This window comes from Hibiscus syriacus, unplaced genomic scaffold (genome assembly GCF_006381635.1).
Source record: "Hibiscus syriacus cultivar Baekdansim isolate YM2019G1 unplaced genomic scaffold, ASM638163v2 tig00003721_pilon, whole genome shotgun sequence".
Classification (NCBI taxonomy): Eukaryota; Viridiplantae; Streptophyta; class Magnoliopsida; order Malvales; family Malvaceae; genus Hibiscus; species Hibiscus syriacus.
This window is the reverse complement of record NW_024061981.1, coordinates 2219499-2291587: the sequence shown is the minus strand read 5'-3', so window position 1 is coordinate 2291587 and position 72089 is coordinate 2219499. Positions and strand designations below refer to the sequence as shown.

At 33.4% G+C, this 72089-nt stretch overlaps 4 protein-coding genes and 1 long non-coding RNA gene across 8 annotated transcripts; 3 read left to right on the top strand and 2 right to left on the bottom strand.

The window, feature by feature from the left end:
- Nucleotides 1-14095: 14095 nt before the first annotated feature.
- Nucleotides 14096-22494, bottom strand: LOC120182018 (OVARIAN TUMOR DOMAIN-containing deubiquitinating enzyme 10-like). 2 transcript variants are annotated; one of them, XM_039187042.1, is made up of 13 exons: nt 22391-22462; nt 21036-21385; nt 20783-20946; nt 20547-20620; nt 20383-20437; nt 20226-20300; nt 20052-20125; nt 19912-19960; nt 19516-19600; nt 19207-19263; nt 18630-18719; nt 15099-15105; nt 14096-14107 (listed from the first exon to the last, which is right to left on the bottom strand). In XM_039187042.1, the coding sequence occupies exons 2-11, from the start codon at nt 21352-21354 to the stop codon at nt 18664-18666; spliced, it is 1008 nt and encodes a 335-aa protein (XP_039042973.1). In that variant the 5' UTR covers nt 21355-21385; nt 22391-22462; the 3' UTR covers nt 14096-14107; nt 15099-15105; nt 18630-18663. The 2 variants fall into 2 exon arrangements, with proteins under 2 accessions (XP_039042973.1, XP_039042982.1); XM_039187051.1 differs by lacking the exons at nt 14096-14107; nt 15099-15105 and having other exon boundaries at nt 18495-18719; nt 21036-21397; nt 22404-22494.
- On the top strand, nt 17191-27921 carry LOC120182041. Its single transcript, XR_005521801.1, has 3 exons — nt 17191-17214; nt 19497-19662; nt 27910-27921. It is a non-coding gene; the product is annotated as an uncharacterized LOC120182041 (long non-coding RNA).
- LOC120182032 (transcription factor TCP11-like) lies at nt 17433-18344 on the top strand. The gene is made up of 2 exons (XM_039187061.1): nt 17433-17962; nt 18157-18344. The coding sequence occupies exons 1-2, from the start codon at nt 17469-17471 to the stop codon at nt 18296-18298; spliced, it is 636 nt and encodes a 211-aa protein (XP_039042992.1). The 5' UTR covers nt 17433-17468; the 3' UTR covers nt 18299-18344.
- Nucleotides 27922-40289: 12368 nt separating the features above from the next.
- LOC120182000 (serine/threonine-protein kinase PCRK1-like) lies at nt 40290-43801 on the bottom strand. Of its 2 annotated transcripts, none has more exons than XM_039187035.1 (5): nt 43475-43801; nt 42598-43091; nt 41703-41963; nt 41392-41514; nt 40290-40986 (listed from the first exon to the last, which is right to left on the bottom strand). In XM_039187035.1, exons 2-5 carry the CDS (start codon nt 42976-42978, stop codon nt 40498-40500), a joined length of 1254 nt encoding a protein of 417 aa, XP_039042966.1. In that variant the 5' UTR covers nt 42979-43091; nt 43475-43801; the 3' UTR covers nt 40290-40497. The 2 variants fall into 2 exon arrangements, with proteins under 2 accessions (XP_039042966.1, XP_039042959.1); XM_039187028.1 differs by having other exon boundaries at nt 42598-43076.
- A 3862-nt stretch (nt 43802-47663) lies between these two features.
- Nucleotides 47664-62485, top strand: LOC120181983. 2 transcript variants are annotated; one of them, XM_039187014.1, is made up of 4 exons: nt 47664-47829; nt 61892-62057; nt 62173-62295; nt 62407-62485. In XM_039187014.1, exons 1-3 carry the CDS (start codon nt 47738-47740, stop codon nt 62257-62259), a joined length of 345 nt encoding a protein of 114 aa, XP_039042945.1. In that variant the 5' UTR covers nt 47664-47737; the 3' UTR covers nt 62260-62295; nt 62407-62485. The 2 variants fall into 2 exon arrangements, with proteins under 2 accessions (XP_039042945.1, XP_039042950.1); XM_039187019.1 differs by having other exon boundaries at nt 62173-62289; nt 62407-62468.
- Nucleotides 62486-72089: the final 9604 nt, after the last annotated feature.

Sequence of the window (72089 nt, the reverse complement as noted above, 5' to 3'; positions counted from 1 at the left end):
ATGATCATAACCCAACCTTAAAATCAATAATTAATCAACAAATAAAGAAACTCACCTTTGAGTCAAGCCTTCACATATGAAGAAGGAAGAAGAGAAGAGAAGAGAACTCTGGACCCTTTTCTCTCTTCCCGCGTGATTTCCTTATCTTATAAGGAAATTAAAAAAAATCTTCCTTATCAAATGACCATTTTGCCCTTCAATTCATCTTATAATTACTAACAACTTTTATGATTTATTTCCCAATAAATCATTAAACTAATCCATGGTTCTACTCTAGTCACCAAATTCTGAAACTTTATAATTTGATCACTAATCTGGTATTGAGGATGCTACAATATTATTCTTTCATGTAACCACATGTCTCTTTAATATGCTTTATATTTTGTACATCATGTAATCATATCACTTATTTCCACATACTCATAGGGACATATAGTTCATTTCCATATAGATCAATTTCATATGATTCACACTCCCATTCACGTAGTCATTTAATATCTTATATCACATCTTATGTAACTATATATATATATATATATATATATATATATATATATATATATATATAACACTTAAGTTCTTATGGCACACTGATCCATAATACAATTTACGGCCATGTCGTTTATCTAATCTTACTTTTCCACTTATGCTTATAACTTATTTGTATTGCTCAATTCCTATAACCTTCTCATATGATTTCCTACATCCTTTGTACTATACTTTATATCATATAAGAACCCTACATATATTTTTATCATAATTCCATTTAACATAAAGAATTTCCTATATAATTTATCTAACTTATTCATATACTCCCCTATGTTAATATTTCCTAAATTAGATTTTTATTATTAGAAAGTTACTTATCTCCTATCATATAGTTTATAATTTGTCATCTTATGCTATCATATACTATTTAGTCTATAAAGTCACATACCACCCATTTATACAATTCCCTATGTCTCTATTGTCATTTATCATGTCACATAGATTCCATTCATTTAAAATATGTTTACCCAATCATGTATAATATATAATCACATATCCTCATATCAATCATATATCCTCATATCAATCACATGCTCAAATTCATGATTCATGTATACTACTATAGGAAATAGACTCATCGCGAGTCTTATTTCCATTCATCAAACATCACTAATATGCACTCACCTTAATCTTGCTTAATCCCAAATTCGCTTATAATTCTCTCTCTTTGGATCGATCATAACTCTGTAACCGTTCTGGAACTTGTTTTTGCTCAATATCTACATGAATATAATCTAATAAATATTGAAATTTGAAATGCTCATCAATGATTCATACTAACTTAAAAGCTAATATAAACATTTCCAACTTCATGGGTATCGGTACTATAGGCACAGGTACCGATACCCTTCCTAGGTTTTGATACCTATATTTGATTTGAAATTTGATGGTATCGATACCCTTAAACTAGTATCGATACCCATATGCTAGGGTACCGATACCACCTTCCCAAGTACCAATACCCTTTGAAGATTCTTCTCTATTTACTATTGAAGTATTGGTACCTGTTAAATAGGTATCGATACCCTATTGCCCAGAATTCACTTTTAAGCACGAAAATTCACTATTTTCAACTTCAACACTTCATGTTTAATCCTCATTCATATACGAAACTCCAATACACATGCTTAAACCTATTTATGCTCATTTATCACATCTTTAATGTAACATCCTCAATACCGGGTTAATGATCAAATTGTAAAGTTTCAGAATTTGATGACTAAAGTAGAAGAATGAAATAATGCAATGATTATTTGAATATATATTGAAGGTTATTTAGTAATTATTAAAGGAAATTAAGGGTTAAATGGTCATTTGACCAGAAAGAATTTTATATTTCTTTTAAAGGTAATATAAACGTGGGAAATTTGAGAAACATCCAGAGTTCTCTTCTCCTTTCTTCTTCATCATACGTGGGAGAGCAAGGCAAAGGTAAGTTTAATTTCAGTTGGTTAATTCTTGAGTTTTAAGCTTAGTTTTGATTCTTTGGGTATTAAATAAGCTTAAGGAAAGCTTATATGGGATTTAAACAATAAGATAAAGGAATTATAAAGGAATTTGCAATATGAGTTTTAAGATGAAATTTTGAAATGGTATGGTTGTTGAAGTTTTATGGATGAATTTGACTTGTCATCAATCTAATTAAGAAGTATGAAGTGTTAGAATTGGAATTAGAACACATTGAAAATTTGGTATGATTCTTGAATCTCATATGGAAGAAAGGATTTTGATGTTTAAGATGAAATAAATGAATATAGATTGGTTTAAGTATGTGTACTAGAGTTAAGAATGAAAAAAGGGATGATATATGAAGTGTTTGAGAGGAAATGAAGTAATTTTCGAGTTAAAAATATGATTTCTGGGCAAGGGTAATCGGTACCCATTCAAGGGGAACCGATACCCCTTCAAACGAACATGGAATTCCAGAATGCCAGAGGGGAACCGATACCCCCACAGGAGGGAACCGATTCCCCCTAAAGGAAAAATGTGAATATTGGTTTAATTAGTTCGTTTAAGTTGCTAGTATCCAATTACAAGGTGTAGGTATCTAATGATTGCCTCAAAATGTACATTTATGTAGATTCTGCGCGTAAAGCAATTCCGGAACATTTGGCAAGTAAGATCGATCAAGGGAAAGATAAGAGATTGAAATTGACTAGTGAGGCCAAGGTGAGTGCATACTAGTGATATGTAGTGTTTAATGGAAATAAGACTTGCGATGAGTCTATTTCCTAGAGTAATATGCATGAAGTCATGGACATGATTATGTGTGGTTATAATTATATGTGATTATCTGTATTACATTGATTGTATATATGCATGACTAAAAATAATGATATGCTTGGTATATGCTATATGATGTATGTAAGACTTTAATATGTAATAATGGAAGAACAGGAAATAAGTTATATGATAGAGTCATAAGAAATGAAATGAACATGAGAGAATAAGATAATCAAGTATAAGTTATATGATATGGTATAAGTGATTATACGAGAAATGTTAGAAGACTCTAAGAGAATAGTATGAATTTGAAGGCATAAATAAGGATACATAAGTAATATAGGGAAGATTGATAAATTAAAGGAAACTATGGTGTATGTATTATAGTGAAGAGCTACAAAGTTTTATTAAAGAAGTATTGTGGAAGTCATGAGAAATTGAACTAAATAAATAAATGGTTTATGTAAGTGGAAAAGGAAAATGATATAAAATAAATGGAAATTATTTATAAGATAGCATGAGACTAATTGAACATGTAATATAAACTTTATAAAGGAGTACTTGGGTAAAATCATTATATGATACAATTATAGAGTATTACTATACAAATTATATTAAAATATGATATATGAGAATATGAGTAAGTTTATAGGATATTGATATGGCATATAAGAATATTTAAATGTATGCTGATATGAAAAAGGGAATACAAAGAAATGGAGCATAAGGTAGATAATATGATATCTGTTATTATATATATATGATATATGTCATCAGGAAATATGAAAGGACTCTGAAAATTGATATAAGATACGTGAAAGTGTTCTAGGTGTTTCTATATGTTATATGAAGTATATGATCTTATGTAAACAAGATATGATAAGTATGTTTACATGAATAAATGTGATTGGGTGAGAAATGATAGAAATTATATGAAAACATGATATATGTGACATGTGAATTATATGGAAATGATCTACGTGTAAGTGAACTATGTGACTATGTGATAATATGAAAAGAAGCTATGTGATACGTGATATGTGATACGTGAATTACAAGTTTATGTGAATATTTGAAATGAAATAAATAATAACGCCCATGTTATGTGTCATGAGAGCTAGGGGTATAGTTGGCATGCCAAGAGTCGAGGGTCTACGCGGTCCTTCGGGACATATGTATATTCTTTGGAACATGTGTGAAGTCTTGAAAGACACATACTTGATCCCTAGTATATGTATATGATTCTTAAGGAATAATATGTGGTCCTTATGGACATTATTATATGGCACTACGGTGTAATTCTACGCGGTCCTTCGGGATATATATATATTCTATGGAACATGTGTGAAGTCTTGAAAGACACATACTTGATCCCTAGTATATGTATATGATTCTTAAGGAATAATATGTGGTCCTTATGGACAATATTATATGGCACTACGGTGCAATTCTACGCGGCACTTCGGTGCAATTATACGAGCTGTGGTGACAACATTAATGTACAACCTCTATAGACTCACATATCGATAGTTCTCACATATATACATGGGTTAATCCAGAGATATGAACAAATATATGTTAGTGGTATGAGAAATGTTATAGAAATGATATGATGTTGTGTGTGTATAGTGTTTGATTGAAAAGGTTAACCATAAAAGTATGTGATTACATGATAAACTGTTAATGATGAATTATGTGTATGTATGTATTTACTGTAATTAATCTGATATGATTTTATATGATACGAAGAATGCATGGAATTGGTATAACATGATAGAACAGAACATGCATGTATTGATATATGTTATAAAGTGCATTATAAGTTGTTATGCCTAACTAAGTCTTCGACTTAGCGTGTGATTGTTTCACACGTAGGTTTCGAGAAGAGTAAAGAGTAATGTGGAGCAAGACAGGTCAGTTTTCCTTACCAAATGTCAGATCAGAAAATATAGGTACTATATATAGAGTGTAGTTGGCATGTAGTTTAAAGATATAAATTGTATGAACTCTGATATATTTTGTAAACGTTTTGAATAAGTTAAATGTTATCAAAGTTTTTAAATTACTCACTATTTTATACGAATAAATGTTTGAAAAGTCAATGTGACACTTTGGACTCGTATCTGGGTCGGATACGGGTTGGGGTGTTACATTTAATGGTATCAGAGCTAAGGTTTAGCCGATTCTCGGCATAAACCGAAGTCCAAAGTGTCATAAAAGGTGTACATGTCAACATAGATTGAAAAATTTCTGATCTGATAGTGTAAGGAATATGTTGTCTTGCTAATAGAATAAGAATAGTTTAATACAGTAGAAATCCGATCGTGATAATTTCGAAGTAAGTGAAAGGTGATATTCCTGATTGTGATAGCTATTCACCTGCCCTGGCCAGGCAGGATGAAGAGCGGACCCCTCAGGAAATGCCTAGTAAGATCAAAAGTTGATTTTAGAAAGCTGAAATCATATCTGAATAAAGATAGAAAGTTTTCATCGTTTGGAATCGGAAACACGATATAGAGTAGTTTTGTTATTATGTGGATAAGATAGAATATGGTGAATAGGTGTCACCATAAGAATGTTAAAAAGATCTAATGACGTGATGATTACGTATAGAAGAAATCAAGGATAAGTGCATCAGTGACAAGTGTATAAGATGTATAAAGTCAGAGCTTATGAGTTTGAAACGAAGTGATAGTATAGCGCATAAACAAGAGTATGTTTATGATAAGGGTTTGCAGTTAAGATGGAAAGAGTTAGCATTGGCTAACTAGAGTATGTGATAAAAATGTACTGGAATTATAAGATTATAAGATATTGTCAGGATATGATAATCAGATCTGCAATGGATATGGATATAGTTACATATTTGGATCATAGTAATGTGGTATAGTAAAGGAAAAGGAAGTAAGAGTTTGTATATTTAAGTAAAGCTGAGGATGGATAAGAAGAGTTTGAGAATGTGTATATCGATGATCAGATTATAGGACACAGGAAGTCAGAATGTTGAGTTTGAGCAAAAGAAATTTCAGGATGTATGAGAATAGATGTGCAATTGATAAGTTGAGTAAGCGAATGTAGAGATAAGTTAGATTGGAAAGGATCTATATGATTGGTATAATAGGGCTTGTTCCCTAGATTGAAAGAATGTTATTATCTAGCTATCAGAGTAAAGGTGCTGGAGTTATAAGATTGGAGGAAAGATAAAGTGGAGTTAATTGATTATGATGTGAATTTGAATATAGTTGTATGTTCTGAGCAGATAGCTATGATGAAGACACTGAGATAAGTATTCGCATGGAACCTTCAGGAAGGAAAATACAAGTATAAGAAATGATAAAGAATGAAAGGGATTGATATTAAAAGGACAGATACATTTTAATATAGAAATAAGACAAGTGTGCAAGGTGATGTGAAAATATTGTTTGACTCCTTAAAGTATATGTTTAATCACATTGAAGAAGATTTAAAGTTGTGTTTTGGTCAAATGATGATGAAATATAAGTTTGGTATGGTTATAAGGTAATTAGAGAGTTATGAAGAAATAGATGGATTTATGATATAGAGTGATGAGATGGATGTACTGTCAACGTGATGAGTGACATTATATGGAATTTTGGAAAGGTCAAAGGAAAAATGCATAGTCGAATGAGAGAAAAGACAACAATGGATTGGTATTACTGGTTATTGTTTATATAAGCAACAGAAGAGGAATGTATAAACGAAAGATAGTTGGAAAACTTAAGGATTGAAAAGTAAGTTTCTGATGATGACAAGAAAGAATAAGTCAGGGAAGCAACATAAGAACATTAGAAGATATGTTCTTACTAAGATGTTCAGTGAAAATTCGAGGACGAATTTTCTTATAAGGAGGGGAGATTTGTAACATCCTCAATACCGGGTTAGTGATCAAATTGTAAAGTTTCAGAATTTGATGACTAAAGTAGAAGAATGAAATAATGCAATGATTATTTGAATATATATTGAAGGTTATTTAGTAATTATTAATGGAAATTAAGGGTTAAATGGTCATTTGACCAGAAAGATTTTTATATTTCTTTTAAAGGTAATATAAACGTGGGAAATTTGAGAAACATCCAGAGTTCTCTTCTCCTTTCTTCTTCTTCATACGTGGGAGAGCAAGGCAAAGGTAAGTTTAATTTCAGTTGGTTAATTCTTGAGTTTTAAGCTTAGTTTTGATTCTTTGGGTATTAAATAAGCTTAAGGAAAGCTTATATGGGATTTAAACAATAAGATAAAGGAATTATGAAGGAATTTGCAATATGAGTTTTAAGATGAAATTTTGAAATGGTATGGTTGTTGAAGTTTTATGGATGAATTTGACTTGTCATCAATCTAATTAAGAAGTATGAAGTGTTAGAATTGGAATTAGAACACATTGAAAATTTGGTATGATTCTTGAATCTCATATGGAAGAAAGGATTTTGAGGTTTAAGATGAAATAGATGAATATAGATTGGTTTAAGTATGTGTACTAGAGTTAAGAATGAAAAAAGGGATGATATATAAAGTGTTTGAGAGGAAATAAAGTAATTTTTGAGTTAAAAATATGATTTCTGGGCAAGGGGAATCGGTACCCATTCAAGGGGAACCGATACCCCTTCAAACGAACATGGAATTCCAGAATGCCAGAGGGGAACCGATACCCCCACAGGAGGGAACCGATTCCCCCTAAAGGAAAAATGTGAATATTGGTTTAATTAGTTCGTTTAAGTTGCTAGTATCCAATTACAAGGTGTAGGTATCTAATGATTGCCTCAAAATGTACATTTATGTAGATTCTGCGCGTAAAGCGATTCCGGAACATTTGGCAAGTAAGATCGATCAAGGGAAAGATAAGAGATTGAAATTGACTAGTGAGGCCAAGGTGAGTGCATACTAGTGATATGTAGTGTTTAATGGAAATAAGACTTGCGATGAGTCTATTTCCTAGAGTAATATGCATGAAGTCATGGACATGATTATGTGTGGTTATAATTATATGTGATTATCTGTATTACATTGATTGTATGTATGCATGACTAAAAATAATGATATGCTTGGTATATGCTATATGATGTATGTAAGACTTTAATATGTAATAACGGAAGAACAGTAAATAAGTTATATGATAGAGTCATAAGAAATGAAATGAACATGAGAGAATAAGATAATCAAGTATAAGTTATATGATATGGTATAAGTGATTATACGAGAAATGTTAGAAGACTCTAAGAGAATAGTATGAATTTGAAGGCATAAATAAGGACACATAAGTAATATAAGGAAGATTGATAAATTAAAGGAAACTATGGTGTATGTATTATAGTGAAGAGCTACAAAGTTTTATTAAAGAAGTATTGTGGAAGTCATGAGAAATTGAACTAAATAAATAAATGGTTTATGTAAGTGGAAAAGGAAAATGATATAAAATAAATGGAAATTATTTATAAGATAGCATGAGACTAATTGAACATGTAATATAAACTTTATAAAGGAATACTTGGGTAAAATCATTATATGATACAATTATAGAGTATTACTATACAAATTATATTAAAATATGATATATGAGAATATGAGTAAGTTTATAGGATATTGATAGGGCATATAAGATATTTAAATGTATGCTGATATGAAAAAGGGAATACAAAGAAATGGAGCATAAGGTAGATAATATGATATCTGTTATTATATATATATGATATATGTCATCAGGTAATATGAAAGGACTCTGAAAATTGATATAAAATACGTGAAAGTGTTCTAGGTGTTTCTATATGTTATATGAAGTATATGATCTTATGTAAACAAGATATGATAAGTATGTTTACATGAATAAATGTGATTGGGTGAGAAATGATAGAAATTATATGAAAACATGATATATGTGACATGTGAATTATATGGAAATGATCTACGTGTAAGTGAACTATGTGACTATGTGATAATATGAAAAGAAGCTATGTGATACGTGATATGTGATACATGAATTACAAGTTTATGTGAATATTTGAAATGAAATAAATAATAACGCCCATGTTATGTGTCATGAGAGCTAGGGGTATAGTTGGCATGCCAAGAGTCGAGGGTCTACGCGGTCCTTCGGGACATATGTATATTCTTTGGAACATGTGTGAAGTCTTGAAAGACACATACTTGATCCCTAGTATATGTATATGATTCTTAAGGAATAATATGTGGTCCTTATGGACATTATTATATGGCACTACGGTGCAATTCTACGCGGTCCTTCGGGATATATATATATTCTGTGGAACATGTGTGAAGTCTTGAAAGACACATACTTGATCCCTAGTATGTATATGATTCTTAAGGAATATGTGGTCCTTATGGACATTATTATATGGCACTACGGTGCAATTCTACGCGGCACTTCGGTGCAATTATACGAGCTGTGGTGACAGCATTAGTGCACAACCTCTATAGACATATCAATAGTTCTCACATATACATGGGCTAATCCAGAGATATGAACAAAATATGTTAGTGGTATGAGAAATGTTATAGAAATGATATGATGTTGTGTGTGTATAGTGTTTGATTGAAAAGGTTAACCATAAAAGTATGTGATTACATGATAAATGTTAATGATGAATTATGTGTATGTATGTATTTACTGTAATTAATCTGATATGATTTTATATGATACGAAGAATGCATGGAATTGGTATAACATGATAGAACAGAACATGCATGTATTGATATATGTTATAAAGTCCATTATAAGTTGTTATGCCTCACTAAGTCTTTGACTTAGCGTGTGATTGTTTCACACGTAGGTTTCGAGAAGAGTAAAGAGTAATGCGGAACAAGACAGGTCAGTTTTCCTTACCAAATGTCAGATCAGAAAATATAGGTACTATATATAGAGTGTAGTTGGCATGTAGTTTAAAGATATAAATTGTATGAACTCTGATATATTTTGTAAACGTTTTGAATAAGTTAAATGTTATCAAAGTTTTTAAATTACTCACTATTTTATACGAATAAATGTTTGAAAAGTCAATGTGACACTTTGGACTCGTATCTGGGTCGGATACGGGTTGGGGGTGTTACATTTAATGGTATCAGAGCTAAGGTTTAGCCGATTCTCGGCATAAACCGAAGTCCAAAGGGTCATAAAAGGTGTACATGCCAACATAGATTGAAAAATTTCTGATCTGATAGTGTAAGGAATATGTTGTCTTGCTAATAGAATAAGAATAGTTTAATACAGTAGAAATCCGATCGTGATAATTTTGAAGTAAGTGAAAGGTGATATTCCTGATTGTGATAGCTATTCACCTGCCCTGGCCAGACAGGATGAAGAGCGGATACCTCAGGAAATGCCTAGTAAGATCAAAAGTTGATTTCAGAAAGCTGAAATCATATCTGAATAAAGATAAAAAGTTTTCATCGTTTGGAATCGGAAACACGATATAGAGTAGTTTTGTTATTATGTGGATAAGATAGAATATGGTGAATAGGTGTCACCATAAGAATGTTAAAAAGATCTAATGACGTGATGATTACGTATAGAAGAACTCAAGGATAAGTGCATCAGTGACAAGTGTATAAGATGTATAAAGTCAGAGCTTATGAGTTTGAAACGAAGTGATAGTATAGCGCATAAACAAGAGTATGTTTATGATAAGGGTTTGCAGTTAAGATGGAAAGAGTTAGCATTGGCTAACTAGAGTATGTGATAAAAATGTACTGGAATTATAAGATTATAAGATATTGTCAGGATATGATAATCAGATCTGCAATGGATCTGGATATAGTTACATATTTGGATCATAGTAATGTGGTATAGTAAAGGAAAAGGAAGTAAGAATTTGTATATTTAAGTAAAGCTGAGGATGGATAAGAAGAGTTTGAGAATGTGTATATCGATGATCAGATTATAGGACACAGGAAGTCAGAATGTTGAGTTTGAGCAAAAGAAATTTCAGGATGTATGAGAATAGATGTGCAATTGATAAGTTGAGTAAGCGAATGTAGAGATAAGTTAGATTGGAAAGGATGTATATGATTGGTATAATAGGGCTTGTGCCCTAGATTGAACGAATGTTATTATATAGCTGTCAGAGTAAAGGTGCTGGAGTTATAAGATTGGAGGAAAGATAAAGTGGAGTTAATTGATTATGATGTGAATTTGAATATAGTTGTATGTTCTGAGCAGATAGCTATGATGAAGACACTGAGATAAGTATTCGCATGGAACCTTCAGGAAGGAAAATACAAGTATAAGAAATGATAAAGAATGAAAGGGATTGATTTAAAGGATCAGATACGATAAATATGGAAGTACAGAGGACAATTTTAATATAGAAATAAGACAAGTGTGCAAGGTGATGTGAAAATATTGTTTGACTCCTTAAAGTATATGTTTAATCACATTGAAGAATATTTAAAGTTGTGTTTTGGTCAAATGATGACGAAATATAAGTTTGGTATGGTTATAAGGTAATTAGAGAGTTATGAAGAAATAGATGGATTTATGATATAGAGTGATGAGATGGATGTACTGTCAACGTGATGAGTGACATTATATGGAATTTTAGAAAGGTCAAAGGAAAAATGCATAGTCGAATGAGAGAAAAGACAACAATGGATTGGTATTACTGGTTATTGTTTATATGATAAGCAACATAAGAGGAATGTATAAACGAAAAAGATAGTTGGAAAACTTAAGGATTGAAAAGTAAGTTTCTGATGATGACAAGAAAGAATAAGTCAGGGAAGCAACATAAGAACATTAGAAGATATGTTCTTACTAAGATGTTCAGTGAAAATTCGAGGACGAATTTTCTTATAAGGAGGGGAGATTTGTAACATCCTCAATACCGGGTTAGTGATCAAATTGTAAAGTTTCAGAATTTGATGACTAAAGTAGAAGAATGAAATAATGCAATGATTATTTGAATATATATTGAAGGTTATTTAGTAATTATTAAAGGAAATTAAGGGTTAAATGGTCATTTGACCAGAAAGATTTTTATATTTCTTTTAAAGGTAATATAAACGTGGGAAATTTGAGAAACATCCAGAGTTCTCTTCTCCTTTCTTCTTCTTCATACGTGGGAGAGCAAGGCAAAGGTAAGTTTAATTTCAGTTGGTTAATTCTTGAGTTTTAAGCTTAGTTTTGATTCTTTGGGTATTAAATAAGCTTAAGGAAAGCTTATATGGGATTTAAACAATAAGATAAAGGAATTATGAAGGAATTTGCAATATGAGTTTTAAGATGAAATTTTGAAATGGTATGGTTGTTGAAGTTTTATGGATGAATTTGACTTGTCATCAATCTAATTAAGAAGTATGAAGTGTTAGAATTGGAATTAGAACACATTGAAAATTTGGTATGATTCTTGAATCTCATATGGAAGAAAGTATTTTGAGGTTTAAGATGAAATAGATGAATATAGATTGGTTTAAGTATGTGTACTAGAGTTAAGAATGAAAAAAGGGATGATATATGAAGTGTTTGAGAGGAAATGAAGTAATTTTCGAGTTAAAAATATGATTTCTGGGCAAGGGGAATCGGTACCCATTCAAGGGGAACCGATACCCCTTCAAACGAACATGGAATTCCAGAATGCCAGAGGGGAACCGATACCCCCACAGGAGGGAACCGATTCCCCCTAAAGGAAAAATGTGAATATTGGTTTAATTAGTTCGTTTAAGTTGCTAGTATCTAATTACAAGGTGTAGGTATCTAATGATTGCCTCAAAATGTGCATTTATGTAGATTTTGCGCGTAAAGCAATTCCGGAACATTTGGCAAGTAAGATCGATCAAGGGAAAGATAAGAGATTGAAATTGACTAGTGAGGCCAATGTGAGTGCATACTAGTGATATGTAGTGTTTAATGGAAATAAGACTTGCGATGAGTCTATTTCCTAGAGTAATATGCATGAAGTCATGGACATGATTATGTGTGGTTATAATTATATGTGATTATCTGTATTACATTGATTGTATGTATGCATGACTAAAAATAATGATATGCTTGGTATATGCTATATGATGTATGTAAGACTTTAATATGTAATAACGGAAGAACAGTAAATAAGTTATATGATAGAGTCATAAGAAATGAAATGAACATGAGAGAATAAGATAATCAAGTATAAGTTATATGATATGGTATAAGTGATTATACGAGAAATGTTAGAAGACTCTAAGAGAATAGTATGAATTTGAAGGCATAAATAAGGACATAAGTAATATAAGGAAGATTGATAAATTAAAGGAAACTATGGTGTATGTATTATAGTGAAGAGCTACAAAGTTTTATTAAAGAAGTATTGTGGAAGTCATGAGAAATTGAACTAAATAAATAAATGGTTTATGTAAGTGGAAAAGGAAAATGATATAAAATAAATGGAAATTATTTATAAGATAGCATGAGACTAATTGAACATGTAATATAAACTTTATAAAGGAATACTTGGGTAAAATCATTATATGATACAATTATAGAGTATTACTATACAAATTATATTAAAATATGATATATGAGAATATGAGTAAGTTTATAGGATATTGATAGGGCATATAAGAATATTTAAATGTATGCTGATATGAAAAAGGGAATACAAAGAAATGGAGCATAAGGTAGATAATATGATATCTGTTATTATATATATATGATATATGCCATCAGGTAATATGAAAGGACTCTGAAAATTGATATAAGATACGTGAAAGTGTTCTAGGTGTTTCTATATGTTATATGAAGTATATGATCTTATGTAAACAAGATATGATAAGTATGTTTACATGAATAAATGTGATTGGGTGAGAAATGATAGAAATTATATGAAAAAGATATATGTGACATGTGAATTATATGGAAATGATCTACGTGTAAGTGAACTATGTGACTATGTGATAATATGAAAAGAAGCTATGTGATACGTGATATGTGATACGTGAATTACAAGTTTATGTGAATATTTGAAATGAAATAAATAATAACGCCCATGTTATGTGTCATGAGAGCTAGGGTATAGTTGGCATGCCAAGAGTCGAGGGTTACGCGGTCCTTCGGGACATATGTATATTCTTTGGAACATGTGTGAAGTCTTGAAAGACACATACTTGATCCCTAGTATATGTATATGATTCTTAAGGAATAATATGTGGTCCTTATGGACATTATTATATGGCCTACGGTGTAATTCTACGCGGTCCTTCGGGATATATATATTCTATGGAACATGTGTGAAGTCTTGAAAGACACATACTTGATCCCTAGTATATGTATATGATTCTTAAGGAATAATATGTGGTCCTTATGGACATTATTATATGGCACTACAGTGCAATTCTACGCGGCACTTCGGTGCAATTATACGAGCTGTGGTGACAGCATTAGTGCACAACCTCTATAGACTCACATATCGATAGTTCTCACATATATACATGGGCTAATCCAGATATGAACAAATATGTTAGTGGTATGAGAAATGTTATAGAAATGATATGATGTTGTGTGTGTATAGTGTTTGATTGAAAAGTTAACCATAAAAGTTGTGATACATGATAAACTGTTAATGATGAATTATGTGTATGTATGTATTTACTGTAATTAATCTGATATGATTTTATATGATACGAAGAATGCATGGAATTGGTATAACATGATAGAACAGAACATGCATGTATTGATATATGTTATAAAGTGCATTATAAGTTGTTATACTTCACTAAGTCTTCGACTTAGCGTGTGATTGTTTCACACGTAGGTTTCGAGAAGAGTAAAGAGTAATGCGGAGCAAGACATGTCAGTTTTCCTTACCAAATGTCAGATCAGAAAATATAGGTACTGTATATAGAGTGTAGTTGGCATGTAGTTTAAAGATATAAATTGTATGAACTCTGATATATTTTGTAAACATTTTGAATAAGTTAAATGTTATCAAAGTTTTTAAATTACTCACTATTTTATACGAATAAATGTTTGAAAAGTCAATGTGACACTTCGGACTCGTATCCGGGTCGGATACGGGTTGGGGGTGTTACATTTAATCTCAAAATCCTATCCTCTACATGAAATTCAAAAATCATACCAAAATTTCTACTTGTTCTAAATTTATTTCTATCACTTCATATCTCTTAATTAAATCATTGACAAGTCAAATTTAGTTTCAAAAATCCACTTATCAACTCTTTCCTATAATTTCATTTTTAAACTCGTTGTCTTTAATCTCTCCCAACTCTTTCATCTTATGGTTTTAAGACAACTTAAACTTTCCTTAAGCTTAAGTATCACCTAAGGATCATAAACTAAACTTGAATTCAACACTTAACCAACAAACATGGAAACTCACCTTTACCTTTGGGGTTCCACGGTGAAGAGAAAGAAGAGTTTTCTAGAGACTTTCTCCTTTAACCCTCATTTCCCACATGTATAAATATATCCTCCATATTCATTTTTTTAATTAATTTTTAGGTCAAATGACCATTTTACCCTTCCATTTCTCCTTCTTTGATATTTAATCCTATACAAAATTTATAATATAAGTCCCTGAACTTTTCAAGTCACTAACTCAACATTGAGGATGTTACAACACATCAACATATTATTTTGACACGTGTCACTATATAATTGGAGAATTATTTTTAATTATTTAACCACTAGGCTAACTACCCCATATGTAATTATATTGGAAACTCTTATATATATTGTGTTTTTTTATTATTTCACACAAACACATATATTAAATTATTGAAACAAATCTAATAAATAAATTATATTTTCACAAATATATATAATTATAAGTAATACAAGATTTATAAATAAAAATGATTTTAATATTTTTATATTTTTAAATTAGATTAATTTATTCATTATTTTTAAATAATTATATATGAGTTATATTCACAATTCATTAGAGAATCCAAAGTTAAAAAAACAACTTAAATCATAAAAAAAAATATAATATGAATCTTAACTACTTTTTTCAATTTTTTTAAAAAAATCACTTCTAATTTGCTTTATATTTATAATCATTTAAAAATAATTGTGAAAAAGAAAAAATTAATTTAATTTAAAAATATAAATATACTAAACTTATTTTTATTTATAAATCTTATATTACCTATAATTAAATATGTGTGTGAAAAATATAATTTATTTATTAGATTTTTTTCAATAATTTAATATATGTGTACGTGTGGAATAAAAAAAAGAACAATATATATAAAAGTTTGCAATATAATTATATATGGAGTGGTTAGCCCGGTTTAGGTGCACTAAAGGTCTTTGGTTTGAAACTTCCTGGTAGCAGCATTTTCACAATTTGTTTTCCTTTACACATTAGAATTTATAAAGTCTTAGAACTAGGGTAGTGGAGTAGTGTAGCCTTAGTTTAGGTTTTTAACCCATTAGACTTTATTCCTTCTCGTAGCTTGCTACCGTTGACTATTGTGTATCATTCTCTTCAGGTTCCCTCTTTTTAAATTTAGTCGGGTCTTACGTTTCTGTCTATATGCAGATATTTTAATGCGGGGATTTATTTACAGGGATTACTTCCCATTACAGACGTGCATATGAGGATTGCATATGAAGATTGTTCAACTATGTATTTATTTATTTATTTATACATGCATTGTATTTTATCTTTATCTTTAATTTGCTGAATGTCGAAGGTCTTCCACGGAAGCTGCTCTCAACCCTGGCGTTGGGGGCAGCCTACTACCCTATCTCCCCTTATCTCATTACACATGGAAATAGGGTTTTGTTGTTGTTGTTTTCCTTTACACACATTTCGTGACACGTGTCACCACCTGGTTGGTGAATAAAATTGTTAAATTAAAATTAATTAAAAAGTAATTCTTCAATCATATGGTGACACATCTAACTTGGAATACGTCACAATAATATATTGACATGGGACATCTCCGGATTGGAAGATTAATTATTTTAAATTAAATTAAAATTAGGACTAAACTTATAGAATGTGTAAGTATTAATAATCAAACATATAATTACGCCATTTTTAGTAACAGACAGGTCGCCATCTCTGTTAAAAATTAGAGGAGAGTGGCTTGAATGAGCCATCTAAAAAGTTTGGTGTTCTTTTTAATCAAATTGAGACATCGGTGATCGAAATGATTTTTTATTATAGTTTAGTGGTCACTCGTGTAGTTTACCCTAAGAAAAGAAATTACCATTGATATAAATTACATTAATTAAGTTAATATTATTTCAACAAAACTTTCTATAATATATATTAACACCTTACGTTTTCTCATGGCACGACTTTAGTTTTTTTTTTTTTTGGTACAAAGCTAAAAGGGGATGATAAAATATACCATATGAAAGACATACTAATTTTATCATATAAAAAAATTAAAGATGCTGGTAAAATATATCAAATTCAAGAATGAAATATTATTTAAAATACCAAATAAAAATCTTTCAGAAGAATAGTAAAGGTGTGAGTGAAGCAAAATTTTTGGCAAGATACTCCTATAAATCCATATCAGTACTGAAAGTGGGATCCACTCAAGCAATATCTGGTGAGTGGACCCCACTATCCGACCCACCTGACGAACGCAGGGAAACCCTAGCTCGACACGTCGGTTGAATCTCTGACGTAAAAACAAATCCCTCCCTCCCATCGCTCGTTTAAAGAGTCTGCCCTTTCTCTATGTGGGGTCGCCTCAAAACCTAACGCTCTCCGATGACTCCTAAGATGGCGTTTCACGAATATTCCGCCACCTCTGACCGGAACAACTCGAACGGTAACTCGGTAGTCGCCGAACATTCAACTCCCAATACCCAACTTTCTCTCCCTACCAGGAAGCTCATTGCTTTCAGTTCTAAAGATCGTCACACCAAAGTGAATGGCCGTGGCCGTCGTGTTCGGATGCCGGCGCTTGTTGCGGCTCGGATCTTTCAACTGACTCGAGAACTCGGCCATCGCTCCGATGGTGAAACCATCGAGTGGTTGCTTCGTCAAGGCGAGCCTTCTATCATTGCTGCCACCGGGTCAGGCACCACTCCTGCATCTCATGAAATCTCTTGTGCATCTGGACCCATTACCGCTTCTTCGCCTTCCGAATATTGTCAACTGCACCCGGGTGGGGTTGGTAGCGGCGTGTTGTCGGGAATGTTTGCCTTGACAGCGCAACCACAGAGTTACCGATTGGACTTGTTCCAACCAGTGGGATTTCAGTATTCAACTATTGGAAAGAATGCGTATCAACAAATGCCGTTTACTGCATTACTGTTTCAGCCGGCAGCGGCGGTGGAGGAAGAGCAGCAGCAGCAGGAGGCGGGAGAAGAGCGGCGTGTTGTCGGGAATGTTTGCCTTGACAGCGCAACCACAGAGTTACCGATTGGACTTGTTCCAACCAGTGGGATTTCAGATATTCAACTATTGGAAAGAATGCGTATCAACAAATGCCGTTTACTGCATTACTGTTTCAGCCGGCAGCGGCGGTGGAGGAAGAGCAGCAGCAGCAGGAGGCGGGAGAAGAGGAAGAAGAAGAGAGTAGGAATCAAGAGTAGAGATCTCAAAGTAAAGACATTAGCGACATGGCATCTATATAATGTATTATCGACTAGTATTTTCAATGGTTTCCTTCTTCGTTCTAAATAAAATGCTGAAAATGAACCCACCATTGATAAAATCCATGAGACTCTGAGATCTTTTTTCTTCTTGTACAGAAACTGGAGACTGAAAATGAATCAATAAAGAACAAAGTATTGGTAACAGCTGTTTGATCTTTGGATTTATGTCATGCATGAGCCTGCCATGGAAAGTAAAATTTTATGCCATAATGTTTGTGTTTTCCCCCTCTTTACAATACAACAATGATGATATAGGCAAGTCAGAGACGAAATTAATGGAAGCTTGGCTCATCTTTGCTGTGTTAGTTTCCAAAATTCCACCATTTTTTCTTCCTTGGAACCTCGGCTGAGGGAGGATCTACAAACATCAACCAACCAGACTTCAGCAATATTTAAGGAATTATTCTGAACCCAACAATGAACATGAAAATCTCTTTCCAAGTACAACCAGCATGAAAAACTATCTGAGCACTGCTGGACTCGGAAAGAAAAATCAACGTTAAAAAAACTCAACTCGATTTGACTCGTAATTTTATAAACTCAAATTCTAATCAAGTTATAAAATGCAACTTAAATAACTCAAAATTTTTTAATAATTAATGGATTGATTTTCAAGTCCGAGTCGAGCCTCTCAACTCTACATGCCATATATATTGTGTATGAAAAATTATGATGAAATATATATGTATATTGTATATAGAAACTCGTTTAAATTGAAATCAAATAATACCATAACATTAAAAATATTTACAATTGAGTATAAATAAAAAACCAAACAACTCTACTCGAAAATTAAAGTAATTATGTGTGCAAGTAAAAGAAAGAGGAAAGTGTTATATGATCACCTCCTTGACAGAAGATCGAGTTGTAGTGAACTTCGGCCCAAAAACTCAAGAAAATGACTGCATCAATAACATAAGAACATGCTAGCATTACAACAGGGTTCGTTCATTGATGTTATTACTTGTACAAGTATCATTTTGGTTTTGCAAAAAGCAGTTGCAAACTAAAGGAAACAATACATTTTGAAGAAAATAACAACAGAAAGCATTATTACATTCAATCAGATGAAAAATGCGGATGGAACAAGAAATCTCCAAAATTCAACAAGACAAAAAGGAAAATCTAAAAGAAGCAAAGGTCTGAAATCTTACCGCCTTTCGACGTATGGAAGTTCGGAAGAATCTCGATGTAACAAGTGTCCTTAAAGGAAGTTATGACAAAAATTTTCCGACCATACTGCCAAAAAAGGTAAAACGTTTGCTAGTATTACACATTGAAGAATGCATGGATACGTTCATGTCAGAGAATCAAAAGAAAAGGAATTAGGAAGGGCAAACACATTGTATCATGATATTCACACAATTTCTTTACTTGTTTAGAAAGTGAATGAAAATGCCCTTAGAACTACATTCAGGCAAGTCCTGTAGGTCAAGAATGAGGAGAATATCCATTGCAAGAAATGAACCGATAAACAAAACAAAAATCGACAATTGCAAATAAAATTACGGTTAATTGGGTAGTCGGAACACAAGATTCTTAATGCATACCACGTCTGCTGCAGCCTGCAATGTAACATGATCACCCCACTCTCCACTCCTGGAATCATTCATAATGAGTGTTAACAATAGCTGTTCTTTTCCCAAAAGCTAGAAATATTAACAGCAAGTAAAGAAGATAGTTTAAAAACTTGGACATCTTCTTCAAATAGTCAGCATAATCCATGGGGACATATCCTTCATATGTCTCTGGGTTAGATTTAAGCTGGCAAAACAAGCTTCAATTAGTTAGCTATAGTCATTATACCTTAATAAACAAATTTAATTTCGAGTGTAAGCCAGCATTTCATTCCGAGACAACAAACCTGATTCACAATCTGTCGTCTCACATCTTTGTGATTGTCAGGTGTATGATATAACTGATGCGCCAGAGCACGGAACTGGAAAAGCAAAAACAAAAAAAAAAACCATAAATATCATAATCTAAAAAACACAATTCAAACCAAAAATAAAATAGCACACCTGACAGTTGCCATCTCCTTGAACCTTCAGCTCAACAAAACCGTATAGCTGCAATCTGTATAGAAAAAGAAATATATCTAGCATTAGCCTTAAGCAGCCAATAAAACCGAATTAACATGCCAACCAATAACACCTTTCATGAAAAAAACAGTAAAAAATATTACCTGCTCAACAACCTTTCATGATCAGACATTGCTTCATCAATTGATGGTATTTCACCATTGATTCTAGGGATATGCTGCAATAAACAGGGTTAAATACATCTGAAGAAAATGGCAGAGATGCAGGGACATATGCATTAACACATCTATGAAGAATTTTAACTCCAAGACAGAACATCACATGCGTGGACATAGAAGTAAATAACAGAGAAAAATGGCACTTTTAAAGGTACACTTACAGGAATAGGAATCATCTGATTTAGCCTCTTGCCCGCTTCATCATCGTCGAGCAAATAGCCCTCGGTCAGCTCTAAAGAGCCAGAAAATTTCTCTGAATCACTGGGGCTAGAGCAGGAACTATGTGGCACCAAATCATCAGATTCATCATGGCCATACTCATAGCCTGTACGTTGTGGCAAAATAAATACTAATCAACGATAAGTAGATAAATACCATAAATGGAAAAAATAGGCAGGGAAAATTTCTGGCCACCTGAATAATAGTCTGTTAATGGAATATGCCAATCGTGAGGTTCACTGGACAATTGTGACGGCTGTTCCTCAGCATGGGAAAATTCAGAAGCTTCTGCCACCGCAAGATGTGAGAATTCTTCCTGAAGGGTACGAGCGATTACCTCATCATTCTCTATCTGGCTGCTTTGCGAATCAGTATAACCTCTATAATAGTGAGTGTGATGATATATGCCTCCAGCATCATGCTGCATCATGTCACTGCTATATGCACAATGGTAAAAAGGGTCACCCCCAAGAACCCAATGCACGAAATCTGAATCTTGCTGATACATAGCCATTAACTTCAAGTAATACTTCCAATTAAAAAAGCTTGATCATCACCTGTACAAATAATTTTCAATTAGATTTTTGTTCACGCTGAAAAGCAGCTCAATATCCATATTCCGTGCATGCAGAAACAACTCAAAGCAACTGCAATTACCCTGGAAAATCGAAGGATCTGCTTCAAGCATCAAATTACGATACTCCAGAAATATATTCTCAACCAATTATCTACATGACACCAAGTTCTTCACATAACTGCTATTATTAATACTATGTGAAAGTTCATCAAAATCAACCTTGAAAAAAATATAGTTAAACCGATTAAAAGTAGTAGCAAAAAGAAACCAAAAATGGTCTTAATAAACAAATGATGAGTTATCAGTTCACTTCAATTTAAGGATGCATACTCCATCATATACTATTAAAAAGCAAGCATCATTCCTTATGAGTTAAGAATCCAGATAACCTTGTCTAAAAAGAAGTATAAAAGATAGTACTATCTTTTTAGACTAAACCCTAAATTGGAATCAACTTTATCAAAAGCCAAAACCAAAACTAGATTTTTTTTAAATGTTTGTTTTAATTGATTTCCATTATACTACAGAATAAGATCGCATTAGGCATCTAAGTTTAGTTGCGGAATCAATTGTATTATCTTCTAAAGTTCAAAAATGGGAAAAGGGGGGAAAACTTACTTGTCAATAGTCAAATTAGATCCGATTTCTTCATTTACCCTTTTGACCTAGATTACCATTCAATCGTATCATACTTTCCACATAAAATCCCATTCCCAATAAAATAATGAAAATCTAATGGGTAAAACTTGTGTGAATTCTCTAAAAACTCTCTTATTCATGCCTAGACATAATTTGCAGTTCTCCAAACAGATACCAAAACCAAAGCTTTAAAATTAAACAACCTTAAAAAACGAAAAGAAAAAAGCACCCAGAATTCAGAAAACACTGACAAACAGTACCAGTCAAAACCCAGAACTTTGTGATAATTTCCAAGTCAAATTCAATCAAAACAAGAGTACAAATATATGCAATGAATAATAACTCACCAAACCGGAAAAGCTTGAAACCTTGGTTTCAAGATAATAAAACAAGAAAGAAAGTCATAGGATGAACTATTGCTGCACTAATAGAGACGCAAGATAACGATCAAAAGTAGATTTTTTTTAAAACCGAGAAGAAGAAAAGAATCAAACCATAAATGCAGCCTTATTGTCACGTATTTATAAACTGTTTCCCGCGGATGTTAATTAAAAGCACGAACAAACGTCAATCCGACCCGATTGCATACGGACGCCCCTTTTACCGTTGGATCCGCCATTCAAGCAGAGATGATTTTGACACCAATTTTTATTATTGTTTAAATTCTTTAAGAATCTCTGGCGAAAAACTTAGTTTACGAGGAAATGAACGGTTGGAGATGAAACAAGTTACGAGATCTACGGCAGTGATTACGAGATTTTAGTCATGATTAGGGTGCTATGACGGTTCTGACCCTTCCTTTGAAAACAATTTATAACTGAAGCCGGAATTCAATTAACGACCACAAAGGGTCCAAAAACTCCAACATTCGCCTCCTCACAAATTAATTTTATTATTTTAACCGACGCATGAAAATTACAGTAACTGTACTTAATTAATATTATAAAATATAAATTATTAAAATAAGGGTAAATTACTTTGAATACCACTAAACTTTAGACCTTATATCAACTTTACCACTAATGTTATGCCATCAAATCGTTAACGACAATATGATGTGGGCATTTATTTCCACTCAACTTTAGTTTGTGTATTAATTTTGTCATTAAATCTTAAAAGTTTTGAATTTTAGGTTCTAAAATTTTCAATCGATATTGATGTTCAACCATATACTATTATTGGTTATCTTTCACCGACAAGATCTATACATTAGCATTTTTATTTCACTCTTTTTTTCCTGTGGTTGAATTGATTTTTCATGAAAACCATTTATATTGACTAAAGTTTATTTAAAGGTTTGATGTATTTATATTCTGATCTCCTCTGATGACAATCCAGTGAGATTAGTTTTAAGGTAGGTTATTCGTCTTCTTAGAATAATGCTTTTCACCATTCAATTTCCAAACGAACATTCGAAATCCTTAAATTTGAAAAGATCCCTAAATTCTAAAATGATAAATTTTTTGTGTTTAATTTCATTTTTATTAAATTGAAAGAATCTAAATAAACAAAATGATAGGGGAGGATGATACCAATTCATCAGTGTATAGAGTGGCCATAATATAAACAGAAGATTTGTGATTTTTTATGATTGCCATAAATAGGCGAGAATCTAAACTTCGATGAAATAGATGATGGGATAAAATAAGAAAAAGGTTCAATTCAAAAGTATTTTTATTTTTATTTTTTAGAATTATTATTTAAAATTAATATAATTAAAATAAAATTTTAGTTATAGTTGATGAGCCAAATGAGATATTACTTATTCATTTTAATATGTCACATTATTTCTTTAACAACAGCAACGTGTTTCTCGTTTTATAATAAAGTTTAAAATTTAATGTTACCTATTAATTTTAATATATTACATTATTTTTCTAACAAAAACTAACAATGTGTTTCTCATTTTATAATAAAATTTAAATTTAATGCTCATTTTATATTTTAAAAAGTTTAATGCATAAAAATATTATTTTAAAATATTTTAATATTTTATTTTTGAACTTTATCTAATAAAAGTATTTTTTTCTTTCCACGTAACATTCAATTGTTAATATGTTAATGATGTAGTAAAATCAAATTAAAATTTAATAATATAATACAATTGATTTGAAGTTTAATGATAATATTAATATAAAATTTAAAATTTAATCTAATTTACCCTTAAAATAGTAACAGTCTTTAAAAATTGGCACCGTCACCGAGATATGATTAATAGTTGAACTTTTGCACTAAAATATTTAGAATGGTGGTGTTGAATTTGATGGTTGTCCAAGTGGCAGTATATATTCAATGACCGTCCAAATGTTGTTGTTAATTTTCCAAACTCTAAATTATATAATACTACTTGTCATTTTTAAAATGGTTAGAAAATTAACATTCATTTATGTTTTATTACATCTACATCCATCGTATTTGAAATATTGGTTATTATTATGCAAAATTCAAATGCATGTTTCTTGTGAATTTCGTGTTATGCGAGAGTAATAATTCGAGACAATAATGGAACCTGAGAAAAAGTAAAAGAAAGAATCAAATTCTTTATAAGTAAAAGAGAATAAAAAAGAAATAAAATCCTCTTTATATTTGATCTTGTGATCGGAATCAGTTAAGGCTTATCGCTACATAGTTTCCTTAAGACAGATTTTCGGCCACTCCTTGGTGCTCAAGATCTTTTGATCTGTCTCTCAGGATACAACAACTTGATGATCAACAATAGTAGCACAACAGTAGATATCACAAACTTTCATTGCCTTTGACTATCACGGGAAAAACTAAGGAAGAAAAGAATAATTTCTAAGAATGAGAGAAAATATTTTCAAGAGAAGAAAACTTCTTGAATTCTAATATGTGTAAAAAACTGAAAGGTTTGCTCAATATTTATAGGGAAATTTCGAGAGAGTTTTACTCCATCTAAATCTATTTTAATATCTAAGTTTAAAAAAAATATCTTTTAAATTTAAAATATCAAACAGATATACACTCCTTCAAATTAAATAAATATTATTTAATTTACAAATGGCTCTGAATTTAATACAAATATTAAATTCATCAATGTAATTAACCCTATTTTCTATCATTCCCCCACATGAATGGAATTGATAATTTAATCAAAATATTTTGACTCGATGTGGTGATAGCCTCTACGACCGATAATTGCGTAGGATAGGTAGGTTTCCTCATTTGAACCTTTCCTTGCAAAATTATATTTACTTTATTGGTTAAACAGTAGACACAATGTCCTTGAATTGTTTTGCCATTTGTGTAAACGCTGACATGCTTCTCACAACTACCCCTCTGACAAGAATTTAGTTCTCATGGGTATGTCCCTAAAGCTATGAGAATCGGTTGGTTCTGCAAGAGTTTGAAAAACTATGCTCCATAATCTTCTTCAAGCGGTCCCACTTCACTATCACATAGGTGACTTATGTTAATCGGCTCACCGCAACACATAATGGTCGTTAAAAGCTTAGCCTGTACCACTTTGATCACTGATTATATCATAGGAATAAACTTGGGGATAAGAAATCCCCACAGTGACCGTACATGGGTTATGCAATTAGGTTGTCTATTTGAACCTAGATCTTGGGATTTTCAGTCAACAAGGTAGGGTTTTCCTTCATATAACACCTTTAAATTTCATGGATTTTAGTCTCATTCCTTTAGATGTTTTCTCAACTTGATCTCAATTTAACCCTTTGGTTAACGGATCTGTGATGTTATCCTTTGATTTTACATAATCAATAGAGATAACTCCATTTGAGATCAATGTCTAATGGTATTGCATCGATGATGCATATGTCTCGATTTACCATTATACATAAAATTATGTGCTCTAGCAATTGTTGATTGTTTCTCACAGTATATACATACTGTGGGCATAGGTTTCAGCTATTTTGGAATATCCTCAAGAAAATTTCGAAACCATTCTGCTTCTTCTCCCGATTTATTTAGAGCTACAAGCTCAAATTCCATTGTGGATCTAGTTATAATTGTTTGTTCTGAGGATTTCCAAGACACGGTTCCTCCTCCTAAAGTGAATACATATCCACTTGTGCCTTTCGTATCCTGAATATCAGATATCCAATTAGCATCGAAGTATTCTTCTAAGACCGTAGAATATCTAGAATAATGCACCTCATAATCCCGAGTATGTCTAAGATATCTCAGTATCCTTTTAATCCCTTTACAGTGATTTTCACTTGGATTGCTCGTGTATCTGCTTAGATTGCTCACAGTAAAAGCGATGTATGGTCTCGTAGAGCTCATGATATACATTAAGTTGTCTATGACCCTTGCATATTCCACCTATTAAACACTTTCACCTTGATTTTTAGAAAAATGTACACATGCTTCTATTGTAGTTATAGCCATACCAGAATCATCCTCGTTAAATTTCTCAAGGATCTTGCCCACATAGTGTGATTGTGTTAGAATAAGGCCTTCAGATGACCTTTTAATTTGGATACCTAGAATTGTATCGGCCAATCCCATATCTTTCATGTCAAATCTTGAATTTGACGGAATTTGGTACATTTTACCATTTCATTGTTACTCCCAACAATGAGTATGTCATCAACATATAAGCATAAAATTACATATCATATATTTGTATTTTTGTCATATAAACATTTATCACACTCATTTATCTTGAAGTCGTTGTCATCATGACACTATCAAACTTCTCATGCCATTATTTTTTATGCTTGTTTAAGTTCAATCAAAGACTTCACCAACCTACAGACTTTTTTTTCTTGACCTATAACTACATGACCCTCAGGTTTTCCCATGTAAATTTCTTCATCAAGGTCCCCATTCAGGAAAGTAGTTTTAACATCCATTTGATTTACTACTAGATTTCAAAAAGCGGCAATTGTGAGTATCATTCTTATAGATGCTATTCTTGATACAAGATAGTATGTATCAAAGTATTCATGGCCTTCTTTTTTTCGGTATCATCTTATTACAAATCTAGCATTGTAGTTATCAATTGTTCCATTTGCTTTTATTTTCTATTTGAAAATCCGTTTAGAATTTAGTGATTTAATATCTGGAGGAAGATCCACTAATTCCCACGTATGGTTCTACATAATGGAATCTATTTTGCTCTTAATTGCTTCTTTCTATAAGGTACCTTCAGAGGATCGTATAGCTTCACTATACGTGTGAGGTTCAACCTCCAACATAAAGGTTTAGAAGTTTGGTCCAAAGGATTTTCCAACCCTTGTCTGTTTACTCCTTTTTGGTTCTATCTCAGTTTCAGACTCTTGTTGATTATCTAGACTATTCTTATTATTAGTCTCTAAGGTTCGTTTTATTAAACTTTGATCAAATTCCTTAGATTTGTAAGGAAAAACATTTTCAAATAAAGATGCATTCTTTGATTTCATTATCATGTTCTTGTGAATCTCATAATTATTTGATTCATACACAAGAAATAGATATGCATTGATATGTTCTGCATTTCCTATGAAAATACAATCTACAGTTTTAGGACCTATTTTCATTTACTTTGGTTGTAACACCCTTGACCTGTACCTGACTCAGATATGGATCCGAGGTGTCACATTTGACTTTTCAAAACATATGAAATTCACAATAGTTTACAAAAATCTTAATAATTTACATAAATATCCAAAAATAACAGTTTACAAAACTGATCAGAGCATTTCAAGTTAAAAGTATAATACATGCCCACAGTTTACAAAATGAACAAAAACCTACGTTTAACTTGTTCTGATCTGATCTTCAGAAGTATACGCTATCATCCTCCTTAATCAATCTTCAGCTCTCTTCAAACCTACGCTTGAGAAACACACTTTAAGTCGATGACATAGTGAGGCAATACAATAGTGCTAATTTATTAATATAAATCTTATTTGTTTCATTCAAACTGTTTTACAAAGAGATTTCTTAATTTCCATATCAAATGTATACTTATGAATAATTATACTTTATATGTCTTTGTTCCAATTGCCTAAGGTATACTACTGAGAAATCTAGGAATTTGAGTACTATAAGGTTGTGCACTAATGATGTCACCACAACTCCTAATTTGCACCGAAGTGCCACATAATTGTCCCGAATGACTACATAATTTGCACCGAAATGCCACATATTTGTCTCGAATAACCACATAATTATCTCGAAGGACCACATAGACCCTTGACTCTTGGCATGCCAACTATACCTCTAATCCTCATATATATACATTGGGCTTTTAATCACATAATTAGGTTCAATCCTTATTCAAAGTGTTTCTTATTCACATAGCTTCTCTGTCATAGAGTATATTCACATTCACTAATTCGAAGTTCATATTCACATGTTCAAGGTTCATATTTTCATAACACATAGCCATAAGACATAGTTTGTAAAAATGGAAATTGAATAAAACATTTAATAGAACATAAAATAAATATAAAGTTTTCGATTGAAAACACTCAGGTTGGCTTATCGCAAGCCTTCCTCAATTCTATTACGAAAAAAAAAGTTGCACTCACATTTGCCTCACTAAAGTCTAATCCAAATCCTTTCAAGCCGATATTCGAAATGACAATCTGATTGGAATTCAATTACGTTCAATCACTAGACAAATAATTTATATCGAATCATAATAACTTGATATACAAGAAACCCTGTATTTTATTTCATGGTTAGAGGTATCGGTACCACCCTAAGGGTACCGATACCACCCTTCAGGGGTATCGGTACCTACGTATGTACCGATACCACCCTTCAGGGGGTATCAATACCTACACATATACCGATACCGAATTTGCATTCGAAGTTGCAAGGGTATCGATACCTCCTCAAGGAACCGATATACACTTTGCATTCGATGTTTTAAGGGTATCGATACCCTCTTTAAGGTACCGATACCCATCCCTCAAGGTATCGATACCACTCTCAACAAGTATCGATACAACCCTTACAATTACTCCTATTAAACCCATGAGGTATCGGTACCTGTTCATAAGGGTACCGATACCCTAAGCCCAGAATGACCATTTTCACCCCGAAAATCACTTGAAAATCCACCCAAAACTCTCCTAAACATATACTTTAAGTTTATAAACTCACCTTTATACATTCAAACTAACTTGTGCACATTTATAACTCTCAAACATCCCAAATTCTCATTTAAACACTTGAATCTTCAAAATCAACCAAATTTTCAAACATGATATTAATCAATTCTAACACTTCTAACCCTTCAATTAGACTATTGACAAGACAAATATCTCATTAATACTTCAAAAACTACTCCATATCAAAGTTTCAACTAAAAACTACTCCATATCAAAGTTTCAACTAAAAACCCATTTTACAAATCCATCTCTAAAACACTCATTTTGTTGATTTGATGCAATATAAGCTTTCCTTAAGGTTATATACTAACCAAACTTCCATTATCAACCAAAATATTAAAGTAAAACTGAAAAATTTACATTCCTACCTTGAATATAGTCTCACGTAGAAGAAGAAAAGAGAAGGGAATGTTTCCAGACTTTGCTTTGCTTTCTCCCCAAACCCACGTGCACATCTCCATTAAAAATGGGATAAAATCCCTCTAGCAAAAGACCATTTTCCCCTCTTCATTAAACCAAAATTTCTATTAACCCTACACATAAATTCCACTAAAAATCCTTGAGTTTACAGATTTATTCTAATTCAAACACTGAGTTTAGAAATTCCTACAATTTGGTCATTGACCCGATATTTGGGATGTTACAAATCTCTCCCCTTTAAGAAAATTCGTCCTCGAATTTTCATTACACAAAAAGGTGGGGATATTGCTTCCTCATATCCTCCTCACGCTCCCACGTAGCTTCTTCTACTTTATGATTTCTCAACAGAACTTTAACTAATGATATCATCTTATTCCGTAACTGCTTGGTTTCAAAAGCTAGAATCTGACCAAGTTCTTCCTCATAAGACAAATCAGATTAAACTTCAATTTCATATGGAGTTATGATATGAGCAGGATCAGATCGATACCGCCAAAGCAGAGACACATGGAAGACATTGTGGATCCTTTCCATCTCTGGTGGTAACGCTAATTGATATGCCACTGGTCCGACTTTCTCCAAAATTTCAAAAGGTCCAATGAACCTAGGACTCAATTTTCCTTTACGCCTAAAGCGTAGCACTTTCTACCAAGGTGAAACTTTTAAAAACACCTTATCGCCTACTTGAAATTCAATCTCTTTTCTTTTTAAGTCGGTGTATGACTTTTGTCTGTCTGAGGCAACTTTCAAATTGTGCTGAATCACTTAAACTTTTTCGTCCACTTCTTTGATCAAATCCAGACTATGCACTTCCCGATCCCTTAATTCATACCAATTGAGTGGCGGTCTACACTTTCTTCCATATAATGCTTCATACGGTGCCATTTTTATGCTAGATTGGTAACTATTATTATAAGCAAATTCAACAAGCGACAAATATTTTTCCCAATATCCAACAAAATCAATCACATATGCCCTCAACATATCTTCCAGAACCTGAATTGTTCACTCTGATTGACCATCAGTTTGAGGATGGAACGCAGTTCTAAAATTCAATCAGGAACCCAAAGCTCCTTGCAAAGACTTCCAGAATCTCGAAGTGAATCTGGGATCTCTATCAGAAACTAACGAGATTGGAACACCATACAGTCGCATTATCTCCTTGATATATAATTCCGCAAGTTTATCCATAGAGAAGTCGGTTCGCACCGGAATGAAATGTGCAGTCTTTGTAAGACGATCCACAATTACCCAAATCGAATCTTTCTTCCCCGGAGATAAAGGCAAACCCGTTACGAAATCCATTGTAATGTTTTCCCATTTCCACTGAGGAATTGAGATGGGTTGCAACAAACTTGAAGGCACCTGATGCTTAGCTTTTACTTGCTGACAATTTAAACACTTTGCTACAAATTCCGTAATGTCTCTCTTCATGCCTGGCCACCAAAAACGCTCTTTAAAATCTTGATACATCTTGTTTCCTATTGGGGGCATTGTTAAAGGACTACAATGTGCTTCATACAAAGTATCTCGTCTCAGCTCACAATCATTAGGAATACACACTCGATGTTTGAAATATAAACACCCATTTGACTTAACCTTGAAATCCTCAAGTCCGTCTTTCTCTACTCGATCAGACAAAGCTAAACACTTATCGTCTTTCTTCTGCAACTCATTGATCCAATCTAACAACAATGGTTTCAACCTTAACTCAGCCATCAATGCACTATTTTCTTTTAACACCATTCGAGCGTCCAAACTACGCAAAGCGGTAAAAGTCTTTCGACTAAGAGCATCCGCTACTACGTTGGCTTTCCCGAGGTAGTAATCAATGATCGCGTCATAATCTTTCAGTAATTACATCCACTTTTTTTACCTCAAATTTAACTCCTTTTGAGTCAACAAGTACTTCAAACTATTATGGTCAGTGAAGATGTAGCAACGTTCACCATACAAATAATACCTCCAAATTTTCAATGTAAAAACCACAGTTGCTAATTCCAAATCATGCGTTGGATAATTCTTTTCATGAGGCTTTAGCTGTCTCGAAGCATAAGCAACCACTTTTCCATCTTGCATTAGGACACAACCTAAACCATTATGGGAAGCATCGCTGAAAATCGTGAAATCCTTGTTTGATTATGGTTGCACCAACACCGAAGCTTCTGTCAGAACTTTCTTCAATGCTTCAAAGCTCTTCTGACAATCAGGAGACCATTCAAAATGTACCTCCTTTCTCAATAATTTGGTTAAATGCATAGATATCATCGAAAAGTTTTTGACAAACCTCCGATAATAACCTGCGAGACCTAAGAAACTTGAACTTCTGACACATTTTTTGGAATCTCCCATTCTAACACAATTCTAACTTTTTATGAGTCTACCTGAATTCCTTCAACAGAAACCACATGACCCAAAATGCCACTTCTGATAACCAAAACTCATATTTGGAAAATTTTACGTAAAGCTTCTTATCTCGCAACGTTTGAAGAACTACACGGAGATGGACATCATGCTCCTCTGTCGACTTAGAATAGACTAAAATATTATCAATAAAGACGACCATGAACCGATCAAGGTACGGTTGAAAAACTCTATTCATCAGATCCATAAACGTTGCATGAGTATTGGTTAACCCGAATGACATTACAACAAACTTATAATGACCATACTGAGTCCTAAAGGCTGTTTTAGGAACATCTTTTTCTTGAATTTTCAACTGATGATACCCGGAGTGTAAATCGATCTTTGAAAATACAGCTGCTCCTTTGAGTTAATCAAATAAATCATCTATCCTTGGAAGATGATACTTATTATTTATGGTCACCTTGTTCATCTGACGATAATATATACAGAGGCGCATCGAACCATCTTTTTTCTTAACAAAAAACACTGGAGCTCCCCACAGTGACACACTAGGTCTAATAAACCCTTTATCCAAAAGCTCCTGCAACTGAGTTTTTAACTCTTTCAACTATCTCGAAGCCATCCTGTAAGGAGTCATCAAAATGGGTGCCGATCCTGACATCACTTCAATTTGAAACTCAACCTCCCTATCTGGAGGTAACCCAGACAAATCATCTAGAAACACATCTGGAAATTCTCGGGCTGTCGAAATATCTTCAAGTTTACTTTCTGTAACTCTTGTATCGATTACATTAACAATGTACACTTGACATCCCTGCAGCATCAACTTCTGAGCTGACATTAATGATATCGCATTAGCTAAAGGATGGATTCTTTCGCTGACCACACTAATCTCCAATCCCTCAAGACTTGTTAATTGCACTCGCTTAAGTCGACAATCCAAGTTGACATAATAATGATAAAGCCAATCCATCCCCAGAATGACCTCAAATTCATCAAAGGGTAATTTCATTAGATTAGCAGGAAATTCAATTCATTGAATCCTTATGGGACACCCTTTACAGACTTTTCTTACCCAAGAACCATTTCCTAATATATTTGTCACAATCATCTCACTACGAATAGGCTCTAACGGAAGGCTCAATTCTTTAATCAATTTACTACTGACATAGGAATAATTTGATCCCGAATCAATCAAGACTAAAATAGATTTACCAGCTATCTAAAAAGTACCTGCAATGATTTCCGGATCATCACAATGATTTCCGGATCATCACAATCTTCACTAGTCTTCAAATTATAAACCTGAGCAATAGAACACACTCCAGGTTGAACAATAGACTCAGATTAATTCATTCCTCTTCCTAGACCCCTTCCTCTCATTGGTGCAACCATAGATCTCTCTGTCTGGGCAGGCTCTCCAGTCATCAATGGTTAGTCTCGAATAAAATACATTGCCTCTCCACATTTAAAGCAAGCTCCGGAGACCAGTCTGTACACTCCACTATGGTTCTTCCCATAGTGCTGACATTGCTTCAGCTTATCCAGTCCAAATTCCACTGAATAAGCTTGTTTGACTCTTCCCGGATTTGATCCTCTACCCAAGGATGCTGCGGATTTTTCCCTGGTCTGAGGTCAAGAACTTGAACCTCTACTCTTTTTTGATTGCGAAGAACTGGACGATGCACTAGATATTTTTATTCAATTGCGTCTTTTTCTCCGCAAACCTTTCATTTTGAGCTCGCTCTAGAGCTTTAGCTTGGTTCACAACCTCCTGGAAGGAAGAGAGATTAAGTGACAACAACAATTATTTCAATATGGGTCTTAAACCCTCCATGAACCAATCACAGAAGTCTTTTTCTGTTGGAACTAACTCAGCAGCAAATCGACTCAGTTTGTTGAATTCGCACTTAAACTCATACACCGTGCGATTCCCTTACTTTAAATTCATGAACTCCTGTTTTATCTACTGGATAAACTGATCCCCTATGTATTTACTCTTAAACTCTTCCAGGAAAAAGGGCCAAATCACCTGATCCCTTAAAGCTCGCATCGTCACATTAGACCACCGAATTCTAGTTTAACCTCTTAATAACGAAATTGCACCATCCAATTTCACTATTTCAGAACAATGGAGATTATCTAGCATCACTTTTAAATCATTAAGCCATATATCAACGGTAACTGGACCTTCTTCCGCTTCTCCCCTAAACTCAAGCGCTCTTAAACTCCTCAATTCTTTAGGAATATTCATCTTAGGGGCTTAGGAGACAGACGATTAGAAACGCATCAGGATAGCGTCCAACGTCTGAAAGAACGTCCCCTGATCTTTTTAATAAAGATCACTTTGGGAGCCTGCTTGGAGCATATGAGTTACTATTTTCTTCCATCTTATCTCCAGTATCACTTTGGGAGCCTTCAAAGTTCGACATCTATTAAGATCCAATTAATAAAGATATTACTAATGATAGCATATTGATCCCTTATCAGATAAAAAACTTTATTAAAACTTGGCATGTACTCTTTTTAAAACCAAAAATGACTTTTTCAGACTTAAAACCACTTAAACCATAGCTCTGATACCATTAAATATAATACCCTTGATCCGTACCTTACTCAGATACGGATCCGAGGTGTCACACTTGACTTTTCAAAACATATGAAATTCCAATAGTCATAAATTTAAAATTTGTTGTCCTAATCAAGATAAAGAATTATAACCACTCTAAATAGAAAACCATTTCATATAAAATCTTAATAATTTACATAAATATCCAAAAGTAACAGTTTACAAAACTGATCAGAGTATTTCAAGTTAAAAGTATAATACATGCCCACAGTTTACAAAATGAACAAAAACCTACGTTTAACTTGTTCTGATCTGATCTTCAGAAGTATACGCTATCATCCTCCTTAATCAATCTTCAGCTCTCTTCAAACCTACGCTTGAGAAACACACTTTAAGTCGATGACATAGTGAGGCAATACAATAGTGCTAATTTATTAATATAAATCTTATTTGTTTCATTCAAACTGTTTTACAAAGAGATTTCTTAATTTCCATATCAAATGTATACTTATGAATAATTATACTTTATATGTCTTTGTTCCAATTGCCTAAGGTATACTACTGAGAAATCTAGGAATTTGAGTACTATAAGGTTGTGCACTAATGATGTCACCACAACTCCTAATTTGCACCGAAGTGCCACATAATTGTCCCGAATGACTACATAATTTGCACCGAAATGCCACATATTTGTCTCGAATAACCACATAATTATCTCGAAGGACCACATAGACCCTCGACTTTTGGCATGCCAACTATACCTCTAATCCTCATACATATACATTGGGCTTTTAATCACATAATTAGGTTCAATCCTTATTCAAAGTGTTTCTTATTCACATAGCTTCTCTGTCATAGAGTATATTCACATTCACTAATTCGAAGTTCATATTCACATGTTCAAGGTTTATATTTTCATAACACACAGTCATAAGACATAGTTTGTAAAAATGGAAATTGAATAAAACATATAAATAGAACATAAAATAAATATAAAGTTTTCGATTGAAACACTGAAGTTGACTTATCACAAGCATTCCTCAATTCTATTACGAAAAAGAGAAGTTGCACTCACCTTTGCCTCATTAAAGTCTAATCCAAATCCTTTCAAGTCGATATTTGAAATGACAATCTGACTGGAATTCAATTATGTTTAATCACTACACAAACAATTCTAGAATCAATATCGATCTTATCTCAATTATATCGAATCATAATAACTTGATATACAAGAAACCCTATATTTCATTTCATGCTTAGAGATATCGATAATCCTAAGGGTATCGATACCACCCTTCAGGGGTATCGATACCTACACATATACCGATACCGAATTTACATTCAAAGTTGCAAGGGTACTGATACCCCCTCAAGGTACCGATATACACTTAGCATTCGATGTTTTAAGGGTATCGATAACCTCCTTAAGGTACCGATACCCATCCCTCAAGGTATCGATACCACTCTCAACAGGTATTGATACAACCCTTACAATTACTCCTATTAAACCCAAGAGGTATTAGTACTTGTTCATAAGGGTACTGATACCCTAAGCCCAGAATGACCATTTCCATCTCGAAAACACATGAAAATCTACCTAAAACTCTCCTAAACACATACTTTAAGTTTATAAACTCACCTTTATACCTTCAAACCAACTTGTACACATTTATAACTCTCAAACATCCCAAATTCTCATTTAAACACTTGAATCTTCAAAATCAACTAAATTTTCAAACATGATATTAACCAATTCTAACACTTCTAACCCTTCAATTAGACTATTGACAAGTCAAATAGCTCATTAATACTTAAAAAACTACTACATATCAATGTTTCATCTAAAACCCCATTTTACAAATCCATCTCTAAAACACTCATTTTGTTAATTTGATGCAATATAAGCTTTCCTTAAGCATATATACTAACCAAACTTCCTTTATCAACCAAAAGATAAAAGTAAAACTGAAAAATTCACATTCTTACCTTGAATATGATCTCACGTAGAAGAAGAAAAGAGAAGGAAATGCTTCCAGACTTTGCTTTACTTTCTCCCCAAACCCACGTGCACATCTCCATTAAAAGGGGGATAAAATCCCTCTAGCAAAAGACCATTTTACCCTATTCATTAAACCAAAATTTACATTAACCCTATACATAAATTCCACTATAAATCCTTGAGTTTGTAGATTTATTCTAATTCAAACACTGAGTTTAGAAATTCTTACAATTTGGTCATTATCTCGATATTTGGGATGTTACGTTGGTAATTGGGTCATTAACTTGGCAAGACACCCCCGTATTTTCAAATGTTTGTAAGAAGGTTTTCGACCTTTCCATAATTCATATGTTGTCTTGTCTTTTTCTTTTCGGGGTACCTTATTTGAAAGATAGTTAACTGAAAGGATAACTTCTCCCACATGTTCTGTGATAACCTAGAACTGCCTAACAATGCATTAATAATTTCTTTTAGAGTCTGATTTTTGCGCTCGACTACTCCATTTGATTGAGGAGAATATGGCGGTGTTACTTCATGGATAATTCCATGTTGTGAACAAAATTCACCGAATGGTACAACATATTCACAACCACAATCACTAATTGCCACTTAATCTTTTTATTAAGTTGGTTTTCAACTTCATATTAATAGAAAACAAATTTCTCTATAACATCACTTTTGCTCTTTTAGCAAATACGCATAGCAATACTTTTATCATCACTAGAGGTAATAAAATATTTATTATCACTTATATGTGCCATTATTATGAATTTTAAGAACTTAACCACTAAAATTTCCTTAGTGTCAGCATCTTCCGTTTCGTATTTATGGTATGATGTCATCCATAATTCTTTAGTCATTTTAAACATTGCACACTTCATAACATGCATCAGATAAGGCTTTGAGAATGTGATTACATCTTAGAAAACTATGTTTTCCAAGCTTTGATTGAAGACATTCAAGAAATAAAGTCAATAATTTATTTCTTTTTACAAGATAAAATCATACTTGATTCTTAAGAAATAAATATAGCAATTTAATTTCTTCTAAAAAACAGAATCATACAATATTCTATGAAACTACAAGATGAAATCGATCTAAATTTCCAAGAAAATAAATTTAATGTTTTATTTCCTTTTACCAAACAGAATCATATAAGATTCATAGGAAAATAAATTCAACAATTTATTTCCTTTTCAAAGTTAAAATCAACGCAAGATTCTAAGGTGAAATAAATTCAACAAGTTATTTCTCTTTTTCCAGTGTTATATCTTCCGAAACAAATATACCAAGGCAACCACATTCTGATTAACAACTATAAATAAAAGGAACTAATTCTTTAACTTTGACAACCCAATGTTCAAGAGCCTTTAATTAAACTCTGAATTTGTTTCTATCTATCAAAATTTCTCAAAAGAAATTAATACTACAATGTTTTCAAACACTAATCATAATTATCATAACAGCTTATAATAATTATAAATATCAAAACGATATTCTTTACTTATGTCATATTTAATATTCTATATTAAAAGGTCATGATTAATGCTTACGCATTTTAATATGGTAACAATATTTACCTCATCCTCTCTAATAATATGAGGATCATCTCACATCTTGTTAAATTTACAATGACCAATAAAATAACATCATATGTTATCACATCTTGAAATTCTATCTTTAGAATTGTACAAACTTCTTGTTGTGGCTTACAACCATCAACATCGTTGAATTTAAATTCAAAGTTTGAGTTGGAATCAACGTTCCAAATCATGAATTAGGTGAATCACTGAGATTACCTATTATTTCGTTTAACACAAAATAATTCCAACAATAAACCAAAATTATTTTTATTTATTTATTCAATCAACATAATTTAGTCATGAACTAAAATTCTGAAACAAACAAGTAACAGAGTCATTACTTACCATGGTTTCTATTAATAGAAATCTTATAATTCTGTTACGTGACAAAATTAAAATCTCAATTTATTTTTTAAGTACGAAATCAAATATTCCAATAAGCAGAAAATTAATTCTCGTTTATTTTAGATTTTGTTATCGAACATAATCAATATTCTGAAACAAAATCAGTAACTGCAGTTACTTTTACGACAATTTTTGTTACACATATTTGTCCACTTGAGATTATAGTAAACCCGTTAAGACGAAGAGATAAATCCCTAAACAAATTTGTTTACTATCTCGTTTTCCCACAATTCCGAATTATCTCGGATCAAGAAAGGTAGAATATGAGAAATAATCTGCTTAAGATTGTTATCCGAGAGTAACAATCCGAGATAATAATGGAACCTTTATAAACAAAAGAAAGAATCAAATTCTTTATAAATAAAAGAGAATCAAAAGGAAATAAAATACTCTTTATATTTGATCTTGTGATCGGAACCAATTGAGGCCTGTCACTACACAGTTTCCTTATGATAGACTTTCGGCTACTCCTTGGTGCTCGAAATCTTTTAGTCGTCTGTCTCCCATGATACGACAACTTGATGATCAACTACAATAACACAACAATAGAGATCACAAACTTTTCTTGCCTTCAACTATCACCGAAAAAACTAAGGGATAAAAGAATATTTTCTAAGAATGAGAGAGAAAATATTTCTAAGAGAATAAAACTTCTTGAATTCTGAGATGTGTAAAAAACTGAGATGTTTGCTTAATATTTATTGGGGAATTTTGAGAGAGTTTTACTCCATCTAAATCTCTTTTAATATTTAAATTTAAAAAGATAATAATATATTTGAAATTTAAAATATTAAATATGATAGATTTACTCTAACCATATATCTTTTAATATCTAAATTTAAACAGATAATAATATCTTTTAAATTTAAAATATTAAACAAATTTACACTTCTTCAAATTATATAAATATTATTTAATTTATAAAGGACTCTGAATTTAATATAAATATTAAATTTATCAGTGTAATTCACCATATTTTTCCAATATTTTGATGAGATAAAAGATTAATCTAATTTTTCTAAAATATAATAGGGAGGGGAGAACTTTTACAAAAGTAAAAAAGAAAAGAAAAAGATAAACTACATGTTCAATACTTCAACTATTATTTTTGTTCTGTTTTGGTCTCTCAATTATTTTTTTCAAAATCTTATCTAACGTTTAATTTTGATTTCACATTTATCACATGTCATTAACGGCACTACTAATATGTTATCATAAGATAATACCACATCATCATTAAAAAAGTAAAAGAAAATAACACATCAACAATTTTGTTAATTTTTTAACTGTGGTTGATCAAAATAAAATCAAGATGTACCGATAAGTATGGTTTTGAAAAATAATAGTTGGGTGACCAAAACAAAATAAAAACGATAGTTGAGGTACTAAACATATAGTTTATCAAAAAGAATTTACAAGTGTTATTTTCAGTAAGCTTGTGTTCCTATATTTGAAATTAGAAAAAGAAAGTGAGCATATACTATGTTTTTTCTGTTATTACAAATATATAAAATTTAAAACACAACACTGAACAAATACTGCTAAGGTTTCCAAGCCAAAAACAAAAGCTTCAGAGAGCATCTAAAAGAATTCCAGACCCAAGTTCCATTCTCTTCTTGTTTTGGGGTACAAAGGCGGGCTCGGAATGGATTGCAGAAACTGAGATTCGAACTCCAGACTTGCATAATACCACATGAACTTATTTACGCTAAAGCCCGGGTTCAGTTGTACTTTAAGAATCTTGGAAAAGCACCATTGGTAGCCTCTTATAGACCAAAATGATAATGGTCCATGGTTTGTCATAAAGTGTTTTTCACATCTATGTTCAGAGAGCAGCCTCATACATATTAATGGAGAGAATATTTTGCTGATGCATATTAATTGTATATGGAGTTTGACTTCATTGCTCTGTCAGTTTCAAGTTATAACCTTCAGAGCTCTACGAGGCCCTTTTCAAGTTTATATATCTAACCAACTGAAAATGCTCTACCTTGATGTTACCTGCTGTTAGCATGTTCTTATGAGCTTCGGAGTCCATGACCAAACAAACTTTTCACCACTTCTGAAATTTATAACCCTTCTTTTACGTGCCCTTCCAGTTTCTGTAGAAGCATCCTTCAATGGCGGTTCGGGAGTTCCGGATTCTGCTGCCTCCACAATCCGGTTCACCATTTCTAACACCTCGCTCATCTTAGGGCGTGACTTTGGGTTCCTGACTAAGCATCTGTTGGCCACAACCGCAAGCCTTTGAGCTGACTTGAGCTGGTATTTCCCTTTAAGTCTAGGGTCCAATATCAACTGGAATTTCCTATGAGATAGGTATGGCTTCACCCATTCCAAGAGCCTTTGCTCATTCTTGGGGAGCTTATTGTCTAAGGGACGTCTGCCAGTAATGAGTTCGTATAGGAAAACCCCGTAGCTCCACACATCAATCTTAGATGTCAATCGTCCAGTCTGAATGTATTCAGGAGCTGCATATCCTATTGTTCCAACAGCCTGTCAAATATCACCAGTTTGATGCATATAAGGATTGATGAATAAATATTGAAGTAAACCAATGACACTAGCAAGTAACTTTGACTGCATAAACTGAACATTAACACCTAACAAAGAAACAAAAACCATTTTTCCTCGTTTAAATTGAGACTAACCCGGTTGTGTTTTCAATTACCAAAGAGCAACCTTCTTCTATCTTTAAAAGGATGAAACTAACAATTTGTTTCAGATACGCTCTTGAGGCAAATACAACATCTAAACTGATCGAATGCATTAGATTCATGAAAATTAGAACCTTTAGGAGGTTTTAATCATTAAAACACACACCTAGAGATGAAAAGAAAATTCAAAATGAACACAGACTAAAAAGATACACTTCAAGTAGGGCAGTTTGCCTGAACATACCGCTGTCGAGACATGAGTTAATCCTTCTGAAGGGCCCAACCTGGCTAATCCAAAGTCCGACAGCTTTGCATTCCATTGCTCGTCTAGAAGAATATTAGATGATTTAAAATCCCTGAAGATGATCTGTAGTGAAATACGATAAGTAAACCTATATTAGTATCATGCCAAATAGTCCGAATTTTTTTTATTTATAATTTTTTGGTTGTAACTACAAAGACCTTCTCCGTGGAAGGGGATTTCAGGGAAAGGTATTTAAATAAGTACAATGCAATACCAATGATATCTGAAATGGGGAGTTAAACACAACATACCTGGAAATCCATTCCTTCATGCAGGTATGCTAACCCACGAGCTGCATCTTGGGCTATTTTCAATCTCATCGCCCAGGAAAGAGTTGTCTCTGACCGGGCAGATAAATGATTTTCCACACTTCTATTGGGCATATATTCATATATCAAAAGCCTTTGGATTCCTCTTTCATCATCTTCAGCACAGTAACCCACTAGCTTTACAAGATTAGGATGCTCAACCACACCAAGGACATTTACTTCGGTCACCCACTCCTTATGTCCCTGCCAATTAGAAGTTGGGATGTTAAGCTTATAAAAGTTGCTGGTTCTCAGCTCAACATCACAAGAGGCATTTTGTTTTTTACAGCAATTTGCATGAATGCATCATAGGCATTAAATAGAATCCATAAGCAAGGAAAAATATATCCAAATGCAGTAGTACAAACATCAGAGCTAATGAAATCAATGCATGCATCATAGGCATTAAACAGTGTCATAAACAAGGAAAAGTATATTCAAATGCAGTAGTACAAACATTGGAGCTAATGAAATCAATAATTTTAGGAAAAACATAAACTTTTCGTCCAGTTCAACCTGTTATTAGAAATTTATTTCTACCAAGTTATTAACAGTCGCAAGATAATGTTCCAGGCCATAAAGTTGAATTCAATGGATTTGGATTAACCCTGCAGATTTTATCAACAAGGAAGATCACCAGAAATACAAAAAAACTAGGATGTAACCAGTTTTCTACAGGGCCAAGACACATGAATATGCATATGATATCGAATGTCTCAACTGTAACGGCTCAAAATATAAACCACTCTACCTACGGCATTTCAAAAGTTGAATGCATATAAGGCATAATAATTCAGAAGAGGAACTTCCAATATGTTTTTAAGTGAAGGAACCTTGCCTGCAACCCCCTTTTGCCGAGCTGTTTCACTGCTACTTCAATCTTTTGAGATGAGTCTTCGGGACTCTTGATAGAACCCTTGTAAACACACCCAAACCCACCCTCTCCAAGCATGAAAGAGCGACTAAAGTTCTTGGTGGCAGATTTAAGCTCAGAAACTGTGAATACTCTTAGATTGCTAGGTCTTTGAGACATGCTAGGAAAAGAGGACCGCCCCATGGACTCTGTGCTGACGTCTGAGACATTCTGGGAATTTAATTCAGATCCAGACCGTGCTATTTCACGATCAGTACATGTAGAATTCATAGAACGATTCGAAACTGATCCAGGGGTCTTTGGTTCATCTTTTTTATACCATTTGGGGAATGTAAAACACTTCATAGCCCTCAAAGATTTAACACAAAAATTTTCCACTATGCAAATCCGGATGCAAGGAAGAGATAGATATGATCAAGCAAAACAAAGATTACCAACACAACCTGCAAAGTCAAGAGTTAAATATAAGGGGAAAAAGTTCATTTCTGCAGAAGAAAAACAATACCTAAGTTACACAATGAACAACAAATTCCAAGGAAGACTCAAATTCTCAAGGGAGGTGAAAATGCACAAATCAATATCATACATAACGAAAAGGCAAGTAAATAAATAAAGGGAAGAAAAAGATTCTAAATTCTAATAATTCCAAGGTCCTAGGCTTTAGAGCACTTTTATGAACAACCAAAAAACAACATTTTTGGATCATAATCAACAGGCAAGAAAAATAAAGGCAAAAGAATCGGGATCGGAATCTCGGCTTCTTGATTTCGGAACAAATCATTATTAAGACTAACTAATCCGAAGTAGAAGACAAAATTGAAGAACTTGCCTTTGGTCTCACCTTCAATTATACTGTTTGGAAAGGCAGAAATTAGGCTAACAAACATGAAAAATCTCCCAAATTTAAGCATTTTAAGAAAACCCCATTAGTCCAATCCTTCAAAAGGACATGAAAAAATGCTTCGAATTTACGGAAGAGCAGTGTTTAATTCTATAAAAGAAGTCTGAGCACGGCAGCTGAGCAGCAGGGGCAACAAGTCATACGACCAACCAAAATTCAGTAAAAACAAAATCACAAAAAAACGATGGAAAAACTATTGCAAGTTCACAGAAGTGAAGCGAAGCTAGTTGGTGTGAACGGGTAATCGAGATTACGGAAAAAAGAGGCTTTTTTTGTTTTAGCGTTTAACTGGGGAAGAAACTTCATGTTTCCGTGAAGCTTGGTTAGAGTCATCCAAGTCAACGTGGTCATGAATACGAACTTTTGTAATTATTGCCTTCCATACATTATCTTTGAGCTACCTCAAATCATTTCTTTTTATCCGAATATACCATTTTTTTATTTTTTATACATTTTAAATTTAATTTTAATTTAGAGAAGAAATAAAAATATCCTATAAGGTCTAGAATTAATCACCTAAAAGAAAATAAGAAAATAAAAATGATAACTTGATCAACCAATAAAATATATTTATCCATTATTTTCTAAAATAAATTGTCTCAATAATGTTTATTTTTAATTATTTATTAAAATAATTGTCACTGTTCGTTCCGCCTACAGCCACTACTAGAGATACTCCGGTACTCCCCATCCCATTTGAAAGCTTGTCTGATCTCTCCCAGTCCCTAAATGCGTCAGGGCGTTCCTTTGGCTGATCATCAAGGACCGCATCTTAACAAACAATGAAAGGTACCAACGAGGCTTAACCCCATATCTCTTGCGCCCTCTGTGTGGTATTCAGGTAGAAACTACCGCTCATGTTTTGCGTGACTGTCCCGCTGTGAAGACCGCTTGGGAAAATCTCGTCCCTACAACCTCCACACAACAGTTCTTTTTTGTCCCAATCCATGATTGGATCAGCTCCAACCTTGCCTGTGCCGCATCCATCATCGTCTTGAGCTGCCCCTAGAAGGTACTTTTTGCCACGGTTCTGTGGCAAACTTGGAAAAGGAGGAACTCCTTCATTTTCACGGATTCCTGCCACACCATGGAAGATGTCGTCAATCTCTGTTTATCTTGATCAGTTAGCTTTGCTACCACCCGGGTTCCTGCAGCGGGGACGACGAATCGTCAGGAGAAGCAGATCAAGTGGATGCCTCCACCAGTTGCTTGGTACCGCCTCAATTAGGACTCTGCTGTAGCTTCCATCACGGGGACAGCTCTGTTGGTGGCACTGTTCGTACTAGTGATGGTTCATAGGTCGTTGGTTATCATAAAGCTATCGGTATTTCCTCCCTACTCCATGCCGAGCTTTGGACCATTTACATTGGTTTACAGGCTTAGGATCTATGAACTGTTGCAGGTGCAAGCGGATAGCTTGCAAGTTGTTAGCCTTCTTAAGGATTATGGAGCGACCGATCTATTGTGAAAATCGGGTTATTTCTCACACGAACGTAGTTTTAAAATTGACCTAATATGTCAATATCAAAACCACCAAAAGTTACACAGCGAATAAACTTGTCAAACTATTGAATATTGAAATACAATAGAAAAAACCGAATAAAAACAATAAAGGAGAAAACACATTAAATTTACGAGGTTCGACGAGAATATCGTCTACTCCTCGGCCACCACACCGGATGATAATTTCACTATATCGCCAATATTATAACAAATGGAATTTCTTTAGAATTCTCAAAGTGTGAGAATGAAGAATATAAGAGGAAGAGAGAACTTGTTTTTGGGATGATTTCTAATGAAATACTTAGACCTATTTATAGTTGAGTTTTAAGGACTAAACTTATAAATAACCTAATGTTTTAGGGATCAAACATGAAAAATAAGTTCACCTACCAAAGAATTTTCTAATGTGTACAAGTTAGCCACCAAATATAAAATTCTCATATTCAAAATTTGGCCACCAACTAAGATAAAATTTCCAACTTATCAATTTAATTTCAAGCTAAATCTAACACAATCATCCGCTCCTACTTGTTCGTGCTATTTCTTTGCTCAGCTCTTGTGGTTGGTTTCTGGAGTTCTGCTGGACAATCTCCCTCGCGATTACATGGTTCGCACGTTTGATTCACCGCTGGTCTCCATTAAACCTCTCGTTGATAGGAATATCAATGACACAAGCTAGGTCAAACAACAAAAACACGTGTTAATTTTATCTTTATTTATTCAATGAATTCATATTTCAAAATCTATATTTAAAAATTTGAACAAACTAATAAGTAATTAATGTAAAATTTGATTAATATAAATCACACATTGGTTAATTTTTTTAATTATTTAAATACATCCTTTCAACATATTATCATTAAGTGATTGAAAATAATACTCGCGTATAGAGATGCACAGAAGCCGGATTTCAATCCAATTCGGATCGGATAAAAACCGATCCGGTTTTTTCCCCCAACCCAAAAACCGGATTTTAAAAAAACCGGATCGGATTCTAACCGGTTTGGAGGGCCGGATGGTGTAATCGGTGTAACCGGTTTCGGTTTGCAAAAAAACCGGATTTTTTCGGATAAAAATCCAGTTTTTTTAAAAAACCGGATTTTTTTCCGGATAAAAAACCAGTTTTTTATCCGGTTTGAAAAAAACCGGTTTTTAATCCGGTAAAAAAACCGGTCGTTCAATTTTTTCCCAAACCGATTATACTATCCGGTTTTTAAATATCCGATCCGGTAAAAAAAACCGATTTTTCCAAAAACCGATTTCAGATATTTTTTAGACAAAATCAGATATTCGAATTTTTTGTGCACCTCTACTCGCGTATCATCGTTCAGTTTATACTCGTTCTAATTCATATCTTTGCACCGCACGTACTTCTTCTTCCGAGAAAATTTATATAATCTTTTTATTGATTTTTTTCCAATTTGATCGCACCATTCCAACATATCTATTGTCACATAAAATAAAAATATGCCCCACTAGCTATGATTTTAAAAATACACGTATGATGTGGTGTGACTTTCAAATATAATATGATATGATGTGCTTTCTCGTGTGTGGCAATGAAAGTATAATATCTCTAAATTTGATAGATTAATTTTTTTTTTAAATTGTGGCTATATGAAATAACGTATACCTATCGAATTGTGACTATATAATATCTCTTTATTTTCTCTTTTTCATATAAAATCTAAATCACTACATTTTATCTATAAAAAAAATTAAATTTGTTGACCCTATTCCCATATGTAATGGGATAGGAGGAGGTAGGATAGTAGATTGTCCCCAACGTCAGGTTGAGAGTAGCTTCCGTGAGAGACCTCTGCAATTAGAATTATGAATTGTCCATCGTAGGTCTCGATCCCACGACCACAAAATTAAGAGCCTTACGCTCTTACCAACTGAGCTGGACGGACAATTCATTTTATCTAAAAAGTAAAATCTAAATTATGCATATTCTTTTTAAATATTTAAATTAAAAATGCTAACATCTAAATATACTTAAACTCGTCAATCATCATCTTCCAAAATAAATAAAACCCTACTAAGAAATGTATCCCACAATAACGTAAATAAACAATTAAATGATGTGGACATAAATATTTATTATTAAATAGTTAAAAAGTAATTTCAAACATATATTATTTTATATTAATCTTAAATTAATAAAAAAAATTAATGACATGCAGAGCATAGAGCATCTCAAAGGCAACATAGAACATGGCATCATCACATCCCATGTTGCGTTGTTGGGGCTAACACAGGCTGACAGAAACTTTCCACCCAACACATGACTTTGTCTCATTCACTCATTCACATGACTGTTTCCTCTATCCCTCATTTTCATGACCTAAAAATAGATCTTTTTTGTCTGATAATTAATTAATAATTAAATTCCGAGTTTATTCGAATTGATCCTTTAAGTGTACAAAATTTCTATCGCCATTCTCTTCTTTCTGCCCCTACTAGAACGTTAAATCTTATTTAATATAAATCAAATTTCTTATCACACTGAGTGCGATAAAAAAAAATGAGAATTTCGGAATTTCACAAATGACATGATTTGTGCTATATTAATTGGATAAATATTATATTTTCGAGATAAATATTTAAATTTAAACTTATACAAAACACACGTACCCACAACAACAAAACAAGTCATGTTTAAGGCTATCTTGTAAAGAAATAATATCATTTCCATCAATGGAAGCTGCAAGGAGTTTTCTCTATTCCCCTCCATCTTTTTCCACGAGAATCCAACTCAAAAGTTCCAGCTTTTTATCACCGTCTTCTTCAGGCAAGATTTACTTTCTTTTTTGTTTCTAATTATTAGTAAATTACCCACGTTTCAGCTTTTATATCTACTTGTTTTGTGCCTGTAGTATTCACACATGTATAAATTGTTAAATTGACTTTCTTGGGCTTTTCTTCTTGAAGTAATTTTGTTTCTGTTATAGTTGGTGTTAGTGTATGTGATGTATGCATGTATCTCGTATGCATGTGTGAAGTACGTGAGGAGACTAGAGTTGTTTGGATTTAACAAACTTCTCTCTCTCCTCTAACGTTCTTTCCCTCTAACGTCATTTCCCGCTTTTATAATTCCCTCTCTTCTTTGTGTATAAAGGAGGCTTGAGCCATTAATGTAAAGGTATGCATTTACAAATGAATGAAGAAATGAGTACATGGTTTTTCTTTATTCATTGAGTGTTTTTTAGTTACTGAGTTACTTTGATACTTTAACATGGTATCAGTCGCCAGGATTGGGAGTTCAATCATTGCTAGTTTGTTACTGCTCGTGGTTGTGTATGATGGAGATCTCCTCTGTTCAGCATATTCCCAAATAAGATGTGGTCAAGCTTTATGAGAATACCTATTTACTATGGAAGCATCATGTATCTCTCATTATTGATGGTTATGGATTACTTTGGTTTATTTCGGATGAAGGTGGGCCTCATGTGGCGGTTATAACGACGGAGTCCGGACATGTTGAGGATAATCCGGCGTTCATTCTTTATCAATAACAAGATAAGTTGTTAGCATCATGGTTACTTACTACTGTCAGCACTGAAGTATTACCACATCTCACTGGACTCACTTCAGCTAATACTATTTGGACTACTATTTCACGCTTGTTTGGTGCTCGATCAAGTGCCAATGTATCGTCGCTTCGGCATAGTCTTCACTCTCAACGTAAAGTTGTGTTGAGTTAATCGATCGAAGGAATAGGCCAAGAAGGGGGTAAATTGGCAATAAAATTTTTGATGGAAGCTTTTGCAGAAAATTGAAAATATTTGCACATCGATTTAGAATGGTTCGAGTTTCTCAACCAAAGTCTACGTCCACTACCTTAGCTATCCACACTAAGGATTTTCCACAAATTCACTAATTTGTCTTTCTTTTGAGGACAAAGAGTAACCTTACAAAACCCTCAAGAATTATACCCCAAATTCTTGAGAACACTCTCTCCCAAAGAGAACAATACAAATTTTGCAAACTTACAAGAAAATCCTCACAAGGCAAGATGTTTGCACAATTCTAGAACAAAGAAAGAACACTCAAGAATAATACAATTGAGCACAATAAGTGTTCTTGAAAGCAAAAATGAATATTGAATGAAATAGGCTTGAAAATGCACAAACTTGAGGTTTGATGCTTTCTCTTTGATTCTCTCTTGATTCTTGATAATTGTTGTTGATCAATGGCTCCAAAGCTTGTTTAAATACTTCTTGGATCATTTCTGAACGTTGGGGATCATTAGTGGAGTCAATAGAGTCGTTATTGTGTGAACACAATTAATAAAACAACTTGGAGCGTTGAGGGGGTATCAGTACCCCTGCATAGGGTATCGGTACCCTGCTGTGTAAAATTCAAATATTTTGACCGTTATAAGATGGGGGTATCGGTACCTCCTGGGGGGTATCGGTACCCTCCGAGCAATCTGTTATTTCTCGGAGCCAAATCTTATATGGGGGTATCGGTACCCTCTGGGCAATCTGCCTTCTCGGTTTAATATTTATTAAGAAAATATTTTTGGCTCGATTAAGGCTCGAAATACTTTGTAAAATTGTTTAAAAGATAAAAACACATTTTCACACTTGAGTATTGATATTTGAAAAACTTGGAGTAATATTTTAATATTCGAAAGGTTTAATCGAATATATATTAGAAAATGATTAGAAAATCTTGAAATCCAATAACATTTAATTTGTTATATCAAAACAACAAAATGTTTTCAACAATCTCCCCTTTTTGATATAACAAAACATTTGAGCAATTTTAAGATTTTCTATGAAAATAATTTTTGAAATCAAGTTTTGAAATTACTCCCCCTTATTCTAATATTTCTCCCCCTTTTTGTTAAATCAAAAATTGATCGATTAAGATAAAGCTTAAGCTGCTAAGATCACAATCAAGAGAAATGTTAGCCATTAGTTCCATAATTCAATATTCAAAAATAATGTGAAATGGTAAATTGGTCATATTGCAACTATAATGTAAATCATGCAAAAACATTAAACCAAACCAAATAAATATAAGCATTCAAAGTTAAACATTCAAACAAAAAAAAAACATTCAATCCAAAAACATTAAAATGTTTAACAAGTCAAAGTTCTAAATCTGAAGTTCAGTCTTAAGAAAAATCGAAACTAGGCAAGGTCTACTCCATTGGAGGATCAGGATGAGATAGATGTGTCCATATATTAGCCACATCTCGTGTAAGCGCATCGAGTATATCGTCTATAGCATTGAATCGAGTATTCATTGCTTCACGGTTTGCTCGAATCTCTTGTTGATTCTCTAATTGTTGAGCTCCCATTGCGGATAAATGAGACTCTATGGATGTAAACCGTGAATCCATGGATGCATATCGAAAGTCGAATGTCTTAAAAAAAGATCGAAAATATGGATGCATTTGATCCTCTTGTTGTACTTGTTCCTTGTGTTGCTCCGACTCAACGTCGGGAACTCCGTCAATGTCTTGCATCAACTGTTGAAGTTCAGGATCCGTCCCCTCCCGGTGCTGGTGGAGCTCTTGAAGAACTAGCTCCCGGTGTATGCTTAGCAGATCGAACCCATTGCCTGGTTTTCTTATCCTTTATCCATCCCGGTTTTGTTAAAGAAATTAGATTAATTTGATTTTTGAGAGGGATGGCGGCATCAAGGCTTACCCTAAGCTCGACTTTGGCAAACAGATTATTTAAAAGACAACCGTAAACTAGAGATGAACAGAGTTTCTTATTAGCGACAAGGTTTATGGTTTCAACAATTTCAGCAAAGATAATCTGAGGTAGGTTAATTTTATTATTGTTTTGGATACAATGTATCCACCAAAGATCTAGAGCTCTAAGAGTGGAGTATTTTCCTCCGGGTGGTCGAAACCACCAAGAGATCATCAGATGAAGGAAACGATCATGGAGATCTAATACACTCGCACTCTCCTTTCTTTTATAAGGAGTACCTATCGTTTGTTTTTCATTTTCTAAGCCGACATTATCTAATCCAAATGCACGAGCAATGTATCCCGGGTCAATATAGATGAATTTTCCTAGAAGGTAGGATCTAATTCCTAAGGTTTCAATTTTATCCCGGTTTTGGACACAAATGGCATTGGAATAGAAGATTCGAACAAGTTGATGATAAACTATTGGTTCGAGTTCAAAAATTTTATCAAATTTCCACTCTCGTAGGGTAGGAAGATATCTAAAATCTATTTCTAACATAGCTCGAAGAGATGGAATTTGTCCCTCCCGAATTTTGTATGACTCAAAATATTGAGAATACCTGAAGAAGAGATTTTGTCTACGACCAGGTCTATTGAAACACGAATCACGAATAGTCATATTAGGATCATCAGGATTAGGAATTTGTTGGATAGGAGGTGGATTTAGAGGTGGGTTTGGCAGTTGGTTTGAACGACTAAAGGATGTTCTAGGGCATTTTTTAGACATGATTTAGGAAATCGGAATAGAAAAGATTAACCTACAATTTTAAAACACATGTATACAATAATATCAATCCCAAAACTCAAATGAGTCCTCATTATTTCAAGGTTCTCTAAAGTAATCTTAATGGGCAATTTTTGAAAATCGAGTTTGAAAACAAGGTTTGAAAATCAATATATGTATAAATTTTTATGAAAACAACATAATTAAATCAAAAACTACAATTTAAAAACAAAACCCAATTTATTTATTTTTTTCCGAAAATTTTAAAAAAAAAATCTTGAAAAATCTTGTGCTTTTTGATGAAATTAGTTGTAGATTATAGTTCTAAACCAAAATCTAAGCAATGCCCAATGTTTATTTTAATCTAGAACTAATTAAAACTAGTCATATGTTCAAGATTAATAAAATAGTGGGTTTAGAAAAATTACCTTGAAAAGTGAAGATTGAGTAGATTTTGATGTTGTTTGCACGAAATTAATGAAGCTAGCTGGTTTAGAAATTGAAAACTGAAGTAATTATGACTTGTTTTTGACGATTTTGGAAAAAATGGAGATTAGAGAGTAAGAGAGGAGGCGCACGACATGTAGAGAGAAGAAAGGGTTTTGAGTGAAAGTGTTATTTTGGGCGTTTAAAAACCAGACCCCGTGGAGGATATCGGTACCCTCAAGGGGGTATCGGTACCCATCCAAGGGGGTATCGATACCTAGCCCAGAAAAATCTGTGTTTAAACACTCACAAAGCTAAACATTTTGTTCTAGTGGTATTGGCAACTCATATTATGAAAATTAACAATGTTCAATTAATGTAAATATATCCTTAAACATTATTTGAACATATAATTAATTCTCACTAAGAATCATAAACTCCCCCTAACTAATAGCAAAGGATGCAATCAAAAGTTTTATTTTTATAAGCATTTTCCAAAACTAATTAAAAGTGTTAAACTTATTTTAAACACTAAGTCAAGGTAGGTTGGTCAAACCTAATTCTCTCCTAAGTGTCCAAAATCTTTCTTTATCTAAAGGTTTTGTAAAGATATATGCTAATTGGTGCAAAGTATCAACATATTCTAGAACTATATCTTCTTTAACGACATGATCTCTAATGATATGATGTCTAATTTCAATGTGCTTAGTTCTAGGGTGTTGGATGGGATTTTTAGTGAGACAAATAGCACTAGTATTGTCACACTTGATAGGTATATTACGTACTTCAATTACATAATCAAAAAGTTGTTGTTTCATCCATAAAACTTGTGCACAACAACTACTCGCTGAAATATATTCCGCTTCAGTGGTAGATAATGCAACACAATTTTGTTTCTTTGAAAACCAAGAAATCAACATATTTCCTAGGAATTGACAAGTATCGGAGGTGCTTTTCCTATCTATTTTGCATCCTCTATAATCCGCATCAGAGAAGGCATGCAAGCTAAAGCTAGAGTCTCTAGGATATACAAAGTCCTAAACTAGGAGTGTCCTTAAGGTATCTAAAGATCCTCTTAACAGCTAGTAAATGTGATTCCTTAGGGAATGATTGAAATCTAGCACATAAGCAAACACTAAACATAATGTCTTGTCTACTAGCGGTTAGATAGAGCAAAGAGCCAATCATTGACCTATATAATTTAACATCCACACATTTACCTCCTTCATCTTTGTCAAGCTTTGTAGAAGAACTCATTGGAGTGGCATGATGTTTCCCATTTTCTAGTCCAAGTAAACTTCTTGAGCATATCCTTGACTTATTTAGCTTGATTAATAAAGATGCCATCTTTTTTTTGCTTGATTTGGAGTCTTAGAAAATTGAGAGCTCCCCCATCATGCTCATCTCAAATTCACTCTGCATTAGCTTAGAAAATTCTTGGCAAAGAGCATCATTAGTAAAACCAAATATTATATCATCAACATAAATTTGAATTACTAATAAATCTTTACCTTTATGCTTTAAAAACATTGTAATGTCAACCTTCCCTTTTGAAAAACCTTTTTCAATTAAAAATTTGACAGTCTTTCATACCAAGCTCTAGGAGCTTGTTTTAAACCATAAAGTGATTTTGTCAATTTGAAAACATGATCTGGAAATTTTGAATCTTCAAAACCAGGAGGTTGTTCCACATACACTTCTTCTTTTATAAAACCATTTAAAATGCACTTTTAACATCCATTTGATACAGTTTAAATTCATTGAAACATGCAAATGCTAATAACATTCTAATTGCTTCCATCCTAGCTATGGGAGCATATGTTTCATCATAATCTATGTCTTCTTCTTGAGTATACCCTTGAGTAACAAGTCTAGCCTTGTTTCTCACTATATTACCACTTTCATCAAGCTTATTCCTAAATACTCATCTAGTACCTACAGTAGATTTATTACTAGGACTTTCAACTAATGTCCATACTCTACTCCTCTCAAATTGATTTAACTCTTCTTGCATAGCCATAATCCAATGTTCATCATTTAATGCTTCTTTAATATTCTTAGGCTCTATGCATGAGATAAATGCAACATAATTACAAATATTTCTAAGAGAAGATCGAGTTGTTACCCCTTGGATGGATCACCTATTATCTCACTATCCTTGACATAGTCGTACTCTCTTGGGTAAGAGACTTCCATTTCTTCAATGGTTGGATTTTCGAGAGGATCTTGAGTTTTCTCATATTTTTTTCTTCCTTTGATGATGGTTCTCCCACGTCATATCTAACGTCATTTGTGTTTACAATACCTACATCATCATTTACACAAGAATCCTTCCTCGGAAGGGGATTATCATCGAAAACAACATATATAGACTCTTCTACAACTAAAGTTCTTTTATTAAATACTCGATAAGCTTTAGAATTTAAGGAATAACCTAGAAAAATTCCTTCATCACTTTTAGCATCAAATTTGACAAGATTTTCTTTATCGTTGTTTAAAACAAAACATTTATATCCAAAAGGATGAAAATATCTAATGTTAGGTTTTTTTTATTTTTCAAAATTTCTTAAAGAGTTTTCTTCAAAACAGGCTTAATCATTACTCGATTAATAACATAACAAGCGGTATTTGTGGCTTCCGCCCAAAAATATTTTGGCAAATTGCTTTCACAAAGCATGGTTCTAGCCATTTCTTCTAAAGCTCAATTTTTCCTCTTAACAACTCCATTTTGTTGAGGGATTTTAGGTGCTGAAAAATTATGGTTAATACCATTAGAATTACAAAATTCAGTAAATCCAAGATTTTCAAATTCAGTTCCACGATCACTTCTAACACTAGTTATAGAGTAACCTTTTTCATTTTGAATTACTTTTGAAAACGTGATGAATTTTTCTAATGCTTCATCTTTAGTACTTAAGAATAGAACCCAAGTATATCTAGAATAGTCATCTACCATTACAAATGCATATTGTTTTCCACCCAAGCTAGTGGTTCTAGATGGCCCAAAAAGATCTAAATGGATCAATTATAACACTCTACTAGTGGATACATCATTAATGGATTTAAAAGAAATTCCCTTTTGTTTTCCTTTAGCACAAGCATCACAGATTTTATCATTATCAAATTTTAGTTTAGGCAACCCTCGAACTAAATCTCCTTGAATTAACCGTTGCAAAACACTCATACTAACATGTCCTAGTCTCTTATGCCATATCAACTATCATGCTCATCCTTAGCAACTATGCATAAATTAGTCATATCTATAGAATTTAAATGCACCATTTATATGTTTCCTATTATATGACCAACAAGCATAATCCGATTAGATGCAATGTCAATGACTTTACAACCATTAGTTTCAAACATGACATTGAATCCCTTATCGCATAATTGACTAATACTCAATAGATTATGCTTTAATCCATTCACATATAAAATATTTTTAATTTGTATGGAAGAGGTATTACCTATAGTACCTATACCTTCAATGTGACCTTTTGAATTATCTCCAAAAGTCACCTCTCCTCCATTTTTAGCGTTAAGCTCTATGAACCGGCTCTTGTCTCCGGTCATGTGTCTTGAGCATCCACTATCAAGGTACCATGAGTTTGAATTTTTTTCTCGTGCCTTGTAGCAATGCTCATTTCCCTACAAACATAGATTAATTTTTTATTTTTGGTACCCAAATTCTTTTGGGTCCATATTCATTAGTTTCTAAAATCCTAGTCCCCTTGGGTATCCATTTTTGTAGGATATCCTTATCTTTAGTAGTAATAAGTCTTTTAGGAACCCATATACTTCTAATGATTTTTCACTTGAGGTTCTTTAGAGACTTCTATGATTATAGTTTTTAAAGCTCTTTTTAACATATTTGGTTTTTGAATTTTCACCTTTTTCAAAACTTTTTGTTCCAACTTTATTAAAAGAGGCTTTAAGATCATCAATTTCCTTTTGATGATCATCATGAACTTTTGAAAGTAAGTTATGCAAATCAATATTTTTCTTTTCAAAATCATTAATTTTGATTTGTAATTCTTTAATCTTACTTTCAAGCTCATTGTTGGTATTGGACATAAGACTATTTTCATTTTTTTTAATTTTGAAACATCATTTTTGTATTTTGAAAATAAAGTCTTATAATCCGGAGTCAATTCATTATAATCCTCTAATAACTCATCATAAGATAAATCATCTAAATCAAATGAGTTAAAGGTTACCTGAGAATTTTCCCCGATGGTCATCAAGCACAAGTTTGCCACTTCTTGTTCCTCTTTATCAGAACCTTCTTCATCGCTCCATGTAGCCACGTGAGCCTTGTGCTTATTATTTGATTGACCATTTTTCTTCAATTATGGGCAATCATAGCAAATGGTCGGGTCCTTCTCTTTTGGTTCTTTCTTGAAGCCTTCATTTCATTTGAATTTTCTTCCTCGGTTTGGCCTCATTAATTTTCTGAACCGTTTGGCAAACAATGCCATTTCCTCGTCATCGTCATCTTCATCCGAATCACTCTCATATTTTGTTGATTTGAGGGTAACTCCAATGTTTTTCTTCTTTTCCGTCTCCTTCTTTGGCTCGTCTCTTTTCTCGAGGTCTTCCTCTTCTTTAAGCATCATTTCATGTGTGAGGATAGATCCAATAAGCTCATCGTGGGCCAAGGATTTTAAGTTCGTAGCCTCGATGATCGTCGTCTTCTTTGATTGCCAAGCTTTTGGAAGAGAGTAAACTAACTTTCTTACAAGCTTGTCATTTGAAATAATTTCTCCATATGATTTGAGACTATTAACAATCGTGGAGAATCTATCCGTCATAGCTTTGACATCTTTATCTAGTTTCATCCTGAAATTTTCATAGCTATAAGTTAGAAGACTAATTTTAGATTCTTTTACCTCGTTTGTGCCTTCATGAGTGACTTGTAGTTTGTCCCATATCTCATTGGTGGTTGTACGAGATGAAACTCTCCCGTATTCATCCAGTCCAAGAGCTTAAAAAATAATATGGATAGCTTTGGAGTTGAGTTGGAACATTATTGTCTCTCATTCACTCCACAATCTTCAATGAGTGGAAGGTTTGATGTATCCGTCTTCTATAATATTTCATGCTCCCATGTCACTTGCTTGAATGAAGTACATCATCTTATTCTTCCAATAAGCATAATTAGTTCCATTGAAGAAAGAAGGCTTGTTGACGGGCAATGAATCAAGACCGAAGTCAGAGTTTGAAGTGGAAGCCATTGATGAATTGATTATCGATGTAACTCTTCCCAAAATGACTCAAGAGGCGATTTAACCTTCAAATGAGTGAGGCTCTGATACCAATTGTTATTTTAATTAATCGACGGAATAGTCCAAGAGGGGGTGAATTGGCAATAAAAATTTCGGTGGAAGCTTTTGCAAAAAATTGAAAATATTTGCACAACGATATAGAGTGGTTCGACTTTCTCAACCAAAGTCTACGTCAACTACCTTAGCTATCCACACTAAGGATTTTCCACAAATTCACTAATTTGTCTTTATTTTGAGGACAAAGAGTAACCTTACAAAACCCTCAAGAATTATACCCCAAATTCTTGAGAACACTCTCTCCCAAAGATAACAATACAAATTTTGCAAACTTACAAGAAAATCCTCACAAGGCAAGATGTTTGCACAATTCTAGAACAAAGAAAGAACACCAAGAATAATATAATTGAGCACAATAAGTGTTCTTGAAAGCAAAAATGAATATTGAATGAAATAGGGTTGAAAATGCACAAACTTGAGGTTTGATGCTTTCTCTTTGATTCTCTCTTGATTCTTGATAATTGTTGTTGATCAATGGCTCCTAAGCTTGTTTAAATACTTCTTGGATCATTTTTGAGCTTTGGGGATCATTAGTGGAGTCAATAGAGTCGTTATTATGTGAAAATAATTAATAAAATAGATTAGAGCGTTGAGGGGGTATCGGTACCCTTACAAAGGGTATCGGTACCCTGCTGTGTAAAATTCAAATATTTTGAGTGTTATAAGATGGGGGTATCGGTACCCTCCGAGCAATCTGTTATTTCTCGGAGCCAAATCTTACATGGGGGTATCGGTACCCTCTAGGCAATATGCCTTCTCGGTTTAATATTTATTAAGAAAATATTTTTGGCTCGATTAAGGCTTGAAATACTTTGTAAAATTGTTTAAAAGATAAAAACACACTTTTACACTTGAGTATTGATATTTGAAAAACTTGGAGTAATATTTTAATATTCGAAAAGTTTAATCGAATATATATTTGAAAATGATTAGAAAATCTTGAAATCTAATAACATTTAATTTCTTATATCAAAACATCAAAATGTTTTTAACAAGTTGGCCAGTCGGTGAATGAATTTCTTGCTAAGGTTAAGTCCATATGTGATATGTTAAGTGTTGCAAGCAGTCCGATCACTGAACATGAGCAAATCAATATAATCCTTGCAGGTTTATCCATGGAATTTGAATATGTTATTGCAATTGATTCCTGAGATAGTTTGTCCTCATATGTGCTCACTGAAATGTTACTGGATTGTGAAGGATGACATAAGGCGTTTCTCACTGAAAGAATTTCAACTAACCTGGTTTCTAGGTCTACAGGTGATACTAAGGTGCATGATTCTGAGTTTTCTGAGACCACTGTTACTACAAAGCAAGACGGTGCTATACAAGGTCAATCTAGTGATGGTTATCGTAACGTGGTCTAGGTCAGTTTGAGAATTCAAATCATCCCAAATGTCAGCTCTATGGAAAATATGGTCATACGGTGCAAAAATGATATCATCAATTTGATAGGAATTTCATAAGTGTTTCCACTGACAATCGACGTAGTGAAGGGTGGAGGCTATCACAAGTTTCTGTAGGAAATCAACAGTTACCTTCCAATTCTCATGCTTTCACCCATATAATGAGTGCTCATTTTCCCTCGATGGATTCTATTATTCTAATCCCTATTTCATGATGCCTAGTATAGGATCTTTCTATCAAGGGTTCCATGGTACTCTCCAATGGAAGCATATAGTGGTTTGGAGTCAATTAAAAGTTCACAAGGATTTGTGAATCCTTCAGCTGCCTTTGTCTCGACTACTCATTCACCTCATCTTGCTGTATCAACTAGTAGTGCTGATCCAGTGTGGTATCCAGATACGGGGGTAACACATCATGTTGCAAATTATGTGTTTATGCTTAATATGAATATGCCTTATATATGTAATCATTGCCTTCATATGGGAAATGGGAAAGGTATTAAAATCTCCCATATTGGCCAAAGTTGCTTGCCATCTAAAACGAAGCAATTAGTTATGCAAAATGATTTGCATGTGCCTGACATTAAGAAAAACGTATTGTTTGTTTCCTAGTTTACCAGGGATAATAATATCTGTATTGAATTCCATTCTTTTGAATGTCTTGTGAAGTATGCTCGGACCCATAGCGTGTTGTTGAACGGGAAGCTCACGGATGAAGGGTTATATCAGTTTCTATCACCTAATATGAAGAATATGCAACTAAATAATTTGTCAAAGTCTTGTGCTCTATTAGACTTATGGCATAAAAGATTAGGGCATTCAGATGTTAGTGTGGTAAAGACAGTAATGAAATCATGTAATGTTGCTTCTAATGAAAGTTCTTTGTCATATGTTTGCAATGCTTTTTTACAGAGTAAAGCTCACAAGCTGGCATTCTCTAATTCAATTACTAAATACATTGCCCCTTTTCAATTAGTTGTTTCTGATGTATGTGGACCAACGCCAATTATTTCTAGTGATGGATTTGCCTACTATGTGCCCTTTATCGATGTGTATAGCAGATTTACATGACTTTACTTGATTAAAAGAAAGTTAAAAGTTATGTAATGTTTTCTCATTTTTTATAAACTTATCGAGGTTCAGTTTGGAGTCAAGATTATAGAAAGGCAGTAAATTGTAAATGGTTGTTCAAAATCAAGAGAAATGAAGATGGCTCGATTGCTCGTTATAAAGAAAGATTAGTAGCAAAAGGTTTTTTTCAGAAACCAGGTATTGACTTCCATGAGGTTTTTAGTCCTGTTGTTAAACCAGTAACTGTTCGTGTCATTTTGACAATGGCTTTATCGAAGGGGTGGCAGCTTAGACAGGTTGACATTAACAATGTCTTCATGAATTGAGTGCTTGAATAAGAAGTCTATATGACTCAGCCTCTTGGTTTTGAGTTTGGTGGTGATAAAATAGTTTGCAAGTTACATAAAGCTATATATGGTTTAAAACAGGCACCAGATGTGTGGTTTGAGAGTTTAAGGAGCTATCTAGAATCTGAAGGCTTTGTGGTAGCTAAGTCTGATTCTTCTCTTTTTGTTCGAAATATGGAGGATTGCTTGTTGTACTTTCTTGTATATGTTGATGATATAATTCTCACTGGTGATAAAGCAAGTGAGGTGTAGTTGGTTATTGACAAGTTGCATGAAAAGTTTACTCTAAAAGATATGGGTATTCTCAATTTTATCTTAGGAATTGAAGTCAATTATGAATCTGGTGGTGTTGTGTTAAGTCAACAGAAATATATTCATGAGCCGTTACATCACAATGGGTTTGAAAATGCAAATGGCATTCCTACACCCATGGTTACCAACTATAAGATTTCAGCTAAGGATGGAAATCCAGTAGAGAAGATTACTCAGTATCATAGTATTGTTGGAGCTTTACAATATGTTGTGATCACTCGCCTAGATATTGATTTTGTTGTAAATCGTGTGTGTCAATTTATGCAAGATCCTCTTGAGACTCGCTTTCAAGCAGTGAAACGTATTTTAAGATACTTACAAGGAACAATTGACTTTGGTTTGCATTTATTGGCTTCTTCTCGACTTTCTTTGACAGGCTTTGCTGATGCAAGTTAGGGAGCAGATGTTGATGATAGACGTTCTACATTTGGATATTGTATTTATTTTGGAGGTAATCTAGTTTCATGGAGCTCTTGAAAATAACAGGTTGTGGCTCAATCAACAGCTGAAGCAGAATATAAAAGTGTTGCATGTGCAGCTGCTGAAATGGTGTGGCTTGAGTCTTTGTTGAGTGAACTGCATATTGTTCCTCATGGTAAACCTACTTTGTGGTGTGATAACTCAAGTGCAGTTGCAATTTGTGCTAATCATGTTCTGTATTCTAAATTCAAGCATGTGGAGCTTGATCTCTTTTTTGTTCGAGAAATGATTGCAGCAGAGAAGTTACAAGTTCATAAGGTTCCTGCATATGAACAAGTTGCAGACATACTAACAAAGTCACTGTCTGCACCATTATTTGTGAAGCATAGGCAGAAACTGTTGATTGTTCAACTTAAGTGTGCAGGTTGAAGGTTTGGAGAAGCAAGGGAAATGTTAACGTCTGAAGTATGCAGAGTGCAGATTGGAAGTTTGAGTGAAGGTTTGGAGTAGCAAGGGGAATGTTAGTGTATGTGATGTATGCATGTATCTCATGCATGTGTGAAGTACGTGAGGTGGTTAGAGTTGTTTGGATTTAACAAACTTCTCTCTCTCCTCTAACGTTCTTTCCCTATAATGTCATTTCCCGCTTTTATAATTCCCTCTCTTCTTTGTGTATAAAGGAGGCTTGAGCCATTACTGTAAAGGTATGCATTTACAAATGAATGAAGGAATGAGTACATGGTTTTCTTTATTCATTGAGTGTTCTTTAGTTACTGAGTTACTTTGATACTTTAACAGTTGGTCTTGGTCTTGGAGATATATAGGTATAGTCACATCGTTTTTCAGTTTGCTTTTAGTTTAAATTCATAAATTCTTCTGTTCTATCCCAATTCCCACAGTCTTGTAAATCGTTTAAATGCTTATATAGAATCCGGGTTCCTTGGAAATTTGTGTATTTATATGGAGAAATTCGTAGATGGATAAATAGAAGTGCCTATACGTGGTTATGTATGAATGTATCCGTTTTTCTTTCAATTTATTAGATATAATGATATTAAGTTCTGAATGACAATATCATGTACAATTATGCAGTTTCAATGTTCCATGAGCAAGCAGCTCCTATTGCTGCTGCTTCTATTCCGGTTGCTTCTGTAAGTAGGCATTTTCCTACATCGGTTCTCGCACAAGAGCAGCACCATGACTGTAGAGCTCCGCTTGTCTTGCAATTCTTTAGGGAAGATAAATCATATCAGGCAATACTCTTGTTTATGTATGCACAACAAATATGTATCATGGAACCTGCATACTTGCCCCTTCATGTTTTTCTTTTCTGTTCATTTCTTCAATGTCCTTAAATGTTTGTTTTAGGAAGAAACGAACGAGCAGCTCCAGAATGGAACAACACTTCATGAAGGGAAGGCCTCCAGTAGCTTTGGTGGGATGGGATCGATCTGAACTGCAGTTACACCAATGGCCTGATTTAAGGAAATTGTAAATGAAACAAGTCTCATTCACTGCTTCCAGCATTAAACCATTGAGACTGTAATCCCTTCCCCTTGAATTGCATCCTCATCTATTGTTTTATTTTTTCTTTCATTACAGATTGTCACTTCTGGAATTAGGGGAAAATCCATCATTTTACTTGAGTATGCAGTCTGTTGCAGCAGATAACAAGGAGACTGTCGTAACCGGTTTTTGTCCGGGCACGAAATATTATACTTGGCGGGAAAATTGATGTGAATAAATGGTTTTGAAAATAATTTGGGAGTCGCCATCGGCCTTTTGGGTCAGGTAGGTCGAATACCTAAAGATTATTTTTAAAAGAGTTTTAAGAAAACATCAATTAAAAAATGAACTGATCTGCGTTTATAACCAAAAATTCGTTCTTTTTAATAATAAAAAGGGATTCGTGGTCGGTTACGTTTAGGGAAGGATTAACACCCCTACAACGCCCAAAATTGGTACTTTTAATTATAAATTGTCTCTATTAAAACAATTCAAAATATATTTAATTTATAATCCTATTATTTCAAAATTAAAAAATATTTATTTATTTAAAAATATCGGAAAAGGACTTCTATGTGCCTTAAGACAGCTCTTTTCTTTGATATTAATAAATATTAATTTGAATAAAATTAAATAATAATTTTTTATAATATTTAATTTTAAAATACCAGAATAGAACATCCAGTTGTATTAAGACTGTCCTTTTCTTCGATATTGAAAAATAAATATTAAAATAATTTATTGAAAAAATAAATTATTATTTATTATATATATATTTATGACTACATAATAATAATAAAAATATTTAAATATATAAACAAGTAAAATTAAAACAATAAAAATATAATTAGAACTATATGAAAATATTTAAAATTGGTGACTAAATTATAGTAAAATTAAAATTAAAATTATCTAATTCATAATTAATCAAAATTATAGGGATTAAACATGCTATTTTCTTATTTATTAATTTAGTGACTAAAATAAAACTTATCTAAAATTTGAATATCAGATTAAAATAAATTAAAAATATAAACTCGAGATTAAAATATTAATTATTAAAATTAAGGGATTAAATCTGTTATTTACCCTAAATATATTATTTTAATATAAAGGACTAAAATAAATAAAATTAAAATTAAAGAACCGAATTAAAAGGATTATAAATTGATTTAGTGACTAAAATGTAAAGTTTACAAATTTGAGGGATGGCGGACGGGATTTAACAATTAAAAAATTACACAAATAGCCCTTCCCGAAACGACGTCGTTCGGGAAGGGCTATTTAAAGCCAAACCCGGCTGGCCCGAAGGGCCAGCTTCATTTCTCGTTTTTTTCCTCTCTCTCTCTTCTCTGAGAGAGAGAATTTTCTCTCGCTTCTCTCTAAAACAGAGAGAAGCTAGCCGGCCGGCAGCCGCTCGCCGGTGTTCTTCTACCGCCGACCACCGCCTTCGGTGGCCGGAAAAAAAAATTTATACTAAAATATAGATCGGACCGTCCTAATGACGGTTCCGATGGTTTTTTCTTCTAAACGGCTCCCCATCAGAGCAAATCTAAGAAAAATACCTTCGGTTTTCGAAGGTTTTGGTGACGTTTGAAGAGGTCTGGTGGTCGTAGCTTTCTCGGTAAGATTCTCTCCTCCCTTTTCTTTTGTTTTTGGTTACTGATTGTTGTGAGTTGGTCTCTTTTTTTATCTTTGTTTCTCGGTTTTTTTTCTCTCTGAGTCTGTTGTTCTCTTCTTTCTGTTCGCAGATGGGGTGATGGCTTTATAGCCATCACCGGTGTGGCCATCGGACCGGGTAAAAGAATGGAGTCTGGTGAGTCACCAGACTCCCAGTGGTGACTCACCGTTGGGACGACATGTGTGCGGCTGGAGTGGCGGCGAGGCTGAAGCAACGCCGCGTGGTCTTCTGGAATCTACGGCGGCGCTGGGACGTGTCCCTAGGGTATTGATACCCTAGGGTTTCCTCTGGCAAACTGTGGACCGTTGGATCAAACCAGATCCAACGGCTGAAATTGAAAATGGCGACTGGGGGAATAGAAAAACCCTAATCTGTTAGGGTTTGTTATGGGCTCATTGATCTGGGCCACCATTTGGGTTTTGCAATATTAATAATATATATTAATAATAATAATTATAATAAGTATAATTATAATAATAATAATAATAATAATAATAATAATAATATAAATAATATTTAAATGAAAAAAATGAATATCTTCAGCTGCCCCTCTTTGCTTATTCTTAATAAGAATAAAGCAAAGACGAAAAGATAATAAATTTTTTTCATTTGACTTCACTTGATTAGTATGGAGATGTTGAATAAATTTTTCTCTTTCTTTTAGATGAGTTCTTCTCATTATGAAATTTCTGCTGGGGATGATGTTGACCTCTTTCCTTCTGTGATAGAGTCATTCAAAAGGTTGAATAAGCTCTTCTTATTATGAACTTATTCTTCTTCAGATGAGTTCTTCTCATTATGAACTTTCTCTGTAAAGGTTGATCCATTAAGTGATGAATTTGAACAAAAGGTTAAACAAGTTCTTCTCATTATGAACTTTTTCTTCCTTCTTCAGATGAGTTCTTCTCATTATGAACTTGAAATGGAAAAGCAGATCCATCAAGTGATGGATTTGGGCAAAAGGTTGAACAAATTCTTCTCATTATGAACTTCTTCTTCCTTCTTCAGATGAGTTCTTCTTATTATAGACTTTCTCTGGCAAAGCTGATCCATCAAATGATGAATTCAAGCAAAAGGTTGAACAAATTCTTCTCATTATGAACTTTTTCTTCCTTCTTCAGATGAGTTCTTCTCATTATGAACTCGAACTGGAAAAGCTTATCTATTGAATGATGGATTTGAGCAAAAGGTTGAACAAATTCTTTTGATTATGAACTTTTTCTTCCTTCTTCAGATGAGTTCTTCTTATTATGGACTTTCTCTGGCAAAGCTGATCCATCAAATGATGAATTCAAGCAAAAAGGTTGAACAAATTCTTCTCATTATGAACTTTTTCTTCCTTCTTCAGATGATGAGTTCTTCTCATTATGAACTCTACATGGCAATGTTAATCCATCAATTGATGAATTTAAACAAAAGGTTGAACAAATTATTCTCATTATGAACTTCTTCTTCCTTCTTCAGATGATGAGTTCTTCTCATTATGAACTCTACCTGGCAATGTTAATCCATCAATTGATGGATTTGAATCTTTGCTAAAAATCTTTGAAATTCCTGTCAAAATTCAACATGGATGAGAATGAATGAAAATGCACATATTTTTGCAAATGCCTAAATATGATGCATGAATGTTAAGTTATTTGATTTCAGATTGGTGAACTGAATATTTCTTCAGTTGTAGAAACCCAATAAATCTTTTTCCTTCAAATCAGAGAATCTTATCATCTTTGACAAATGTAGATGTAGATATAATATCGCAAAACCTCTTGAGAATAAAACTTAATAGTATAGGCTCTTGAAAAGCTTGCATTCATGCAACATGTTGATTCTGATAACAACTCATCTGATTATGAAGTGACCTTTCAAGATGATTTCACAGATATCGATAGTTCTTTTAATACCGAGAAATCTTGAATTCTGATTCTGATGAGGAGAATAAACTGTTATACTTGACAAAAATGGGATTCTCAAAGGCTGAAGCTTCAATAGCCATGAAGAGATGTGGTTCAGATTCATCAATTACAAAATTGACAGATTTCATATGTGTTGCTCAAATGATTAAGGCTGCTGATGCACTTCTTCTGGTAAAAGGTAGGAAGTCATTATGTAATGATCCCAATTACAAGAAAAGGCGAAACTTGGGCTATGATTTTTTTGGGAAAGGAATAAACAGAAGAAGCTTGAAAAGAAGCTTCTTAATGAAGACGATCATGCAATTCATCTTTTAATTCCAATGATTGGTTCTGTGGTTTTATATCGAACCAGATCAGATAACTCAAAGAACACTTCCAGAAGATGCTATTAGTACATTCCTCTTCCAAATTCAATAACTGGTTCTGTGGTTCATACCAAACCAGATCAGATAACTCAAAGAACACTTCCAGAAGATGCTATGAGCACATTCCTCTTCCAAATTCAATAACTGGTTCTGTGGTTCATGCCAAACCAGATCAGATAACTCAAAGAACACTTCCAGAAGATGCTATGAGCACATTCCTCTTCCAAATTCAATGATTGATTCTGTGGTTCATACCAAACCAGATCAGATAACTCAAAGAACACTTCCAGAAGATGCTATTAGCACATTGCATTTGTTCCAGTTAATGTTTGGACTGGGATATCACAGTATTTATTCGATGTAGAGCCAGAATTTATAGATTCAAAGCATTTTTCATGCTACTACACTGAAAAGGGCTATATTCATAATTCTGCCAATTAAGAACAAATTTGTTCTTATTCTGCTTTCTTTATGTGCTGATGCTTTTCCATTGACAAAGAAATGATGGCCTTCCTGGAATCCAAGAACAAAGTTGAACTGTTTATAAATATGTACAGGAAGTGCCAAATTGACAGAAAGGATCTGTAAAGCTCTTGAAGCTTATGACAATGAGCCACATTCGAGTGTCCAGAAGTATGTTCTTGATGAGTGCTGAAAATGGAATCTAGTATGGGTTGGAAGGAATAAAGTTGCTCCACTTCAACCTGATGAGGCGGAAATGCTTCTAGGTTTCCTTAAAAACCATACACGAGGAGGAGGATCTGCTAGAGATATGTTTCCCATTCATATCAATGTCTTGTTTCTTTTTGCTGGAATCAGTGCTGCAGAGGTCGCCTTCTACTGTCTTAGCATATCTTTGAAAACAGATGTGCAAGAACTGAATGATGATCAGTTGGAGCAATTGATGAGTAGATTTGGCGGATTTGACCTTGTTGTCGGTAGCATCCCATGTAACAATCTTAATGGAAGCAATAAACATCATCATGATGAACTAGAAGATTTTTGTTGGTGCATTTTCTTGCAATGACTGCTACGACAACTGTCTCTTCTGCTGTTCCAATATATCCCATTCTTTTCAAATCATGGAACGATTTAGTTAATAGTAAAACTGGTCATCTTCAACTTTTGAAATACTGTAACCAATGTTACCCTATATATCCAGAGTGCAAATAATGACTTGTTCATGGATTTATGATGATGATGATTGATTTACTTTGTATTCCATGCATTTAAAAGTATTAACATAAAGTGATATTCAGAAATCTTTAACTTATTTCAAAATTATGTTAATTCATAGAAGAATAAATTGAATTTTCGAAAATAAATTGAATCTCAAATAAATTGAACTTGAAATAGATAGAATTGTATTCAAAGTTATGACAAGCATAAGATTGATAAAAATTCAAATGTATCATCAAATTATTAGCATAAGTATTTCTAAATTAATAAAATTGACACAATTTAGAGTAATGATGTAAGCTTTTGTCTGGAAGATCTCAAACGTTGTCAAAATGCTTGTAGATGTGAAGTTTCTCCCAAACTGTCAAAATCTTAAGAGGGTTCAATTGCCAGATGCCTAATATCAACATGCATTTGAGCCGCCCTTTCAGGTTTTCAACTCAAATCCTTCCTTTGGTTACAAGATGCCCTTTGCGGGTTTTCATCTTGACCCCCTTTTTCTTTTTTCTTTTCTCTTTTTTCTTTCTTTTTTCTCTTTTTCTTTTTTTCTCTTTTTTTTCTTCTTTTTCTTCTCTTCAAGTATAATATTTCTTGACAGAATCCGAGTTTATTGGATTTCTCAGAATTTTTCCATCCATTTCTGCCAAGATCAACGCTCCTCCGGAAAAAGCCTTTTTTACAACGTATGGCCCTTCCCAATTAGGCATCCATTTCCCACGGAAATCTTTATGTATAGGCAAGATTTTTTTTAGTACTAGATCACCCTCTTGGAATTCTCTTGGATGTACTTTTTTGTCATGAGACTTCATCATCCGTTTTTGATACATCTGTCCATGGCAAATAGCTTTCAATCTTTTCTCCTCAACAAGGTTCAATTGATCAACTCTAGCTTGGATCCATTCAGATTCATCCAATTTTATTTCTCTCAATATTCGAAGCGATGGAATCTCAACTTCAATTGGTAAGACTGCATCCATCCCGTAGACTAAAGAAAACGGTGTTGCCCCAGTAGATGTTCGAACAGTAGTTCGGTATGCATATAAAGCAAAAGGTAACTTCTCGTGCCAATCTTTGTAAGTTTCAGTGGTCTTTGTAATGATTCTCTTGATGTTCTTATTTGCTGCTTCAACTGCCCCATTCATCTTTGGACGATATGCCACTGAGTTTGCATGTTTGATCTTAAACTGTGCACAAAGTTCGGTCATAATTTTGTTGTTCAGGTTCAGAGCATTATCTGTAATGATCCTTTCTGGTAGGCCATACCGGCAAACTATCTATTTCTTTATGAATTTGCAGACTGTGGACCTCTTAATATTGGCATATGAAGCAGCTTCAACCCATTTGGTAAAATAATCAATTGCAACAAGAATGAAGCAATGTCCATTCGATGCTTTTGGTGTGATTGCACCAATGACATCTATTCCCCACATAGAAAATGGCCAGGGTGTTGTCATTACATGTAAAGGAGATGGGGGTACATGAATCTTGTCTGTATATATCTGGCATTTATGACATTTCCTTGCATAATCAATGCAATCTGTGTGCATGGTAGCCCAATAGTATCCATATCTCATTATTTTTCTGGCCATGGAAAGACCATTTGCATGTGTTCCACATATTCCACTGTGTATTTCTTCAATGATGCTTCTAGCTTCGCTAGTATTTAAACATCTCAATAGCATTTGATCATTGCTTCTTCTATACATAATCTCTCCATCAAGAAAATATCCAGCAGCCATTCTTCTCAAGGTTCTTTTATCAATTTCAGATGCATTTTGTGGATAACTTTGATTTTTGATATATTGCAGGATATCATAATACCATGGTTTACCATCTACTTCTTCTTCCACACTATAACAATGTGCAGGAATTTCATATACTTGCATTTTGATTGGCATCATATCAACTTTCTTAGTTGCTTGAAACATAGCAGCTAATGTAGCCAAAGCATCTGCCATTTGATTTTCTTCTCGAGGGAGATAATTGAAGGTGACTCTCTCAAATTCTTTCACTAATTCGAGGGTAAAATTTCGATATTCCAACAATTTGGGATCTTTTGTTTCCCATTCTCCTCGCAATTGATACACCACTAACGATGAATCTCCGTATATCTTGAGACATTTGATTTTTCTTTCTATAGCTGCTTTCAATCCCATGACACAAGCTTCGTATTCCGCCATGTTATTGGTGCAAAAGAACTCCAGTCTACTTGTAAAGGGATAATAAACATTTTCTGGAGAAATTAACACTGCCCCGATTCCTCGTCCCAAAGCATTGGATGCTCCGTCAAAGTAAAGCTTCCAAAATGCAGATGCATCATTTGTTCTGACTTCTTCATTCATGGATATGCACAACAAATCTTCATCAGGAAAATTGAAACTCAAAGGCTGATAATCATTTGATACACGACTGGCCAGAAAATCAGCTATGACACTTCCTTTTATTGCTTTTTGGTTGACATATACAATATCAAACTCATATAATAACATCTGCCATCTAGCCATTCTACCTGTCAAAGCTGGTGATTCCATTAAGAATTTCAAAGGATCAAGTTTTGATATCAGCCAAGTAGTATGGTATAACATATATTGTCTGAGTCTTCGAGTAGCCCACACCAAGGCACAACATAATTTTTGTATTGGTGGATATCGAATTTCACAATCAGTAAATTTCTTGCTCAGATAATAAATAGCTTTTTCTTTTCTTCCAGATTCATCATGCTGTCCCAGTACACATCCCATTGAATTTTCAAAGACCGTTAAGTAGAGAATTAATGGTCTATCAGGCATTGGTGATACTAAAATTGGGGCATTGGATAAATATTTCTTAATAATATCCAAAGTTTCTTGACATTCTTCATTCCAGACTTCAGGATTGTTCTTTCGAAGTAATTTAAACACTGGATCACATTTGTCAGTTAATTGAGAAATGAACCGAGATATATAATTTAATCTTCCCAAAAAGCCTCGAACTTCTTTTTTTGTATTGGGTGGTGGGAGATTTTGAATTGCTTTTACTTTATCTGGATCAATCTCGATTCCTTTTTTGCTAACCACAAATCCCAAAAGTTTCCCAGAAGTTACCCCAAAAGTGCATTTTGCGGGGTTGAGCTTTAATTGATACTTCCTCAATCTCTGGAAAAGCTTTCTCAGATTTTGAATATGTTCTTCTTCAGTTCGGGATTTGGCAATCATGTCATCCACGTATACTTCAATCTCTTTGTGTATCATGTCATGAAACAAAGTTACCATGGCTCTTTGATACGTTGCCCCTTCATTTTTCAATCCAAATGGCATCACTTTATAACAGAATGTGCCCCACATGGTTACAAATGTTGTTTTTTCCATGTCTTCAAGATTCATTTTTATCTGATTATATCCTGAAAAGCCATCCATAAATGAAAACCATGCGTGCCCTGCAGTATTGTCCACCAAGGTGTCTATGTAAGGTAATGGAAAGCTATCTTTCGGACTAGCTTTGTTGAGATCTCTGTAATCCACACACATTCGAACTTTCCCATTTTTCTTTGGTACAGGAACAATATTGGCTACCCATTCTGGGTATTTAGCTGCCTGTAGGAAACCTGCATTGATCTGTTTCATAACTTCCTCTTTGATCTGTAACAACATTTCTGGCCTCATTCGCCTGAGCTTTTGTTGGACTGGTTTATATTCTGGATTGATTGGAAGCTTATGCATCACTATATCTGTACTCAAGCCAGGCATATCTTGATAAGACCAGGCGAAGATATCTTTGAACTCTTGAAGAAGATTTATCAATTCTTGTTTTATCTGGATTGTCAGAGTAGTACCAATTTTCACCTCTTTCATTTCTTCATTTGTTCCCAGATTCACAGTCTCAATCTCTTCTTTGTGGGGTAGAATTTGTTTGTCTTCTTTTTCTACCAATCATAATAGTTCAGTAGGAACATCACATTCCAGTTCATCCTCACACCCATTGATTTCTTCCAGACATATGGGCTGCTCTAAATTTATCTCTTGATTAAATTTAGGAATAAACATGCTATTAAAGTTGTGACACCTGCAAATTTAAGTCGCACATATTTCCGAAAGAATATAGTAAATTTATGAAATAAATAAATGTAAAAATGTAAGAAAATGTAAAGAATGATTGCCATCTTAAAATTTTAAAGAAAATTTCTTATATTTAACATAATTTCCTTTACAAGATAACAAAAAGTTTTCATATTTTTGAGCTAAACATAAAGATTAGTTCTGAATATTACTCTGCGTTAATATTAAAAACTATAGGAAGATCTTCAGTGTCCAATTGTTGAGTGTTTCTCCAGGAAAACATGGGCGAATCCTATCCAAGTATTTTCCAGTCTTGTTGTCATTCATGATCATGTTGATAAATAATCCATTCATAGCTTCTTCAACTATGTTTTGATCTTTCGTCAACTTTTCTTCTTTAAAGGCTTCAACAAGCTGTTGTTCTACATTAATTGTTCCCCCTGATCTGAATGTGGTCTTCAACTGTGGGAAAAACATGTGTTCCCAAAGTATTTCTTTCCCTTTCAACCTTGCCTTTCTGTCTTCACATCTTCTTTTCATCTCTTTGTTCTTTTGCTGAAAATTGGGCTTAAATCCAAGCCCAAAATGATCTTTCTTCATCTGTATA

What these genes read in the sequence shown, in the direction of transcription:
- LOC120182000 (XM_039187035.1), bottom strand. Translation starts at nt 42,978, where the DNA reads ATGAAGTGTTTTACATTCCCCAAATGGTATAAAAAAGATGAACCAAAG. An exon ending in ATGAAGGAATGGATTTCCAG is followed by an intron (nt 41,515 to 41,702) that starts GTATGTTGTGTT and finishes ATTTCACTACAG; the next exon opens with ATCATCTTCAGGGATTTTAA. An exon ending in TAACTCATGTCTCGACAGCG is followed by an intron (nt 40,987 to 41,391) that starts GTATGTTCAGGC and finishes GATATTTGACAG; the next exon opens with GCTGTTGGAACAATAGGATA.
- LOC120182032 (XM_039187061.1), top strand. Translation starts at nt 17,469, where the DNA reads ATGACTCCTAAGATGGCGTTTCACGAATATTCCGCCACCTCTGACCGG. An exon ending in TTCCAACCAGTGGGATTTCA is followed by an intron (nt 17,963 to 18,156) that starts GTATTCAACTAT and finishes GTGGGATTTCAG; the next exon opens with ATATTCAACTATTGGAAAGA.
- LOC120182018 (XM_039187051.1), bottom strand. Translation starts at nt 21,354, where the DNA reads ATGGCTATGTATCAGCAAGATTCAGATTTCGTGCATTGGGTTCTTGGG. An exon ending in ATCAGATGATTCCTATTCCT is followed by an intron (nt 20,621 to 20,782) that starts GTAAGTGTACCT and finishes TGTTTATTGCAG; the next exon opens with CATATCCCTAGAATCAATGG. An exon ending in CTCGATCTTCTGTCAAGGAG is followed by an intron (nt 18,720 to 19,206) that starts GTGATCATATAA and finishes TGATGTTTGTAG; the next exon opens with ATCCTCCCTCAGCCGAGGTT.
- LOC120181983 (XM_039187014.1), top strand. Translation starts at nt 47,738, where the DNA reads ATGGAAGCTGCAAGGAGTTTTCTCTATTCCCCTCCATCTTTTTCCACG. An exon ending in TTTTTATCACCGTCTTCTTC is followed by an intron (nt 47,830 to 61,891) that starts AGGCAAGATTTA and finishes CATGTACAATTA; the next exon opens with TGCAGTTTCAATGTTCCATG. An exon ending in GGGAAGATAAATCATATCAG is followed by an intron (nt 62,058 to 62,172) that starts GCAATACTCTTG and finishes TGTTTGTTTTAG; the next exon opens with GAAGAAACGAACGAGCAGCT.